The sequence below is a fragment of the Cydia splendana genome, chromosome 26, assembly GCF_910591565.1.
Source record: "Cydia splendana chromosome 26, ilCydSple1.2, whole genome shotgun sequence".
Classification (NCBI taxonomy): Eukaryota; Metazoa; Arthropoda; class Insecta; order Lepidoptera; family Tortricidae; genus Cydia; species Cydia splendana.
Genome location: NC_085985.1, coordinates 7,063,267 through 7,135,355, shown reverse-complemented (window position 1 = coordinate 7,135,355; position 72,089 = coordinate 7,063,267). Strand labels below are relative to the sequence as shown.

The 72,089-nt window shown below is 40.6% G+C and overlaps 1 protein-coding gene and 2 long non-coding RNA genes across 5 annotated transcripts; all 3 read right to left on the bottom strand.

Annotated features, from left to right (window-relative positions):
• Nucleotides 1–15,359: 15,359 nt before the first annotated feature.
• LOC134803160 (uncharacterized) lies at nucleotides 15,360–29,708 on the bottom strand. 2 transcript variants are annotated; one of them, XR_010145950.1, is made up of 5 exons: nucleotides 29,620–29,708; nucleotides 24,922–25,044; nucleotides 23,930–24,025; nucleotides 16,620–16,689; nucleotides 15,360–15,590 (listed from the first exon to the last, which is right to left on the bottom strand). It is a non-coding gene; the product is annotated as an uncharacterized LOC134803160 (long non-coding RNA). The 2 variants fall into 2 exon arrangements; XR_010145949.1 differs by lacking the exon at nucleotides 16,620–16,689.
• Nucleotides 29,709–31,779: 2,071 nt separating this feature from the next.
• On the bottom strand, nucleotides 31,780–44,572 carry LOC134803324 (uncharacterized). 2 transcript variants are annotated; one of them, XR_010145968.1, is made up of 9 exons: nucleotides 44,247–44,572; nucleotides 43,262–43,444; nucleotides 42,352–42,467; nucleotides 41,061–41,179; nucleotides 39,078–39,244; nucleotides 37,935–38,168; nucleotides 35,218–35,337; nucleotides 33,282–33,893; nucleotides 31,780–31,890 (listed from the first exon to the last, which is right to left on the bottom strand). XR_010145968.1 is itself a non-coding variant. In XM_063776115.1 (8 exons), exons 1-8 carry the CDS (start codon nucleotides 44,460–44,462, stop codon nucleotides 33,717–33,719), a joined length of 1,332 nt encoding a protein of 443 aa, XP_063632185.1. In that variant the 5' UTR covers nucleotides 44,463–44,572; the 3' UTR covers nucleotides 33,146–33,716. The 2 variants fall into 2 exon arrangements, 1 of the variants encoding a protein (XP_063632185.1); XM_063776115.1 differs by lacking the exon at nucleotides 31,780–31,890 and having other exon boundaries at nucleotides 33,146–33,893.
• A 4,144-nt stretch (nucleotides 44,573–48,716) lies between these two features.
• LOC134803508 (uncharacterized) lies at nucleotides 48,717–50,317 on the bottom strand. Its single transcript, XR_010145997.1, has 2 exons — nucleotides 49,841–50,317; nucleotides 48,717–49,431 (listed from the first exon to the last, which is right to left on the bottom strand). It is a non-coding gene; the product is annotated as an uncharacterized LOC134803508 (long non-coding RNA).
• Between the last annotated feature and the right edge of the window lie 21,772 nt (nucleotides 50,318–72,089).

Genomic DNA, 72,089 nt, shown 5'->3' with positions numbered 1-72,089 from the left:
TAAATCTCGCTTACGAAGTTTTGAAGTGCGGTTAGTATATATACAAATTAGAGTGTATAGTAAGTGTACTTGCTTCGGCAGTACATATACTAAAATTGGAACGATACAGAGAAGATTAACAACAACTGCTGCCTAGGACCTTCATGTGCGTATACAACCAATGCCTACCGTAGTGTAATTGTAATATTTATCACCAAAGGCCCAACGTCGTATTACACAACCACTTACCTAACGTAGGGTAACTGTAGGACTCGTAAACAAATGCCCATTACATAATTAGACTGTAGGCCCTCTATAAATTACACAACTATTTACCTATGGTAGTATTGTAAGAATCCTACACAAGGCCCAACGTTAAAGTTACAATGTTGGCCCTTTGTGGGACAAGCTGTGTTGGGCCTCCAACCTGGTGCACGACTACCTACCGACCTACCTGACTTGCCGTTGGGTAATTGTTGAATTTGCAAACAGAAGCACAACGAAAAAATTGCCCTTTTTTATTTTTTTGCAGTTGGCCCTACAGCAAGCCATACGGCCAAATGTAACAATTAACCAACCATCAAACAAATGTGTATAGGCCCAACCACGGCCCAACCAAAACCACAACCGTTGAATAATTGTATGATTTATTTAAATAGGCCCAACGAAAAAATTACTCTAATGGCCCTCTGTTGGGAATCTTCAGGAGGGCCTTTGTCGAGGGCCCTCCAGCAAATCGTACGGCCAAATGTAACAATTAACCAACCATCAAACAAATGTGTATAGGCCCAACCACGGCCCAACCAAAACCACCACCGTTGAATAATTGTATGATTTATTTAAATAGGCCCAACGAAACAATTACTCTTATGGCCCTCTGTTGGGAATCTTTGGGAGGGCCTTTGTCGAGGGCCCTCCAGCAAATCGTACGGCCAAATATAACGGTTGCCCAACTAATACGTAAACAAAGGCCCAACCAAATCCCTACAAGAAAATGCTATTAGGGATAGTTTCAATATGACGAAAATATCAACGTGGCTAGCTTGACTTGAATATCGTAAGATCTAAGTCACACTTATCCCGCAGCCAATAAGGGTTAGTTCCCGTATTGACCTTATGTCATACGATAAATTTAATATTATTCAGAGCCTACTGTGTCCCACTGCTGGGCAAAGGCCTCCCCCCTCTTTTTCCACTCTACTCTGTTTATGCTATATCTGACCAGCCTCTCAAAAAGGAGTCGCAAGTTATCCCGCCATCGCCGACGAGGTCTGCCGGATCCCCGGGGGCTGCCACTCCGTCCGGCAGACATGACCAGCCCAGTCCCCTTTCAACTTAGCCGATTTTCGAGCTACGTCTATCATTCGAGTCTTAGAGCGCAGCGTGGTGTTTCGGACTCGAATATGCTGCGCTCCATGGCTATCTGGCAAACCCCGAGTTTGGACTTCTGAGCCTCCGTCAAACTTATTGTATTACATTAAAATCACTACTGTTAGGACGGAACGACAGCGAAAAATCTTCTTTTTAACGTATTTTTCCATAGACCTACCATCCGCTCGACCTACCATCCGCTCGCGCTTGACAGACAGCTGAAGTGTGCGAAAGGGAAGCCATCACGTATATGAACATCCCATGAGTGCGAAAGAGTCAGACTACCAAAGAGAAAACGTAACCACTTTTGAGTTTGACGACGGCCAAGAGCTTATCACGGTAATTTTCAAATTGAAAAATATACACGCATTAGGACGAAAAGTATTAAATAAAGTAATTCAGTGAAGATGGTGTCTTGTAGTGTGCCGGATTGCAGTGTCACAGGGCCAAATAGTCGAAGCAAATACTCATAGACAGAAGATATTTTAGTTAAAATAATTTAGGTTTATTTTTCATGTTTTGCCATAGAAATGTATATCTTTTTCTTACTTATAAGTATGTTATTAGTTCTCATTTTAAGTCTGTTATATTATATCAAAAACATACCTAAGATATTACTGGACTTGATTGTGTAACTAACCCATACAACCACTTCCAGTCGCCGTTACGACGCGGTGTTGACACATCTTGTGTCGACACCATCTGTTTCGGTCACAATTCCAGTCGCAGAGTCGTCGCCGTGTCGACACAGTTACCAGAAATGGGGAAGGGTCGACACATGACACAAAGTGACATAAAGTGTGGTCGCCGTGTGCACACATTGTTTCGGGTTTGCGACTACTTTATGCCAGAATCATTCGTTCATTCGTTCATTTTGTTCCTGTCAAATGGAAACTGTCAGATGGAAAAATACTTAAATAAAAATAAGTGACATTAATACGCCATCTCTTAAACGGATTACAAGACGTAATTATATATTGTTTGCATTTATATTACAATATGACTTAAATTATTATGGGGAATTAAACTGCTCGAGTGATTTGATAAACTAAGTGTAATATAATCAACGCGCCACCACATTGTTTTAGTTTAGCCGGAAATGAAATTGTTTACTTCTCAGTGCCTGTGTTCATAACTATATTATTTGAAGCATTTTTAGTACTTCGATGCGTATACTATACTTAAATAACAGAAATAACGCTTTACATACTACGAAACTTGTTAATTATGATGTATAAATATGGTTCAAGGCTGAGAAATATTGCAGTCACAAATGTTTCGACTTTGTGTCGACTCTGTGTTGACACATGACACGCGCTGTCAAAAGTAATAACAAAGTTACTGGTATGTTACTGGATTTGCAAAATGGCTCCTTGTGTTGATTTGTTTTCAGATATTCTCAAAGTGTAAAAATGCCGTGGTCAGAGATGGGCATTAATCGATTAACTGTTTATTCGACTAATTAATGGAATAAAAAAAGTTAATTCTCAAATTTTAATCGCGATTAGTTTAGTCGACCTAACATAGATTGAAATTGAATTAATCTGAATATTAATCGAATAAATTATCGATTAAATCTCGATTGAAAGTTGACAGGGGGCCATTTTTGTACGTAAAAATAATAGAAATGTCTTGCATGCAGATGGTAGCAAAACACTTTGTCATAAAAGTCGAGATGGGTGTCGATATATAGGTTTTAGGGAGTGCCGATTTCGAAAATAATGACCATTTTGGAATCCGAAATGGCGGCCATGCACTGTGTCATAAAAGTCGTCATGGATGTCGTTTTATACGTTTTAGGGGGCCCCAATTTTGAAAAAGATGACCATTTTGGAATCCAAAATGGCGGCCATGCACTATGCCATAAAAGTCGTCATGGGTGTCGTTTTATAGGTTTTAGGGGGCGCAGATTTCGAAAATGATAACCATTTTGGATTCCAAGATGGCGGCCATGCACTATGTCATAAAAGTCGTCATGGATGTCGTTTTATAGGTTTTAGGGGGCCCCGATTTAGAAAATGATGACCATTTTGAAATCCAAAATGGCGGCCATGCACTATGTCATAAAAGTCGTCATGGGTGTCGTTTTATAGGTTTTGGGGGGCGCAGATTTAGAAAATGATAACCATTTTGTATTCCAAAATGGCGGCCATGCACTATGTCATAAAAGTCGTCATGGGTGTCGTTTTATAGGTTTTAGGGGGCGCAGATTTCGAAAATGATGACCATTTTGGATTCCAAGATGGCGGCCATGCACTATGTCATAAAAGTCGTCATGTATGTCGTTTTATAGGTTTTAGGGGGCCCCGCTTTCGAAAATGATGACCATTTTGGAATCCAAAATGGCGGCCATGCACTGTCATAAAAGTCGTCATGGGTGTCGTTTTATAGGTTTTGGGGGGCGCAGATTTCGAAAATGATGACTATTTTGGATTCCACTTTTATGACAAAATACGTAGCCGCCATCTTGGATTATAAAATGATCATCGTTTTCGAATTCTGCACTCCCTAAAACCTATAAATCGACATCCGTGACGACGCAAGTTATCTTTATTTTCAGATCTAACAAATTGCTACAGAATACAAAGGACAAAAAAGAAGCGAGGAGGTAATGAAACATGCAAAAATACAGATGATTCCTCGACGCAATTGGGTGATTCTTAAATTGTGTCCAGATTTTTTTTGTCATAAAAGTTTATATTTTTCACATATTACTAAATCTATGGCAAAAGTTATAATATTGCAATGGATTCCATCGCATGTAGGTATAAGTGGCAATGAGACAGCTGATGCATTAGCAAAACAGGCATGCAGCGATGGCATTGAATTTCACTTGAAACATTATATGGGGGCAATAATGACTGTTTACATTTAGTCAAATTAAAGTGTCGCGAATTGTGGAAGGAATATTTCGACGAGAGATCTAGGGACAAAGGTATTTGGTATAAGTAAATACAGCCACAACCCTTTAATTCTCCTTGGATTGATAATAGTGTGTTGTGTAGGCAGGATCTAGTTTTATTATTGAGATTGCGCTCTGGACACATTCCATTGAATAAGTTCGCCTACCTCATGCGTAAAGTGAATTCGGAATTATGCACCTTATGTAATCGCGTCGAGGATGTGTATCATATTTTAATGGAGTGTGTCCGAAATGAGCGACTTAGAAGACAGATATTTCATGACAATGACAGTTCCATTGGGTTATGTAATACCTACCTTTCGAACCCCATGTCTGAGGTTGTTGAAAAGGTACTAAATATTGTTAAGTGCGGTCTGAGGGACAGAAATGTGTGATGTAATTAAACTAGATGTAGCTATTTACTTTCTTTTAACTTTGTTAATTAAGTCTGTTTTTTATGGGGTGACATATTCGTTCAATCGAAAAAGCCCCTTAATAAAGGAAAAAAAAAAAAAGTTCCGTGACATTTCGACCTTGTAATTTTTTAAGTAAATGTTTTTGTTTATCTATGAGGATCTCACTAGAATAGTATAATCAAGGTATGTTTATATTTGATGAATGAAATAGTAACGCAAAAAAAAAAAAATTGTGTCTTATATTCCTGCCGAAGACTTTTATTTTACCTTTTCCTTCTACACAAGTTTGGCCAAGTAATAAGAATTTAGGGCACTCAATTTTATTTTCACTTCTACAACAGTAAAGCTACGAGGCCATGTTTTGGTATCGTTTTCGTATAAATTCGCAGTACCAAATTTAGTTAAGGTATCACATTGACACCATTCCGAAGTAAAAACATATAAACTTATTAAAATACTTTCTTTTAAACTCCTCTTCACGCTTAAACTGCTGAACAGTTTTAATTTAAATTTGGTACACATATATTTTAAGTCCCGAGACAGGATATAATAAGTTATCTCAAAAATCACCCTTTAAAGGTGTGAAATGAGGTGTAGGGGGGAATTCAGAATTGACTTCTTGAAGTTAATACTGTTTAAGTTTAGGTTTGAAGTCATGTTTTTTCATCATTTTTAACTAAATCAAAGATGTAGACCATCCCAAATTTCATATAAATCGGTTCAGCGGTTATTGATTTCCCGTACAAATTTCCAGGCCACTTTTCACACCTTCAAAAGATGATTTTGGTTATAAGATCTATCCTATGTCCTGTTCCGGGACGCAAACTATTTCTATACCAAATTTCAACGAAATCGGTTCAGCGGTTAAGCGTCAAGAAGAGTTTCAAAAAAACCGGCCAAGTGCGAGTCGGACTCGCGTATTAAGGGTTCCGTACATTAAGTCCGACTCGCGCTTGACTGCACATTTCTAATAGGTTTTCCTGTCATCTATAGGTAAAGAACTATTTTGTGTATTCAGACGGACATACATACAGATGCACGAGTGATCCTATAAGGGTTCCGTTTTTTCCTTTTGAGGTACGGAACCCTAAAAAGATTTATTTTTATTTTGTGGAATGGTGTCAATGTGATATCTTAAATGGATTCAGCACCCCAGATTTATACGAAAACGATACCAAACACGGCCTAGCACCTTCACTGATATAGATATATCAAGATAAAATTGAGAGCCCTAAATAAACTTTCAAGAGCGGATATCTCAAAAACTATTCAACATATCGAAAAAATTGACGGAATAAACTTGTAACAAATTAAATTACCTTTCATTTTGTATAAGTGGCCATGTCGCTGAGATGCATAGTTTCCGAGATATAATCGAAAAACGGGAAAATGGGACCTTCAAAGCCCCCTCTCTCCCCCCCGCTCAAGGGCTACGGCCGGGGACTTTTGATATGTTCACCTCCTAACTTGTCAAACCGAGTTACGGAGTCAAAAATTGTGTTCCGAGCATTTCCCTCTACAACTTTTGGAGCATTCGTTGCCTGACCTAAGTAGCTTATTGAATTTCTTTAAAAACTTTTCTGTAAAAGGTTGACGGGTGTTGGGTGTTTATATGGTTTCGGTCGATTATTATCATTTGCATTGCCCATGATGACTTACTAGAATTACGAGCACACGAGACACTAATAGTAGTTTGACAAACCTTGGTTTTCAAGAGGTATTTTATATTGACATTTGCTGTCACAAATTTGCTGTCAGATTTAGTCGCAAACCGCACGCAAAGTGCACACAAATGTGTCGACACCTTGTTACGGAAAAGTGTAGACACGGCGACGACACTTTGTTTCGAAACAATTCTAGACACATTGTGTGGACTCTGTTACGACACATCTGACATTTAGTTACCACTTTGTGATTCTGCGACTGGAATGGTTATATGGGAAGATCTCTTATTTAAACTGTAACTGGTTCCCCGCGATACAGGCGTAGCCTAGTGCGGAGACCCCTGCCATACTCTGTTATGTGTTCTTTTGATAATAAATTTATTCTTATTCTATTCTTATTCTTATTTCAGAGGATTTATGATATTCCGAGCGAAATTTTCATAACGATATTTTGTCAAATTAACAGCGTAAAAAGTGTAAGAAGCCGGTTTATACAATTCATTATAAGTTTTTCTTCCTTTGTGTGCTAATATTTTATCATATTAGTCTATAATTTAAAATATTTTGTGTAAAAACATAATCTGTTACTTTACGCTAGGGCTTGACAAAATGTTCATATGACAGTATCGATAACTTGTCGGTATATTAATAGCTATGTAATTATTTCTTCACAAGACATCATTAAGATATTAGCTTTTATAACCGACTTCAAATAATAACGATTGTTATACCTTTTTAAAGGTGTTCATGTATAGCGGTAAACTTAAACTTTACTCTCCAACACAGTAAGAGTTACATTAAGTCTGCAACGATTTTGATGGCAAACGCAGTGCAAGTGTTATTTATACGTCATAATGTCGTAGAATTTTAACGTTTAAAATAACACATTTGAAAAAGGAGTCGATAAAGCAATCAAACATCGACAGATTATTAATATGTTGTAACATGACATCACTATTTTTGATCTCACATAGACAATTTACGCACACACTTGCATTTCATTTTTGGTCACACTTTTGAAGATTCACAGTTGTTCTTTGTCATCTAATTCTATGTATTTTTCAAACACACAAATACTTAAAAAATATATATACTTACTTAGTCACCTGTAATAATTAACGGGCTGAATTATATAGATCATACTGAGCAACTGTTGCCATGGGAAATACCCCGAAACCGCGAAGAAAACATTAACTCTCCCATGGTATAATAATATACTCCGCCTGGTACTCCATTCCCGTCTTTTCTAGGTCACCTAACTGACACGGGCCTACGTCATCATGCGACAGCGCTATATGATAATATGCGATAGCGCTATATATAGCGGCCATGTTGTTGTGACGTAGGCCCGTGTCACTCTGGGAATGGAAGACCATGTTTTATTAGACTATGGACTCTCCCATAAAAAATGTCAAGGTCAGACAGCCAAAATGTATGAAACAGCCAATTTCTTTTGCGGTTTAAGGGTTGGTCCCATAATAAAAGTTGCTCAGTATATATTAACCCCGTAAATTATTGCAGGTGACTAAATAAAGACCCTTTTTAGTTGGATTTTTAATAAAAACAAAAAAGTTGTTCAAAATAAAATTTATTAACAATTCTTATATTTAGTTTAGTTGTTTGCAATTTTTAACATGGACCATGAAATGCATTTCGTGACTTCCCAAAGTACGAGTATCTAATGAACTGAAGTACTTAATTGCGCCTAAGATAGCACATCGTCATTTCATTAAATTTTTCTTATTTTTAATATCAACTTGCAGTTTTGTCTATTAAGCCGGGTCCAGACGGCTGTGACGTGTAATGTAATCCATCGTGTAATGTAACACGAATTCTGCGTGTGGACGGCACTACGAGCACGACATGTAACGCTCGTGCCGGACCCATCGCCTGTCGATTCTTAACGCGCGTCCACACGTCGACGGCGCTATATTACACGCAATCTTACATTACACGTTACACCCGTCTGGACCCGGCTTTAGCGAAAATGGACGCATTAGAACTTATTTACACTTATAAAAGCATGACATTTTGAAAGTAGGCTACAATAATAACCGCCTTAGGCACAAAATACGTCGTATAGTTGTGTAACAACTTCGCTGCCTCAAAAAATTAAAGCGTTTATTGCACTTAAATGTGGTTAAACCGTAACCGATTTTTAATTGACTGTGTGTCTAGCCTAAGGGCCAGTTGCAGGATCCACACTTGACAGACCGATCAACGGCAGTAGCCGTGATGTATGAAACTTCCCATACAATAAAATTTAGCGAACGCTTTAACGGTGACAGACAGTTTGGTGCAACCGACCCTAAAATCGAAACGAAACTCTGAATGCTAAAGCCAAGAAACACAACTGTTATTCAGCTTTTTTTTACCTAATTTGTCATTTATAATATTGATATGATATGAAATAAATGAATATAAATATAAATAGAATAAATAATACAATAAATGAATATAAATAGATAAGCAAAACCAAACTACCTAGATAAGATTACGTGATTTTTTTGTTTTCGGGCAAGCCGAAATTGAATTAATTATGTATTAGTTCAATTTAATAGCACGAAACTAAATACTTATAATGTAAATATATGCCATTTATGTAATGCAAATACATGCAGATATAAACATTATACGTACCTACCTAATGCAAAAATTTCATTGAATTAAAAGTCACTTTGTATGATGAAATGCATTTCAAGTTCTTAACAACGACGCGTCCTAATCCAAATAACATGCATAATGTATTGCCTCTATAAAACTTAATTTGTAATAATAACAATTATTATTTATAGGGATGTAACGATACATGATTTTGCCGATACGATACCGATACCGATTTTTGACTGTAAATAATCGGCGATACCGATACAGATACCCATATCAATGGCACAGTAGTTAGTTAATAAATCAAATAAATAAGGAAGTATGTACTTAATACGCATAAAGCATACCTATGTATAAAAGACACTAGATTTTATGAAGTGTGAAAAACTGTAAAACGAATAAAGAAAAATGCCAAATCAAAATCAAAGAAAACATTTATTTAGGTAACCATCAAGCAATCAATGCGAAAGTAAATCCAAATCAGTAATTATAGTTCACTTTAGGTAGATTTTTTGTCATTAAACAAAGTTTATTCAAATTATTAGCAGCGTCGTTCGTTTCGCGCGCTTTTCAAACTGTGATATCGGCTGAATTTAAATCGGCGATGCCGATATATCGGCCTGCCGATTATATCGGCATCGGTATCGTTACATCCCTAATTATTTACATCAAACATCTGTCAATTGTATTGTAAATAGTATACAAACTTGTGCATAAAGTAATATCCTCCTAAGGCCCAAGGTCCTACCTATAGTACTTATTCTGTTCGATTTCGTTATATTTTCAAACAAAACCAAAACCAACTCTATTCTCTGCACTAAAGGTTCAAATTTCAGTGGCAAATACTGGATTTTTCATTTGTATGGCTGGGCCTTAGGAGGATATAGCAGGTATTTTAATTAACCCTTTCAACGTCAAAAACGTCTTTAGACGTTTAGTATAGTAACTTATTTTTAAGTTATCTGTAAGTGACACTTGGTATAAACTGTATGGCGGTGAAAGGGAAATTACATAAATTTATAATTGCCATTCAATTTTTTCTTGTAAAGATTGACAAAAACATAACACACTTCACATAAATGTTAACAATAATTAACTGTCACACGAGACCAAAGATATTGCTCCTAACTTTTGAGTTTCTCGCTAAGCTTAAGATTCCAGATAAGAATCGATCGCTACGCTTGTGATTACAGAATCTTTCGCTTACTTGGGACTTAACTAGCATAAAATACCTTTGCTCTCATGTTCATAACACGGTTGTACGGGTTTGAAATTTAATGGTCAAAACCTATGTAACATTAAAATCTAGTTTGACTTTTTGTTAACTATTTTCGTCACTAGAAAGGCGCAAAATATAACGGTTCGACTGCTTCAAGCAGTGATTAAAGCATACTAGCGAGAGAGAAAGATAGCGTGTCATGTTAAAGAGGGACACCATGATTCCGCTGTAAAACGTCCGTTTTAGACATTAGACGATGAGAATTCATATTTATGTGCTTCCGACACTATATACAGACGTAGTGCGTAATTGTTTTCCATCGTATTTTCTTAAAAGCGTTCGTATTTGTCTGAGAGACTTCGTGAGACTGACTGAAATAGCAAGACACGTTCGTACGTTTCCGTGAAAATACGATGGAAAACGATTATGCACTACATCTGTAGGTATTTCAAGTTTGCCTCCTTTCTAGTGACATTGGCCAGTCTAAGGGTTCAATTCTGCTTATTTTATTGTTTGCTGATAATGTAATTATTTATTGTGTTTTTTTTTAACTATCTGCCATAGCTCGCTCATAGTTTATAGTGGTCAAAAATTAAATACAATATAAAATGCTAAAGTTGCTTAGGATAAAACTATAAAATAATTGAAAGGGTGGGCACTATCTTGTGCACGGGAGAGTTGCCCAGCAGTGGGACGTCTGTTCTGTTAATATTTGTGCGTTTGTTTGTTAGTTTTCTTATATATAATGCGGGCTGTTACAACCAATTAGCGGTATCCCAAATAAAAAAATAATGCAAACATTTACCTTACATTCTTTATATGAAAATTCATTTTTTCTCGTGCGAATGAAGCCTTAATCCCGGTTTAGAGGCATGGTGCAAGTGGCGCTTAGTATGATTATTTTAATTCTCGACATTCTTACTAGATGGCGTTGCGCCATCTCCAACTTAATGATTAATATTATACTTGTTTTTGTTTGCTTGTCTCTGCAATAACATTGACATTTTCTGCTAATCCATGAAGCAGTTATTAATCTACTTAAACTAATTTTTCTACTTGCATTGTATTGTATGACTACGTCGAAAGCAGTATATTCCTACACATTTATTCTCTTAGCCCCATGGCTTTATAATTTATTTAACTAGCAAATATATACTTTATAGTAATACCTTAGAGCATTTAGTAACTGGAGACGTCACGGCTGTCGTTTTCTGTACGAAACAGTCTGCCGATTTTTGCGGGGGAGGGGACGTCAAATGTATTGCTATTTCTACATGATTTGTACGTAACCTACAAATAGCCATGTCAGTCCATACAAAAGTTTGCACAATTGTGCAAGTTTTCCGGCAGAGGGGTAAAATCTATTAAAGGCAACTCCAGTTATTAAATGCTCTAAGCGCCACTGGCACCATTCCACTAACCCGGGGTTAACCGGTTAAACCTGTAGTTACCGTGGTTACCAGTACAATTTGACACTAGGTTAACGGTTAAACCGCTTAACCCTGGGTTAGTGGGATGGTGCAAGTGGCCATAAAAGTAATACATATGTATTGCAATGTACCTGATTCCTGAGGGTTTGTGGTCTGAGGTAGTGAAAAAGTGTGCATGTAACCCGGATAGTTCATTCAATCTAGTTAATTTAGATCTATGCAGTTTTGATATTTAGGAGTGTGCACAAATAAAACGATGTGACTCCGCCTATAAAATATTGAAATGAGATAAAATCTAGTTTTGTATAAACCAATTTTATTTCTTTTGTTTTTCATTTAGTGGTAACAGTTTTTAAGGCAACGACTGTGAAACTCAATGATTTTTCAATTAAGACATAACTTTATTGCACGAAAAATAAAAGAAAAAAATGGCGTATTTATAAGCCTATAGGCATTATCCGCCAATCATCATGCTTATGACGATTTTTTAAATATTTTAGTCACTGAAAATCTTTGGCGACGAATGGGTATAGAAAATTTGATTAAAAATTTACTAAAATTCATTGAAACCTTCTTATACCTACTTACTAGGTCTTACACAAAACCAAAAAGCCACGAAAATTATACACATTTTTCTTATTATGCAAACAATATCTACTAATACCATAAACAAGTACGAAAGTAGATAACTCTATCTGTCTGTTACCTCTTGACGCTTATACCGCCACAGTGTAAAAAGTAACAGTGGTCCGACAGCCTTTGACGTGTACCGAGCTACTAACAATGCGATGACAGCGATGTATGCAGCTCGGGTGCGCGCGAACCCCCCTCGCCCCTCATCGAACGACTGTATAGACGTGATACCGCTGAGCTGAATTAAATGTAAACATTGCGAAGTTTCCAAAAAGTTGTAAATGATGTCGGGAATTTCAGGAAAATTTCGATTCCCGTATATAAGAAAGTTTTGATTTTGTTCCATGTTGAAATTTCGCAATTTTTTATTAAGCTTAAGGCATTCTCTACCAGTCAACCACTGGGCCAAAAAGAGACGTTTGTTAATTTTGGAAACTTTCCAATGGCACATCAGTACGCTGAACCGATTTAGATGAAATTATTAGAAATACTAGAGTTAGACCAAGAAAATGTGCAGCGATTTTGACAGCCCACGCAGTGCAAGTGTTATTTTAAACGTCAATCTTCTGTGGAATTGTTACGTAATAACACTTGCACTGTGTGAGCTATCGAAATCGCTGCAGACTTTTCTTAGTTTAACTCTACCTAATTTCTTCGGAGACCAAGTCAGGGACAGAAGCTATTGTGTATAACTTTCGTAGTCTACACATTTTCTATTTTACATACTACACAAGTATAATTTCATTTTCTAAAGTCTATTTCAATAGAACTTGCTAACTATGTAAACAAACAACGTAACTTTGTTTTATCACTGTTTCTCTTTCAATTTTCACACCACCTCATCAAATACCATTGAAACCATACACATATACACTATTGAAACGGTCCGTTCCGTAAAATACATAAATATATAACTATATCTTGGATATTTAATTAAAAGTTTAAAATGGGTTCATAAGTTAGGTTATTAGGACCTGTTGGAATGACGGTATTGTTTCTTTTAAATTCTACAATTGTCTATGATGGGTAGTGTTGTGACTAAAGTTTGTGATATTAAACCCGCTACACACTACCCAACCCACGCTCTGTACCTACCGCCGCGGTTATAAAATACATCAATACATCATGCTTAAGTACTAATTTGTCTTCTGATCGTGATTAAACAAATTAAAAATAAGTAACTACTTGTTTTTTACTGTTGGTATTTTATTATTCGATATGGTTTGACATTAGTAAAGTAGTAAGTAGGAGTCTTGCCCATCACTAGTAAATTCATCATTCAGAGACAATTTCAATATGGCGGTTTGTTTACATAGTTAGCAAGTTCTATTGAAATAGACTTTACTAAAGTGTATTCATCCTTACGTGTCTTATCTGGTAAACAAACGTAAAGTCAAAGTGACATTCCAACAATACGATTCATAGAGAATCTAGACATCGTAAATCGTAATGTCAGATGTTTTTGGGGTGATCCCTTCGTTACTGCGATTATTGATGAAAATCTTATTAGAAATTATATTTTTCAGTGGTTATTAGGTTGAATTCAATAATTTGTAAGTTTTTTAAGTTTACAACAACATTTTAAGTAATGATTATTGTATAATTCCAGAGAAAAGTGTGATATTGTGATAGTGTGTAAAAGTGTTTACATGATAGGTCTAGTAAGGATGTACACTCTAGCCACACTTATGTATAGCAAGCATCAAACTAATAACATCTCATTTCAAATATTTGGATTGAGCGATTTACGAATATGTATGTATATATAAATAATAACGATAACGAGAATTGCAAGACTTACTTCTTGATCATCTTTGTTAATAATTTTATCGAATTGATTATGCCTTTGTTTTCTAAAATAATAATTTCGTGACCGTTGGACAAAACAAGTTATTGAGTGAAACATATAATGCCGATAGCGAAACGAATTTTGGATACAAATTTATGTGTTTCGGAGCCCCACAAGGGCGTTGTAATCAATAATTGCAACATAGAATATATTTGTAAGATGAACTCCTAAGGATCTAAATCTTCCTATTTAAGTTGAGGTACCTCATACTCTAAATATAGAGTATAGGTTGAGGTAAGTTTTAGATCGAAATTCTAGCTTTAAAATTCCTCTATTAGTTTAGCGCAAGTCCATTTGTGTTAAATGGGCAACTGGTTTGCATAGATGGCGCCATCATAGCTGGCCTCTTTTTCTGTGAGATTTGGCTTAAAGGGCCCGCATCCAGGGAATAAAATTCCATAAAAAAACAATTCTAGGGATTGACAAATGACAGGGCAAGCTATGCTGGCGCCATCTGCTAAATACTTCGACCGGCCAACCCCATTTAAAAGAATAATAAGACTAAGGCGCACAGTGGCGTAAATTATTGAAGCCGTAATTTTAACAGTGAACTATAGTTCGTTTTTTTTTTGCATTAGAAAGAACTTGAAAGAAGGTAAGCGATCTTGGACATGTCTTTTAATTGAAAAACGCTTTTTAAAAATCAGTAACTATTACTTATGAAAGCAGAAGAATATAAATCGTATTAGATTCATAATTGTTACATATTTACCGTAACTTATTTTTAAAATATGGTTTTCAATTAAAACACACATCAAGATTGTTTACCTTATTTCTAATGCTAAAAAAAACGAAATATAGATGGCGCTGCACCCCGACAAATGTTTTGTTGTGGTATGTGGTATGTTTTGTTTTGATAGATGCAGTTAGAAGGTCTAATAAATATACCGTTTGATAATGTAGTTACCGCATAATGTACGGTGCCTTCCGCCATCTACTAGAGCTGTATTATGTATTGTATATGGTTATGGTGGTGGTGGTTTCGCCTGGAAATCGACCAATTTAAATTGATTTACATTCGTTCAGTGATCATACATTCGACAAGTATTTCATTTTGACCCTTTGTTGATTGATAATTCTTTTTTAACAATTTTTTATAAAGATAATTGTAGATATATATTCTCGATACGAGTTCATCTATCCTTCTCCTAATAAACGGGTTAAAAGAAGACAAACTATTACATTATGTGTACAAATAGCAACAATCCTATCTGTACATCGGTGGACCTTATTACAAAACGCATAAGGTCCAGCGATGTACAGTTAACAGTGTGCGCGATGGTACATCTTGAACACATTAAGTCAATAAGATTTACAAATAACATTTTCATTTTACTCTTGACGGGAAAAATTCATTAAATATTAGCTATAGGCAGGATATCGTCATACAAACCGGAACTGTGTATAAAATTGCACTGTATAGATATAATTGACGCTCAAACGAAGTAGTAGAACGGGTATAGGTAGCGCCACCATCTGCTTTTCGATGTTTCTTCTCCCTCTGACTCTTCTGTTTGTTCCTGTGAGAGAAAGGTATAGCAAATGAAATAAAATTATATTTTAAAGCCAGAAATCAATTAACTACATTAGGTAAAATTTTAACGGATTATATCCAGTATAATGAATTAAAAATACATATATTTAAATAATTTATCATTTATTCAGGAATAGTTATTTACGATACAAGTACGAAAAGTAGAAAACACGTAACGAGTGGTGATAAATTAAAACACGGCCGAAGGGAGTGTTTTAAATCGACACGAGTTGCGAATTACCTATTCGCACGTGTATCGTACAACGTTTTACAGTACATATGGCCCTTTAAACTTTTGATATACGCACGGAAAGTGCTATTTTACGCACTAGTGCGGGAAAATAGGACCATATGTACTGTAATAGCTATTTATGTCGCGGTAACCGAAGACACATTATATTGGTACAATCAGCAGCAGAAGTTGCTAAGCGGGCGAGGTGATCAAAATGGGCTTGACACTTTATTGTGAAGAGAATAAGAGCGTGTCAAGGTAATTTTGAACACCTCGCCCGTTTAGTAAATTTTGCTGCTGACTGTACTTATGTATGGTAAAGTATAATAGTTCTAATTAGACAAGAGTAAACTGCAGTGATATTAGTAGAAATAACTACTTAAATGCCTACATACTCGTACTAAAACGATTAGTTTCCTACTAATCTATTTATATGACCAAAGAGAATATGAAATAGAGAGTTACTGTCATGGTAAATTATGTAGCTACAGTACATTTACTGCCATCTTTCGACAGACGATTAAAACTGTTAGAACATCTACTCGAGAGTAGGCTGAAGGTCATGGCGCCATCGCTCGAATAGATTGCACCATACCTTTGGCCTATAGTCGAGTAGATGGCGTCAATATTAACATTTAATAAGTTAACACATATCAGTGAAAGAATAAGGATCAAAGTCAAATGACGTTCTAACAGTTTTGCAGACCAAGTTGGTGCAGTCTTTGGCGGAATACTATTATAATTTAAACCAGCTACTCAAAAATAAAACTAATGCATGCCCACCTTGTTACATTGCATATGTTAGCTGTTAGAATATGGGGAAGTCATGCACGTAATGAAATTTCCGAATGCCCTGAAACAACCTCCAGGATATTACCTAATACTCATTATTTATTCATAGACAAAGAAATAATCCGTAAATATTTAAGTACAAAAAACCTACAGATAAAAAAATTGGCCCAAATCGCCGTCAACGGGCAAGGTGCCCAGAAGGTTGGCCGTATTTCCTCGCTGTATGGCGATACTAATACGCTGTGCGAAATAGTGGCCAGCCCTCTGGTCGCCAGAAGCCTCTATTAGGCGCGCCGACAAGTCTTTGTACCATCACGCTCCGCGATTTGTTGCGCCATTTAGGGTCCTAGCTAAGAGCTGTTTCCCACTGACGTCCAGTTTTTTGCGGGTACGGTTTTTTGCAGGATCCCGTTTTAGTAGTACAGATGCTAATATACAGGCTACTACTACTGCTACTTTCACACGAGCATTCTGTTTGCGGGATCCTGCATGCATACCACAGAAAACAGCTCTAAATTGTTATTCAATACTTACGCTAAAGAATTTCCAATTTAGCAAGAACACTAAGCGCCACTTGCACCATTCCACTAACCCCGGGTTAACCGGTTATATGTGGAGTTACCATGGTTACCAGTACAATTTGACACTAAGTTAACGGTTTAACCGCTTAATCTCGGGTTATTGGGATGGTGCAAGTGGCCCTAAATGGCATAACAATCCGGTGTGGTGACTGTACAGTCGACGCGCACTTGGCCCTCATGGCCCCAAAGTTTCGACACCAAACGCCGCAAATATGTAGCTGCTTCCCAGGGCGGCATATTTGCGGCGCTTGAGGCAGGCGTGGCTCACTCCGCGATTTCGTCGCTTTGCTACAGGTAGCTAAAAGTACATCCGTTCCACACCAATTTTGGTGGCTAGCCATAAGCCACCTAGCGGCCATATCTGTCCTGATCGTAACAGACGCGTTTTGTTAGAGAGTGAGTCTTCTGTACCTAGTACTATTATTTATTCTGTGCTTGAGGCTTTCGGCCGAGCAGCATGTACCTAATACTTAATGTATGCCGTAATTCATGAACGGTCAAAATGCTTATAAATATACGAATTCAGGTTTTTTTCTAAAACTTCTTGTCTATTTTTCATCTATCCTATTATTGATCAATTTATTGTATTTAATTAGAAGTGATTAATGTATGTTATACATGTATAGTTCGTTTTTTAGCATTAGAAAAAAGGTAAACAATCTTGACGTGCCTTTTTATTGAAAAACGCTTTTGAAAAATAAGTCACGGCAAATATGTAACAATTATGAATCATATACGATTATTTACATTCTTTTGCGTTCATAAGTAATAGTTACTGATTTTTAAAAAGCGTTTTTCAATTAAAAGGCACGCCAAGATAGCGTAGTCTTTTTCTAATGCTAAAATAAACGAACTATAGTACTGTAATGCCAATTAGCACGTAAAGTTTAGCTGTTAGTGCTGATTGAAAGAGAGAAATAAATAAAAAAACGTCGTTAGTAGTTTGACTCTTTCGGTTACACCTTTTGGTCGTAGATCGACGGTTAATCGTTTTTCCAGTTATCTGTGTTTATCAGACCAGGCAAAATAAAAAGTAATAATAAAGTCTTGCAATAGGCTGCGAGCTTCCCGAAGACTAGAAGCTTTAGAAGAAAGCCTGGCACAGTTTATAAAGCCCTGGAAAGCTGAATTTAATTTGAACCCTTTTCCAGACTGCTTAACCCTTTGCCAGGCTAAGGTAAGGCTTATATTTCCCACCTACGGCACTTTAAACATGTGTTCTATTTTCGACCAGTAAGACTGACATTCAATTGTCGTTTTTGAACTGTCAGCCTGGTAAAGGGTTCTGTTAAGTCCTTTTTTGCAAAAACCTAATCTGTATAATTGTTTTGAACCACAAATAGAAGTGCTACGGTAGAAATTATAAGGACAACCCATACAACCATTTCCAGTCGCCGTTACGACGCGGTGTTGACACATCTTGTGTCGACACCTTCTGTTTCGGTCACAATTCCAGTCGCAGAGTCGTCGCCGTGTCGACACAGTTACCAGAAATGGGGAAGGGTCGACACATGACACAAAGTGACATAAAGTGTGGTCGCCGTGTGCACACATTGTTTCGAGTTTGCGACTACTTTATGCCAAAATCATTCGTTCATTCGTTCATTTTGTTCCTGTCAAATGGAAACTGTCAGATGGAAAAATACTTAAATAAAAATAAGTGACATTAATACGCCATCTCTAAAACGGATTACAAGACGTAATTATATATTGTTTGCATTTATATTACAATAGGACTTAAATTATTATGGGGAATTAAACTGCTCGAGTGATTTGATAAACTAAGTGTAATATAATCAACGCGCCACCACATTGTTTTAGTTTAGCCGGAAATGAAATTGTTTACTTCTCAGTGCCTGTGTTCATAACTATATTATTTGAAGCATTTTTAGTACTTCGATGCGTATACTATACTTAAATAACAGAAATAACGCTTTACATACTACGAAACTTGTTAATTATGATGTATAAATATGGTTTATGGCTGAGAAATATTGCAGTCACAAAGTAGTTGCAATGTTTCGACTTTGTGTCGACTCTGTGTTGACACATGACACGCGCTGTCAAAAGTAATAACAAAGTTAATGGTATGTTACTGGATTTGCAAAATGGCTCCTTGTGTTGATTTGTTTTCAGATATTCTCAAAGTGTAAAAATGCCGTGGTCAGAGATGGGCATTAATCGATTAACTGTTTATTCGACTAATTAATGGAATAAAAAAAGTTAATTCTCAAATTTTAATCGCGATTAGTTTAGTCGACCTAACATAGATTGAAATTGAATTAATCTGAATATTAATCGAATAAATTATCGATTAAATCTCGATTGAAAGTTGACATGGGGCCATTTTTGTACGTAAAAATAATAGAAATGTCTTGCATGCAGATGGTAGCAAAACACTTTGTCATAAAAGTCGAGATGGGTGTCGATATATAGGTTTTAGGGAGTGCCGATTTCGAAAATAATGACCATTTTGGAATCCGAAATGGCGGCCATGCACTGTGTCATAAAAGTCGTCATGGATGTCGTTTTATACGTTTTAGGGGGCCCCAATTTTGAAAATGATGACCATTTTGGAATCCAAAATGGCGGCCATGCACTATGCCATAAAAGTCGTCATGGGTGTCGTTTTATAGGTTTTAGGGGGCGCAGATTTCGAAAATGATGACCATTTTGGATTCCAAGATGGCGGCCATGCACTATGACATAAAAGTCGTCGTGGGTGTCGTTTTATAGGTTTTAGGGGGCGCAGATTTCGAAAATGATGACCATTTTGGATTCCAAGATGGCGGCCATGCACTATGTCATAAAAGTCGTCATGGATGTCGTTTTATAGGTTTTAGGGGGCCCCGCTTTCGAAAATGATGTACATTTTGGAATCCAAAATGGCGGCCATGCACTATGTCATAAAAGTCGTCATGGGTGTCGTTTTATAGGTTTTGGGGGGCGCAGATTTCGAAAATGATAACATTTTCAATTTAAAAATGGCGGCAATGCACTATGTCATAAAAGTCGTCATGGATATCGTTTTATAGGTTTTAGGGGGCGCAGATTTCGAAAATGATGACTATTTTGGATTCCAATATGGCGGCCATGCACTATGTCATAAAAGTCGTCATGGATGTCGTTTTATAGGTTTTAGGGGGCGCATATTTCGAAAATGATATCATTTTCAATTTCAAAATGGCGGCAATGCACTATGTCATAAAATTCGTCATGGATATCGTTTTATAGGTTTTAGGGGGCGCAGATTTCGAAAATGATGACTATTTTGGATTCCACTTTTATGACAAAATACATAGCCGCCATCTTGGATTATAAAATGATCATCGTTTTCGAATTCTGCACTCCCTAAAACCTATAAATCGACATCCGTGACGACGCAAGTTATCTTTATTTTCAGATCTAACAAATTGCTACAGAATACAAAGGACAAAAAAGAAGCGAGGAGGTAATGAAACAAGCAAAAATACAGATGATTCCTCGACGCAATTGGGTGATTCTTAAATTGTGTCCAGATTTTTTTTGTCATAAAAGTTTTTATTTTTCACATATTACTCTCACAAGTTCCGTGACATTTCGACCTTGTAATTTTTTAAGTAAATGTTTTTGTTTATCTATGAGGATCTCACTAGAATAGTATAATCAAGGTATGTTTATATTTGATGAATGAAATAGTAACGCAAAAAAAATATATTTGTGTCTTATATTCCTGCCGAAGACTTTTATTTTACCTTTTCCTTCTACACAAGTTTAGCCAAGTAATAAGAATTTAGGGCTCTCAATTTTATTTTGACTTCTACTCATACTCATACTCATACTCATATTTTATTGATAATATAGATTACAGGTCAGGCTTACATGACTAAACTACATTAAAGGTAGATTTATAAATAAGTATACAAGATTCATACATTTGAGAAAGAAAAAGGAGAATTAAGTAAACTAACAAGTCAATTATTGTGACATTATTTAACTCCTATTGTTATTTTATTATTAACATTATTTGGTATTCATTATAAATATTTTGAGGTCAAATCTACAACAGTAAAGCTACGAGGCCATGTTTGGTATCGTTTTCGTATAAATTCGCAGTACCAAATTTAGGTAAGGTATCACATTGACACCATTCCGAAGTAAAAACATATAAACTTATTAAAATACTTTCTTTTAAACTCCTCTTCACGCTTAAACTGCTGAACAGTTTTAATTTAAATTTGGTACACATATATTTTGAGTCCCGAGACAGGATATAATAAGTTATCTCAAAAATCATCCTTTAAAGGTGTGAAATGAGGTGTAGGGGGGAATTCAGAATTGACTTCTTGAAGTTAATACTGTTAAAGTTTAGGTTTGAAGTCATGTTTTTTCATCATTTTTAACTAAATCAAAGATGTAGACCATCCCAAATTTCATATAAATCGGTTCAGCGGTTATTGATTTCCCGTACAAATTTCCACGCCACTTTTCACACCTTCAAAAGATGATTTTGGTTATAAGATCTATCCTATGTCCTGTTCCGGGACGCAAACTATTTCTATACCAAATTTCAACGAAATCGGTTCAGCGGTTAAGCGTCAAGAAGAGTTTCAAAAAAACCGGCCAAGTGCGAGTCGGACTCGCGTATTAAGGGTTCCGTACATTAAGTCCGACTCGCGCTTGACTGCACATTTCTAATAGGTTTTCCTGTCATCTATAGGTAAAGAACTATTTTGTGTATTCAGACGGACATACATACAGACGCACGAGTGATCCTATAAGGGTTCCGTTTTTTCCTTTTGAGGTACGGAACCCTAAAAAGATTTATTTTTATTTTGTGGAATGGTGTCAATGTGATATCTTAAATGGATTCCGCACCCCAGATTTATACGAAAACGATACCAAACACGGCCTAGCACCTTCACTGATATAGATATATCAAGATAAAATTGAGAGCCCTAAATAAACTTTCAAGAGCAGATATCTCAAAAACTATTCAACATATCGAAAAAATTGACGGAATAAACTTGTAACAAATTAAATTAACTTTCATTTTGTATAAGTGGCCATGTCGCTGAGATGCATAGTTTCCGAGATATAATCGAAAAACCGGAAAATGGGACCTTCAAAGCCCCCTCTCTCCCCCCCGCTCAAGGGCTACGGCCGGGGACTTTTGATATGTTCACCCCCTAACTTGTCAAACCGAGTTACGGAGTCAAAAATTGTGTTCCGAGCATTTCCCTCTACAACTTTTGGAGCATTCGTTGCCTGACCTAAGTAGCTTATTGAATTTCTTTAAAAACTTTTCTGTAAAAGGTTGACGGGTGTTGGGTGTTTATATGGTTTCGGTCGATTATTATCATTTGCATTGCCCATGATGACTTACTAGAATTACGAGCACACGAGACACTAATAGTAGTTTGACAAACCTTGGTTTTCAAGAGGTATTTTATATTGACATTTGCTGTCACAAATTTGCTGTCAGATTTAGTCGCAAACCGCACGCAAAGTGCACACAAATGTGTCGACACCTTGTTACGGAAAAGTGTAGACACGGCGACGACACTTTGTTTCGAAACAATTCTAGACACATTGTGTGGACTCTGTTACGACACATCTGACATTTAGTTACCACTTTGTGATTCTGCGACTGGAATGGTTATATGGGAAGTACATACAGATCCTTCCAATTTCAATCCAACAATCATAACCAACCACAACCTTCCAATTCTTTCCATCATTTCATCGTTTTGGACAATCCTTTGCCATCGTATTTTCTCAGAAAAGTTCGTATTTGTCATGCTACTGCAATCAACCTCAGTACCTTTTGCACTGAGACTGACTGAAATAGCATAACACGTTCGTGCGTTTCCGTGAAAATACATGGGTAAAGGATTATTCACTACATCTGTATTCATCGTACACTGTATGTAGTGCATAATTATTTTCCTTAGTATTTTCACGGATACCAGGGGTGCGATACTCCTGACTTCGGCCAAACTCGGCTCCGCATTGCTCCGAACAATTATTAGGGTTGACACCAACTTGACGTCCCTTTGCGTGCAAGACCACAGATAAGATAATGGCTTGAATTTTGACAACCCTAAATAGCCGAAAGGGATAGTGCCATATATTAGAAAGGGACAGCATGATTTGTCCCTGAACCGCTGTCAAACTTCGGTTTTGTAGGAAGTTTCCTTTCTGTACGGTAGTACTATTATTTATTCTGTGCGGATACTACGAATGTGTCTTGCTATTTCAGTCAGTCTCAGTACAAAAAGTACTGAGACTGACTGAAGTAGGATGACAAATACGAACGTTTCCGAGAAAATACGAAGGAAAACAATTATGCACTACATCTGTGTGCCTGAAAAGGGTTCAATTTAAGTTGTTTCTACATTTATAAGCCATCAGATACTACGAAATAGACTAACCCCCTTATTAATAAACGCGTTACAAGCCTCAATTAGCTAATAATGTCCTTATCTGTCATATTGACTTATGCATTTCTAAGAAAGGGGTAAAACATAGTTTAACTAAATCAGGCCCATAAAGTTTTATGAATAAGGGGATTACTGTCTACGACTTTAAGGGCCACTTGCACCATTCCACTAACCCGGGGTTAACCGGTTAAACCTGGAGTTACCATGGTTACCAGTACAATTAGACACTGGGTTAATGGTTTAACCGCTTAACTCCGGGTTAGGGGGATGGTACAAGTGGCGCTAAGAATGCCCGTACCTCCTTCGCCGGTTCGCTCTCGGCTGCCTCTTGTGACTCTGACTCTTTACTCGACTCGTCCGATTCGACTTTATCCGTTACTTTGGGTTCCTCATCCTTTTTACATACAAATATTATGTCAAAAAACTTATTCGTAGATTGGTATAGCCTCCGCGTACAAGTCATTGAAAACTGTAAACCCTATGTGACCCTATGTGATATATAAATAAGGTGTATTCGGCCATTTCCAAAAGGAAAAACACGAAGAAAGTGGCGGATAGTTCCGGAAAGTGTCTCTTATCACAATAGAATATAAGCGATTTAAAATTATTTTCGGGATTACCCAATTTCCGAAATTTGGTGAATATACCTCAATTAAATATTATGGGTCAATTTTAGACAAGTTTACCTAGTCCCACAGTAAGCTCAATAAGGCTTGTGTTACTGTATAATAGATATTGATAAATACTTTATCTTCTTCTACCTAGCGTTATCCCGGCCTTTTATAAATACTTTATATACATAAAAAATACTTTTAAAATTAAATTAACATGATCTAAAAATATACATAGAAAACATCCACAACTGAGGAACAAATATCTGTGATAAATATACAAATAAATACCCATACCAGGATTCGAACCCGGGACCTCCTGCTTCGTAGGCAGGGTACCTACACACAAGGATAAGTTTCAAAAAAATTACGCTGTACCTTGTACGGTGTAGTGTTTTAATTTATGACCCATCTTGTACTTTCTACCTTGTCACAGTTACAAATTGTCAATAGTATGAGGTCTCTAGCGACTTTCATATTGATTGTCACTGTGACAAAGTACGAAATGGGTCATAAATTAATACTTTCGACCGTACTTCCCAAAATACAGTTTACAAAGAAACTTGATAACTTGATAAGTTTAACTTAGCGCAACAATCATTCGATAAAAGAACTATTTATATTGTTAATAGTGGGGAACAAACAAATTATCACACAAACATAACAATGCAAAACTTACCTTATCAATGGACTTGATTTTTTCAGTAACTTTGACTTTGTCGCTCGTTTTCGCCTGTTCTGGTGCGCCGACGTCTTTCGCTGTCACTTTGTCAATCAATTTGTCACCAATGTCGGAGTTTGTCTGAAAAAATATAATGCCAGTTGATAAATATGTCGTTGATAAATATTTATAGGCATACGGCTCGATTCGGAAAATGAATTAGATCTCTACTAGACTTCAACAAGTTACGATACGGATAATTTAAAGATATTTGTAAGATAGATATGTCAAATTTGACGTTTCCGCGATTCTGGAGGTCCTCTTGAACGATTTCGACAAGTTATGACTTAGATACCCAAGTCACATCTAGTCGATATCTAATGTAGATCTAGTTGATCTCTAAATCGTCTCAAGATCTTGTGATTATCCCGAAATCCGAATAGGCCTGATAAATTTCATTTCTGATACAAATGCTTATCGCCGAACGTACTTTTCTTTCAAGAGTCAACTACAACGATTTAATACGCTACTTTCCTACTAGTCAAATCAGCTTATTTTTTAGAACTGTCAAAACGATTTGTATGGAATGAGTAATTGAGTATAGTGACGTCACGGTCAAGTCACTTATTTTTTATATTTCAAATCCGATTTATTAAATAGAAATTGTGTTTAAAATATTTGCTACTTATCTATGTTTTTCTAATAATTATCTGGTACTTAATTTCGTGCACGGTGTGAAATAATTTATTTTCAGTAGAGGAAACATCCCTATTCTAACTAACCGAAACACAATGAGGTTATTTTATTTTATCACAGAGTCCCTATGACCTCCGGTGTCCATCACAAAGCCTCCTCCACACTCGTGCGCGAATCGCGGGGCGAAGCCGCGAATGCGAGTGTGGAGTCGATTTTGAACTCACACTCGCGTTCGCGGCTTCGCCCGCGATTCACGCGCATAGTCTGGAGGGGGCTTAAGATCAGCTCGATGGTATAGTTCGTTTTTTTAGCATTAGAAAGAAGGTAAACAGTCTTGACGTGTCTTTTTATTAAAACATATTGAAAACCGCTTTAAAAAAATAGTTTATATTACTTATGAAAGCAAAAGAATGTAAAAGATCGAATATGATTTAGGATTAAATAAATAGATGATGATGATGATGATGATGATGATGATGATGATTAAATGATGTAAATAGTTGTTAATATGAAATACTGTAATTGACATGTAAAACTATGTTTTATAAAGGAATTAATGAATGAATTCTAACATATTTGCTGCGATTTAGTTTTCAATGGTGATTTTTAGGGTTCCGTACCCAAAGGGTAAAACGGGATCCTATTACTAAAACTCCGCTGTCCGTCCGTCCGTCCGTCCGTCCGTCTGTCACCGGGCTGTATCTCGTGATCTGTGATAGCTAGACAGCTGAAATTTTCACAGATGATGTATTTCTGTTGCCGCTATAACAACAAATACTAAAAACAGAATAAAATAAAGATTTAAGTGGGGCTCCCATACAACAAACGTGATTTTTGACCGAAGTTAAGCAACGCCGGGCGGGGTCAGTACTTGGATGGGTGACCGTTTTTATAGATAATGGTACGGAACCCTTCGTGTGCGAGTCCGACTCGCACTTGGCCTGTTTTTAATAAAAAGACATGTCAAGATCGCTTACAAAACGAACTATAGGTACTGTAAACTCAGGTAACTATAGTCCTATACCACAACTATGGTCCAGTTTATAAAGTTTGATTCGTAACGGGACTTAATGATTTGTACTCGTTACATTTATTTTGGAGTTCGGATATACTAATGCTATTTCTATATTATATACTCAACATAATTTGAAAAATACTTATGTAGGGTTACTCGTCGCAGACGAAAACAACGTAATCTCAGTCCACTTATTTATTGCAACACATTACATACTATTACCAAAGAGAATTTGAGGTTTACCTTTGTTTTTCCAGCGATTTTTCTGCATATTTTGTGTCACACAAGTAATTTAATATTGCAAAATAATCTTTACACATAATATTTAATTCAAACAATTTTAGTTCGGATTAGTTACATTTCACAGAAAAAAATTGAAAATAGTTTTGTTTTAAGGATAATTTATCCATTTAATTTCATTTCACAGAATCATCGATCGATATGTAGAAAAGTTGCTTCTTATAAATGCGGTTTACCAAAATTTAAGATACAGAACAGTTATTTAGTCGAACATTAAATTCATAGAATAATATTATTAAAGTATTCTTCATACATACGCGTAAGTATTCTTTATGCGTCCAAAGTTAAAACGGCCGGTTTTGTTTTGAGTTCATAGATCGACGAATTCAGCAACATAAAAACTAGTTTCATGTATTCAAAAGGTACTTAAATACAGAATACAGTACGTAGCGGCCCCTTTTTTTTAAATATCTTTCGTTAAATTTAAATAATCACGATTATTTAGCAGTGGCGCTAGTGTGCACGTTGATGGGCTCTTAATGGTGGAAGCTGTAGAATGCAGATAACCAGGGGCCCATTTCTCGAACGATATTAGTCTAATATTATTAGTGTGTTGTCATGACAACGCATACGATTTGACAGTTCGTGGGCTAATCATATTAGTCTAATATCGTTCGAGAAACGGGCCGCTGACCGTAATCCGCTCCGTTGGTTTATTTCGACACCCTCTTTTGGGAGGGTGTGAGGGGTCTCTCAGCATTCCTGCTTCGGAGACTCTCTATTCGAGCCCCATTCTCGTGGGGCTCTTCCGTCGTCATTGTGTGGACGACTGTGCACGGGTCAGCTTTATCACTACCGGCCTTTATCCACCCGCGACCCCTATACACTGGTGATCCCGTTTGAGCGGAACCAGGTTTAGGGGGCCGTAGTGGAGGCGACCGGCAGCTTAGGCTGGCGTGTACATAGTGAATCAATAGTTTGCATCTCGGACGTCATGATTCTACGTCGACACATCGTTACCGCGTTCTATCTCGGAGGTGGCGCCATCTCTTGACGAATTTGGGTACTACTTATACATATTTTACTGGAACCAGGCGTGGCTCACTCCGCGATTTCGTCGCTTTGCTACAGGTAGCTAAAAGTACATCCGTTCCACACCAATTTTAGTGGTTAGCCATAAGCCGCGCGTGGCGCTGTCGCCACCTAGCGGCCATATCTGTCCTGATCGTAACAGACGCGTTTTGTTAGAGAGTGAGTCTTCTGTACCTAGTACTACTAGTAGCTCTGTGAGCTGTAGACCTCGCGAGCATAGCTTATTGGGACCGTGCACGATGACAGCGCCACACAGCGGTTTGATCAAACAACAATACGAAAAGTTATGTCTTACTGGGGCTCGAACCCAGACTTTCTGTGTGCAGACAAAAAAGCAAATGTTTTCAAAATGCAACACGATAGTTCTTAGCTAAGCTGACGAAATTCGGCTACTCAGTCTCCTGTAAAAACTAAATATCTAAATACCGCCTAAACCAGCAATACAATTTTTCTGCATTTTTTGCCATTTACTATGTAAACATTTCTCAAAAAGAAAAAACTCTTATGATATCGATACGACTATTTGTTTAGGCGCGAGGTATCACGACTCCGCCATTTTTAAAAATTTCCAAAAACTGGATTGACATAAAAAAAATATTTAATCAGAGAATCTGGTCACAAAATTTCACGAGAATCGGTTGAGAATTGTGACCTGTAGAGGAGAACATCCGGACGGACATACGAAAGCAAAATGCCCGAGTCAAAACGTAGACCTTCGCTACGCTTCGGTCAATTATTTATTATGTGCTGGAACTCGAATTTGGACCATAGTTGTAAGTTGTGGACTAAAGTAAAAGTACCTGAATTTTATGCATTCATGCGGTGTTGTATAGCTTCGGTCTGAGCAAACGAATGGCGCTGTTTACTGTCAATCCGTACAATAAGATCCTAAAGCATTGGACAGCCGTGCACCTGGACCAAAATGGAAAATAATATGTAGGTATCATTTAATAAAGGATCTATTTATCCACTCAACCGTCCGGCCCCCGAGACTGTTTTCCTGTCAACCGTCCGGGTTTTTTTAGCGACGTACGCCCCGCGCAGCGCATTCACAACTTTCTACAAAAATTATAACTACACTGCCATCTAAATTTTTTTAGAGCTAACTATTTTGTTAGGCTACGTTGTCCCATCAAGAGAATTAGGAAATAATGCCGAAATACTCCGTTAGATGGCTCTGAAATCAATTCTTTCTTCCACCCCTTTGGATAGTAAGGTTCCCGCGGACGGTTAAGAGCATATTTTTTTCGGATACTATGCTATCGTCGGACGGTCAAGTGGAGCTTCCGACGCGCGGGAGACGCTACTGTGGGGTGTCCCGAAAGGTTAAACCTGTTTCATACTAACTTAATAGGGAATATTACGCAAAACTCTGCGTGGAGGGCGTCACTAGACCAATCACATGGCCTACCGTGAAACACGACAATCGAAAGTTCTGTCTGCCTCTCTATCACTCTTGCCTATTCGATCGATAGTGAGGCAGATAAAGAAATTTCGATTTTCGCGGTAGGCCACCTGTAAACAAACCGTCTTGATGCATCAATGTCATAGTGAAAACTTGTCGAAAAACCGTTTAAGGCCTATGTATAAGTTACTCTATGGTTTACTAAACAAATTAGTGCTGCACTCTGTCGGCAGAACATTGCAGTAATACTCCCTATTAAGTTCTATACCTGATGTCTGTCCTGTGTGTGCGCGTCTGTCTGCGTGCTCTGATCCCGCGGCGCGTACAACTCGTCCAGAGCAGGGCCGTGCTTCGATGACTGTGCACACAAAATATTACTTCATAACTACCAGAACGCGGACAATAGCGCGTCTGAATAGGGATGTTGACTGTATTTAATAGTATATTACGAATATTACGATACAAGTGTCAAATAATACAATTGTGTTGTTATATTTCTCGAACGATATTAGACTAATATTATTAGTCCAGGAACTGTCAAATCGTATGGGCTGTCATGACAACACACTAATAATATTAGACTAGTATCGTTCGAGAAATGGGCTCCAGGTGATAGGGGTGCGTATTGAAACACCTTATGTGTGTGAGTATAAGATGGTATATTTTCTAAATGCCTGCCTATATATACGCGTTAGGTTACGCTGACACAAGCAATATGCGTTAATGTCGCAGCAAACTATAGCGTTGCTGCGAAACACTGAAAGTGGCTAATTGCCATACTACGAGTGTGATGGCTCCTCTACACGATGGGCCAACGCCGGCCACTCCAAGGGACGCATTTATGCGTTAGAGGGAGCAAGTGATATTGCTATGTCATTCTACCGCATTGCTGCGTCCCTTGGAGTGGCAGGCGTTGGCCCATCGTGTAGAGGAGCCATGAAAAATAGGAAATTCGCAACGAGTGGCTATTACCTATTCGCAACTCTTGTCGAGTGTCAGTCCTGTGCATAGAGAAATAAGTAAGTATAGAGTGCTAACTCCATACATCAGTTTTGTTACCAAAACGCGGGTTATTTTCGTAGTCGACATCTAGCGTCAAGCAGTGGATTTATCAGTACTGCAACTTCACGATACTCGGACGTCGCGACGGACGAAATGTCTAATGCTAAACAATTTTTAGGTAATATTATAACCGGATTAACCGGGATTAACCGGAACTCTATTTACAACTCCTGCTTGTAATATTAGTTGTAAAATGTTTTAGCAATACATTTTTCGTCAGTCGCGACACTGGTGACATCTCGCTGCCCCAATATTACAGGGTTCTATGTTTCACTTTTATCGAACTGAAATTTGAACATTGTCATAGTGACATTAAGTTGAATTTCAACTATCTTGAAATGTTCAAGGGTAACATAGAACACTGTTATATTGGGCCAGCGATCTGGTGTCAAGTAGCGGTACTGATAAATCCACTACTTGACGCTAGATGTCGACGACGAAATAACCCGCGTTTTGGTAAGAAAACTGATGTATGGAGTTAGCATTCTATCCTTACCTATTTCTCTGTGGTCCTGTGATATTACTTTTTTTTCTTCCTCGCGTTGTTCCGGCATTTTGCCACGGCTCATGGGAGCCTGGGGTCCGCCTGACCATAGAGAAATATAGTAAGACAAGAGTGCTCACTCCATACATCAGTTTTGATACCAAAACTGATGTATGGAGTGAGCACTCTTGTCTTACTATATTTCTTTATGGCCTGACAACTAATCCCGAGAATTGGCGTGATACTAGTTTTTACGAAAGCGACTGCCATCTGACCTTCCAACCCAGAGGAAACTAGGCCTATTGGGATAAGTCCGGTTTCCTCACGATGTTTTTCTTCACCGAAAAGCGACTGTAAATATGAAATTATATTTCGTACATAAGTTCCGAATAATTCATTGGTACGAGTCGGGGTTTGAACCCGCGACCTCCGGATTGAAAGACGCACGCTAGGCTAGGCCACTAGCGCTTTTTTTCCTGTCCTGTGATATTACAGTATACGTATCAAAGAGAATAAAGTCTAGAGAGACCTTTCGACAGAACATAAAACTGTTAGAATGCCATTTGACTTTGATCCTTATTCTTTCACTGATATGTGTTAACTTATTAAATATTAATATTAACGCCATCTACTCGACTATAGGCCAAAGCCGCCAAAGGTATGGTTCAGTGTTTTCGAGCGATGGCGCCACAACCTTCAGCCTATGCTTAATATTTAAAAAGATAACACATATCAATTAAAGAATAAGGATCAAAGTCAAATGGCGTTCAAACAGTGTTAATCTTATGTCGAAAGATGGCAGTACATGAACTGTAGCTACATAATTTACCATGACAGTAACTCTCTACTTCAAATCCTCTTTGATGCGTATATAATACTAGCCTCCAGTTCTAGCTCGTTGACAATGCGTGGTATGTGCGGCGCGCGCGGCTTGTGGCCCACGGGGCGAGGCGTGGGTTGCTCCGCGTCGAACGGCTCGAAGTCGGGCGGATCCTGGGATATAATTCGTTTTTTTAATAATAAATAATAATAATTCAGCCTATACATCCCACTGCTGGGCACAGGCCTCCACTCATGCGCGAGAGGGCGTGGGCTATAGTCCCCACGCTAGCCCAATGCGGATTGGGGACTTCACATACACCTTTCAATTTCTTCGCAGATGTATGCAGGTTTCCTCACGATGTTTTCCTTCACCGAAAAGCTAGTGGTAAATATCAAATGATATTTCGTACATAAGTTCCGAAAAACTCATTGGTACGAGCCAGGATTTGAACCCGCGACCTCCGGATTGAAAGTCGGGCGTCAAATCCACTCGGCCACCATCACGGCTTACCACTTTTTCGTTTTTTTAGCATTAGTAAAAAGGTAAACAATCTTGATGTTTCTTTTTATTGAAAAACACTTTTGAAAAATAATTCACGGCAAATATGTAACAATTATGAATCATATACGATTATTGACATTTTTTTTCTTTCATAAGTAATAGATACTGATTTTTAAAAAGAGTTTTTCAGTTAAAAGATCGCGTAGTCTCTTTCTAATGCTAAAAAAAACGAACTATAGTATGTCAAATTATAGATACTTAAAATATTATTAAATTGTACAACGGGACTTTTTAATCGCGTATTTAAGTTTTTAAGATCCACGGGGACAACGCCGTCCTCGAAACGTCGGAGGTAAATCTTATAACTTAAATACGCGATTAAGTCCCGTTGTACAATTTAATAATGTGTAAATATCGTGAAAGTTTAATTCAGTACTTAAAATATTGTGGATTGTACAACAATGCTGTATATGGTTCTCCATCAGAGAAAAATTCGCCGAGCGAAACTGATATAAAGTCGGGGATAAAATGAGTGATTGATTGTTTGTGTTGTGTTTGTAAAAGTTAAGTAAACAATCTGTAGATCACAAGGCTCGGAACCGGTTTTTTCTTCATAAAAAAAGTAACATTCTTTTTCGCTCTTTGGTTTATTATATCATTTTTAATGGGACAATCTAATAATAAAGTTGTTACCTATATACATGATTCAGTCGTACGTAAAGAGCATAAAACAATTAAAAATTATCGCTAATTTGAGGTTTTCAAAAAAACCGGTTCTGAGCTCTAGTAGATCACTTATTTATTGTATTTATGTTTAACATTTTTTTTGCTGCGCGGCCGGTAGACCAGGCCGGCACGCCTGTCGGTAGACCATCTACTGACGTCTCGTCTATGTCAGCTGCTACATACCGTGTGCATGTCGCACCACTTGCGGTAGTGCAGTGCGGCGCGGTGCATCCGCGCGAGGTAGGACACAGCCGCGCGGCCCGTGGCCCAGGCGGAGACCCCGAACGGCAGCCCGCCCACTGACGTCTCGTCTATGTCAGCTGCTGCTACATACCGTGTGCATAGCGCGCCACTTGCGGTAGTGCAGCGCGGCGCGGTGCATCCGCGCGAGGTAGGACGGAGCCGCGCGGCCCGTGGCCCAGGCGGAGACCCCGAACGGCAGCCCGCCCACTGACGTCTCGTCTATGTCAGCTGCTGCTACATACCGTGTGCATAGCGCGCCACTTGCGGTAGTGCAGCGCGGCGCGGTGCATCCGCGCGAGGTAGGACGGAGCCGCGCGGCCCGTGGCCCAGGCGGAGACCCCGAACGGCAGCCCGCCCACTGACGTCTCGTCTATGTCAGCTGCTGCTACATACCGTGTGCATAGCGCGCCACTTGCGGTAGTGCAGCGCGGCGCGGTGCATCCGCGCGAGGTAGGACGGAGCCGCGCGGCCCGTGGCCCAGGCGGAGACCCCGAACGGCAGCCCGCCCACTGACGTCTCGTCTATGTCAGCTGCTGCTACATACCGTGTGCATAGCGCGCCACTTGCGGTAGTGCAGCGCGGCGCGGTGCATCCGCGCGAGGTAGGACGGAGCCGCGCGGCCCGTGGCCCAGGCGGAGACCCCGGACGGTAAACCGCCCACTGACGGCTCGTCGTAGTACGTAAGCACGAACTCCATACCCGCCTGTATATACATATCAAAAATTGTATTATTGTTTACTCCTGACTTCGGACAAACTCGGCTCCGTTCGGCTCAGCATTGCTGAGCAATAGGGTATTTTCCTCAAATCAGTTACTTTTTTAGAACTATCAAAACGATTTGCTAATATGGAATTTATATGAAACATTACATCGTGACGTCACGGTCAACTCGCCTACTTTTTATATTTCTATCCGATTTATTAAATAGAACTTGTGTTTAAAAATAACTCCTATCTGTGTTTTTCTAATAATCATCTGGTGCTTTATTTCATGCTTGGTGTAAAATAATTTATTTTAAATACAGTATAATACCTTATTATTAGGGTTGACACAACTTGACTACCATATGCGTGCACGACCACAGATAAGATAATGGCTTGAATTTTGACAACCCTAAATAGCCGAAAGGGATAGTGCCATATATTAGAAGGGACAGCATTATTCGACCCTGAACCGCTGTCAAACTTCGGTTTTGTAGGAAGTTTCCTTTCTGTACCTCTGTACGGTAGTACTATTATTTATTCTGTGACATAATGCCTTAAGGCATTCTCTACCAGTCAACCACTGGGCCAAAAAGAAACCCTAGCCCAACCTTGAGTAACGTAGGGAACCTTTTATGCAGAAGTACTACAGACTACTACTACTACTAGACTAGAGAGTAGTTTTATATAGGTAGTAAGTACTAGTGGGTAGCAATGAGAATAGATAGTATAGAGGGGTCCTGTCATAGTAAATTTTGTAGTCACAGTAAATTTACTGCCATCTATCGACACACGACCAAAACTCAAAATGAAAACGTATAAAACTATCAAAAAATTTATATATTTGGATAAATGATTTTATTATTTTTATATCATTTTGACCCATGTTCATTCACTGATACCTATGTGTTAAAATTGTTAAATATGAAACGGTGTCGTCACCGCCATCTAGCCGAGGATAGGCCAAAGGTGTATGCGCCATCTGTCCGAGAATGACTTTTTCTTGACTTCCGAGGCACGTTTTTTCCTTAGACTTTATTCATCTTATACGGAGTTACATATGTCTTTGTGGGTAGCCTGCCTGTGAAGCCGATGGTCCTGGGTTCGAATCCCGGTAAAGGGCATTTATTTGTCTGATTAACACAGAAATTTGTTCCTGAGTCATGGGTGTTTCTATGTATTTAAGTATTTATAAACATGTATATTTAATATATATCGTTGTCTAAGTACCCACAACACAAGCCTTATTGAGCTCACTGTGGGACTTTGTCAATTTGTGTAATAATGTCCTATAATATTTATTTAATTATTTATTTATTTACTCACAGTGTCGGGTCCGTCGATGGTCCGTACCACCATGTGGCTCCAGTATTCTTGGACCCTGATGGCGTGTTTAGTCTCCGGGGCGTCGGGGTGAGAGCAGGAGCGGCTCAATATCACGTACACCTGAAAAAACATGTCTTCAATACACTATGATATTTTTAACACAGACATTTTTTTAAGATGAAAGTGGAGGACTCGCGCGAAATCGCCTTTTCATACAAACGTAGTCCTCAATTTCCTCTCTGGATATTAACATGATTGAAAATATTTTGTCACAATTTGTTGTATATCAACCATAGCTAAGCCCCTACGTTTGATTTGTTTTTTATTTTGTAATTGTTATAAGATGCTCCTAGCATTTAAAAACTTATATGAAATCTGTTTTTCGCTTCTAATTCCGTACGCGGCGGTAAGAAGTTGATAACTCGAGATATTTTATTGAAGAAATTTTAACTTAAAATAAAATGACATACTTAAAGTTCAAATTTCTCTAATTTTTTTCTCGCCGTTTATTAACTTCTTCCCGCCGTGTACGGAATTTATACAATAATCAAAAAATCTAAAATATTTGACACCTAAGTATTTAAAAGAAGCGTCGTCAACCCTAGCCGTGGTGCCGGTGCGCGCGGTGCGGCGCGTTGAAGGTCACTCGATTGAATTTTGTGTAGGTAGAATGGATATGACGCCCGACTTTCAATCCGGAGGTCGCGGGTTCAAATCCTGGCTCGTACCAATGAGTTTTTCGGAACTTATGTACGAAATATAATTTAGTATATACCACTAGCTTTTCGGTGAAGGAAAACATCGTGAGGAAACCTGCATACATCTGCGAAGAAATTCAAAGGTGTATGTGAAGTCTCCAATCCGCATTGGGCTAGCGTGGGGACTATAGCTCAAGCCCTCTCGCGCATGAGAGGAGGCCTGTGCGGACGGTGGGAGGACGTATATAGGCTGAATTATTATTATTTATATTATAGTCTGTCAAGCAAAATATGTCAGTAACTATGTACAAGAAAGTGAAGTAGGGCAATGTATATATATTTTATGTAATGTACATCGAACCAAAACATGTGATTATCATAACCTCAAACTTTACAAATATTTACAATCAACGAGCATGATTGTACATTGTAGGCACCTTGACTTGTATTTAATGGTGACAGCAGAAATTTCTCTTCAAATAGCAACGATTCAGAATGTAAACAAACAAGATGGCTGTCATTCACGATCCACATTGCACAGAAAAAACACAGATGACACGCGATTTTGGAATTATTCGTAAAGTGTTGCTAACGCGCGATTTTTCAAATTTGCCGCTTTTTGCTACTGACAAGATTTGCTTGACCAAGTATATCAAAACGGTAGGTTGCATTTTCTTTGAGAAATAAGAATATGTTCTCGAGAACTATTTTATAATTTTCACCACACCAGCTCGGAAGGGCTTACTTTGCACTTCAAAAACTGATAGCAAAGTTGCATTTTATTCACATGAGAGGCAAAGTAAACAAATGCAAATTTGTTGTTGTTTTATTATGTTTGCTGGTTGAACTAACTTTTAAATGATGATTTTAGATGATAAATATTTAATAACATTCATTTGGATTTGATTTGGTTTGATTTTGTTTGATATTTTACATTTGCTACATTGACGACCGGTCTGGCCTAGTGGATAGTGACCCTGTCTGCTAAACCGATGGTCCTGGGTTCGAATCCCAGTAAGGGCATTTATTTGTGTGATGAACACTAATATTTGTTCCTGAGTCATGGTTGTTTTCTATGTATATAAGTATGTATTTATCTATACAAGTATGTATATCGTCGCCTAGTACCCATAGTACAAGCTTTGCTTAGTTTGGGGCTAGGTTTGATCTGTGTAAGATGTCCCCTAATATTTATTTATTTATTTATTTATTTAATATTTGCTTCGGATTGGTATGGTGAAAAACTTTGTGTTTCACTCGGGGGCTAATTATGTTTAACCCTCGTGCTTTGAAACCGCCGCAACGCTCAAGATTCCATTTTTCGTTCAATTTTGGAATCTTTCGCTTGCTCGGGTATCAATATTAGCACGCGTGGTTAAACAACAACTTTGCCCCTTGTAAAACAATAGTACATTATTGTCGAGGCTCGGAAGTAGCTACTTGCAGGCTGAGGATTCGTTTTAAACGGACGACCTTGGGAGTCCGTTTAATTGAATCCGAAGCCAGCAAGTAGCCTTCCAGCCGAGTCATATATAGTGCTTTTCTCAAAAATGGTGCAAGAAATATAAATATCATAGAAATATTTTTCAAAAGCAACGTTCTTACGTATATATTTTTACAGAAAAAAGTAGAAACAATTGAAAAAATTAGCTTTGCCGCCTTTTTATTTTTTTAATAAAAAAATAGAAGTGTATTTTTCTGCCGAAAATACGCCAACCTATTTGAGACAGCTAAATAGTCGCGGTACTAATCATCTGTTTGGCTGTTTAATGGGCCTGTGCCTTCATTTGATATGACCATTTCAATTTTTAAAAAGTTTGGAACGCGACAAATAATGGAATTTGTATGCAACATTGCAGTCCCGAAATCGAGACTGCAATGTTTTTAACTTTTTAATTTTTGACTGACCATAAACTACGCGCTTCGCGACCTATTTTTTAAACGGCAAAGTCGACTTTGCCGTCCATTTTTGAGAAAATAACTATTGTGCCGGGGCTCTCTAGTTAACAAAGCACTAACCTTATTGACCTTCTCTTCTCTGCTTTCGCTTCCTAACTTCCTCTCAGTCCGCTCCATCTGCTGCGCCTTAAGTTTCGCCCGCGAGTGCACGCTCGGGCGCTCCGGCGGCGGCGGCGCGCAGGGCTCCAGCTCGGGCGTCGCGAAGATGGCGTCCTTGTGGGCGAGGCATTTGCTTTTCACGTTGAACTCTTTGTGCCGGCGGAGGTAGACGTAGTCGCGGTTCGCGAATAGCCTCTGGGGTAGATAAATGTTATGTTAATAAAGGTAAAATAAGATGTTTTAGGTTCTATATAAAATACTTTTAAGTGTCAGCCTTTTTTTCTGATTAAAGATACGATTTATTTCAAAAACATATATACCCTTCGAGCAACACGGAAGGTAGTCGGCATCCGCACTATTTCCCCTCTGCCGAGGTACAAGATCAACTGTGCATGCACACAACTAGCGCTGTGCGTGTTGTGACTCATCCGTACACAATAAAGAGATTAAGGTGTGCAAGATCTGTCTTTAACGTGTGTCATTTTCTATGTATTTGTGTCGTCATTACAGACTGGATTTTGTATGTAGTGAGTGAGAAGTGCGACTGTGTGCACGTTTCCCCCCGCATAAAATGGCAGAACGATTTGTACGGTAAGATATCGCTTGGGCTCCTCCCTTCCGACGTGTCGTAAGCCGGTGTTGCTCGAAGTGTATACCATATACGTATTTAATGTTTCTTAAACAATTTGACATGAGTAGCATTTTTTTAATTTGCAGGTTGAGTATAGTTAAACGGACGACTTTGGAAACATTATTACTTACTAAGTGAACTACGAGCGGCCGACCTGAACCTTAGAGCATTTAATAACAGAAGTCGCGTTTAAGAGTTTACCCCTCTGCCGAAAACCTTGCACAATTGCGCAAACTTTTGTATGGACTAACATGGCTATTTGTACGTTACGTACAAATCACGTAGAACTAGCAATACATTTGACGTCCCCTCCCCCGCAAAAATCGGCAGACTGTTTCGTACAAAAATGACAGCCAAGGCGTCTCCAGTTACTAAATGCTCTAAGGGCTGAACTGGAGCGAGGCCAGAAAGGTCGCTAAAGAGAGAAAAGCGTGGCACATTTGGGGTGCCTTAGGACAACAAGGTTTACTCACTGGCCAGAGAACTTCCCAATGTATCACGGTCTGGGACCGCACCCCGTTGGCCTCGGGCTCCACGATGGACAGGGCGGCGACCGCGTCGTCCCACGAGCGCCGGTACGCGCCGTCCACTTGGATCATCGCGAAATCCCTCGCTGTTAGGTCTTTGTAGCGCCCATATACTGTAAGGATAAAAACGATATTTACAAAAAAGGTGACATGAACTTCTTTTAAATAAATAAATATTAAGGGACAATTTACACAGCGCTGGTGGCCTGGCGGTAAGAGCGTGCGACTTTCAATTCGGAGGTCGCGGGTTCAAACCCCGGCTCGTACCAATGAGGTTTTAGGAACTTATATACAAAATATCATTTGATATTACCAGTTGCTTTACGGTGATGGAAAACATCGTGAGGAAACCGGACTATTCCCAATAAGGCCTAGTTTTCCCTGGGTTGGAAGGTCAGATGGCAGTCGCTTCGTTAAAAACTAGTGCTTACGTCTCTTCCTGGGATTAGTTGTTAAGCGGACCCCAGGCTCCCATGAGCCGTGGCAAAATGCCGGGATAACGCGAGGAAGAAGAAGATGGTACAATCTTACACAATTCAACCTAGTGGAACAGTAAGCTGAATAACACTTGTATTGTGGGTATACACCAAGAAATGTAATCGGTGATCAGGAACCAATTTTTCTAATTCAGTCATCGATGGCGATCACATTTAACTATAGAACCAACCTCGAATTCACAAAAAAAAAATTAGCCTGTTTCATACAGTAGGGCTGGTCCGATGTTGATATTTTCTATGAGAGTTAATTTTTTTTTTCGTGATTTCGCAGTTGGTTTCATAGTAAAATGTGATCGCCATCGATAACTGAATAAAAAAAATTGGTTCCTGATCACCGATTAAAAATCATCGTGTATATAATAACCCCCTTATTGATAAACGGGGTACAAACCTCAATTAGCTAATAATCGTTTGTCCTTATCTGTCTTTTTGACTTGTGTATTTGTAAGAAAGGGATATAACATAATTTAACTAAATCAGGCCCATAAAAATTTATGAAAAAGGGGGTAAAAATTTATAAAACATCCCTAACTCAGGAACATATATCTGTGACAAACGCACAAACAAATGCCCTAACACGGGGTTCGACCCCGGGAACTGGTAACCACCTTCTCATAGGCAGGGCTACAATTACTAGTTACTAGTTATGACATGACGTTTGTAATGGCAATTCCTTGTTTACGTAAAAGTCCGTGCAGAATTAGCTTAGACGGACTCTAGACATGCGATTTTTAAATGCGCGCGCCCTTGACACGCTAACACTGTATGTTGATAATCTTATCTAGTGTGTTACCTAATCACAGCCGCTCAGTGTCAATCAGTGTAAGGCACTTATAGGTAAGATAACAATAACATAGGAGCACGATTAATAGTACAGACGTAGAGCATAATTGTTTTCCATCGTATTTTCTCGGAAAACTTCGTATTTGTCATGCTAGTTCAGTCAATGGCACTACTTTTTGTACCGAGACTGACTGAACGACACGACACGTTCGTACGTTTCCGTGAAAATACGATGGAAAACAATAATGCACTACACCTTGATTTACTGCCCGATTGGAACTTTAAGATACGTCAATGAACAGATCTAGAAACGATATGGATTAGATATGTGTGTCAAAAGTGACGTTTTTGTTTGACTATTAAGTTCTAGATCTATTAATTGACGTATCTTAAAGTTCGAATCGGGCCGTTAGACAGTTTTTTTTTTGCGTTTAGATACATGTATTTGTATTGCTCACCTACAAATACTTTTTTAGTTTTAATTTCTAAACTAAGTAGCGGCTCACAAAATACACATGTATGTTCAAAATTGTAATTTTCGACAATTGTAATTTTTTTTTAATTAAAATAGCTGTGCCATACGGACGGACGGACGGACGGACAGATTGACAGCTGGACTGAAAGTTAAAGAATGTACGGACGACAGTACCTTTGTATGCGAAGAGTCCCCCTGGCTTGTACTCTTTCCGCCAGATGATGACGTCATCAGCCTCCATGTAAGGCACCCAGCCGTCCTCGGATAGGGGCGGAGGCAGTGTGTTGGAACAGCTGAAATATTTATAATATTTATTATACCATCACCCACACTGCTAACTGTGGAGCTTATGCCTATTGTAATAAGGTCCACCGAAGTACAGTTAGGAGTGTCGCTGTTTGTACAGTAAGATCTCGTTAATTTGGACGGGACAATCGTCCGTTGACAGGTTACAGAGGTTTCCGAATGGGGTTGGCAACTGTCAAAGGTTTGCATAGATGGCACCATCATAGCTTGCCCCTTTTTCTATGAGATTTGCCTTAAAGGGCTGGCCATTCAGGGCATTAAAAATAAAACAAAATTGGACACAATTCTAGGGACTGACAGGGCAAGCTATGATGGCGCCATCTAAATGCTTCGACCGGCCAATCCCATTATCATCTGCAAAAATGTTATGTAACTGTACTGTAATGGCAAAGGCCTCCACGGGGTCCATATTTTATTAAACATTAAGAACTAACACACTAATTACCTATTTTCTATTCTTTTTTTACTTCAACTTACTAACAAAAACTGTAAAAATGTATAACTTTATGAAAAATATGGAATAAATGGCTTTATTATTATTATTTACTGTAATGGTGTTATTCATAAACGCGTTACTGGTCTGAATTAGCTAATAATCGTTTGTGTTTACGTCTTGACATATGTATTTTGTAAGAAAGGTATAAAACATAATTTAACTATCAGGCCCGTAAATTTTTATGTATAAGGGGGTGAGACTTTAAGACTGCATTGACCGTCCAGCGCCCTTTTACTTTATGTATATTACCAATTAATTTTATATTATTATTGTTGTCCTACTGATTCCCTAACTTTTGGTCTTTCTGACATAGTTTTATTTTTCTTATTTTTTGCTTTAGGTTGATACCTACTTACCTAAAGTGATCCTAAACGGAAAAATGTGGCCACCATTTGATGTTCAGTTAATCTAGTTATACCTTTAAACGAGCATTTCTTGTATGTCGGGGATCTCGGAAACATCTCTAACGATTTCGATGAAATTTGCTAAATAGGGGTTTTCGGGGCAGAAAAATCGATCTAGCTAGGTCTTATCTCTGGGTAAACGCGAATTTTTGAGTTTCTATACGTTTTTCGGGCAAAGCTCGGTCTCCCTGATATTAAATTTAATATGTAATATCAATTTCAACGAAATTGGTTGTTAACAGCCTCTCAAAATACTTACGTGCAGTAGAGTACGCCTGGCTGCTTCTTATCGATGACGAGCCGCCGCTGACAGCCGGGGCAGAACAGTGTCGTCCGGGACAGCTCATCCACCGACTCGAAGTCGTGGACCAGTCCCTGCAAATGATTATATTTATAAATGTGACGCCCTCCTAGCCTAGTCGGTTGTGACCCTGCCTACGAAGCAGGACGTCCCGGGTTCGAATCCTGGTAAGGGGCAAGGGCACTTATTTGTTTATCAGAAATATTTGTTCCTGAGTTATGGATGTTTTCTATGTAGGTATATAAGCATTTATATATATATATATATGTGTACATTATATATATCGTCGTCTAGTACCCACAAGACAAGCCTTATTGAGCTTACTGTGGGACTAGGTTGATCTGTGTAAAATTGTCCTATAATAAAAAAAAAGAAAATTATAAATGTGATGATAATCTTCTGACCATTTTCGGTCACAGCAACTGTCTGCTATATTAGAGTAAGATTTTTAAATGAAGCCTTCTAATTAGTGTAACTAGAGTAAAGCTGTTCTAAATACCAAAAAAAGTGACTTATTATGAACTAGCGACCGGGCAGCAGCAACTAGCAACTTAGCAAATTATACACCTAAACCTTCCTCAAAAATCACTCTATTGTAAGGTGAAACCCGCATGAAAATCCGTTCAGTAGTTTTTGAGTTTATCGCGAAGATACAACATACAAAGTACAGACACGGCGTAAGACTTTGTTTTATAAGGTGTAGTGTAGGTTTTTGCGATTTCGGGGTTGATCCCATAGAGAAAGTTACTCAGTATATGTAATTCCAAAACCTCCCTGGCAACAGGAATGCACTTATTTTTTGGCCACCATGAATAATCGCCATAAAAACCGAATAAAATACAATGAATAAAAAAAATTATCTATGTACCTCGAGGTCCTCATCAGTGATGTCCTGGCTGCAGGGTGCCCCGTCTTCATCATCATCATCATCTTGGTTGTAGGCAGCTACAGTAAAGGCCAGGGTCCGGTGGGGACGGAGCAAAGTTTGCCGCAGGCACACCCACACCCGCACATGGTCACGGCGGCATCGCCTCACTACAGAGCTTAGTAGCTGAAATTATAAAATTAAATGATTATGTATCCTAGTTTTACCTTTATCCTATAGCACAGCGGTCGGCAACAGGCGGCCCGTGAACCTCTCACTTGCTATTTTGTGTGTAATATTGACAAACAACAGTGTCTGATAAATGGAATAATAAGATCTAATTAGACTCAGATAAGTAAGAAGTAATATTACGTTATGTTGCTAACAAATCCTTAATACCTAAGAAGGATTTTTCAATGTAATTAAACCAAGCAGTATGATACTACAAATCTGTATCTTTAGGTATTTAAATAAAAGTAAACAAACAATATGCACTTTTTTTTTAAACATGGTTAACAGAGTCGGCTTTACCCTAATTAACATTTTCGAGTACCTATATTATAACCATTTACTGGTTAACCACCCAAATACAAAACTGCTTGAATCAGTCACTAAACAACCTGACTTTAAACTACATTATTTGATCATGTAATGTTTTCATCTACACTCAACTGGCAAGGAGCCATTTGAGGGTATATTTTGTTTACTTTTATTTAAATACCTAAAAATACAGAGTATAATATGATTTAAGTAAAAATTGAGGTTTGCAACAATTTTAAATTGATATAAATTATAAGTCTACAACAGCATCGCAATCAAATTAACATAGTAATGAAGATGTCACGCCTTCAGTCGTCCACATAAATATAGTACGAAAATACTTGATCACATAACAGTCCAAATACACACATTAAAGAGGCATCCAAATAAAGTTCAGTAGGATTTTTGAACAAGACAGTTTGCGTACTGGGGTTGATAAGGGTGTTACCTGTGTTCTGAAGCAGGCATTCCACAGCCTCGTTACGGGAAATTCGCGTAAAATAAATCTTAATTTATAGGATGACATTGGGTTAGCTTTATGGGCACCAAACACAGAATTTTTCCACTGACATTTTGACTTAGACACGCTAAAACTACGATTTTGTGAGTGACGAACAAATAACGACTGAAATTGTACTAATTTATTGAGTGGTGTCCATAACATGTCTCGATAATATCAGTAATATTCCATAACCTCTGTAAACTGTAAGCGAGATAATGACATTAATGACAGTTCGGTATTTTTTTAATTTTTTGCCGAGAGCTATTTAAGATATGACCAACTTAATTTCATAAATATTCACTGTATGTACTTACGGTACCTGATTGTTATTTTATTTTTTGTATAACAATTTATTCCACTGTACGGTACGACTATCTCTATAACTGTAAACTCAGAAAAAACGACACCTTTTTTCATAAAAAAAGTCAAAGCCCGAAACAGTCGACTCAAATAGTGTAGAAGAGTATGTTAATCTGTCACTGTCAAATTGCATATGGAAAGCGCGGGAAACGTGAAACGTGGCGGTTGTGTGTTTTGGTTTCTCGTACATTTAATTCAATTTAAGATCAAGGAATTGGTAATTTGTATATATTTTAGATAGTATTACATGTAAATATTTTTGTTTTCTGTATATATTGTGACATTCACTCATATTAGGTAAGTCTTTTGTAATTCTTTACAATGGGGGAGGATGATCCTCCCGACCCTGGAGGAGAAAACCTCCAGGTTGGTATAAATATTGAAATAGAGTCTAGCATGGATACTGATACATCTGTAAATAATAAAAATGATTTAAAAAGAAAAGTATATAAAAATAAGAGGTGTAAAGATTGTAACAAAAAGAGAAAGCGAAATGCTGGTGGGGAATATGTTTGCGAGTGTGAAATTGTACAAAAGACCCAAGCTCATTCTATAACAAATACTGACACAAATAAAGTAGTTTCTGATATTCAAACAACAAAAGTTGGCAGAAATTTATTTTCAACAGCTGATGTTGCACCGTTTACGGTGCATGTTCAATTAAAACAAACTGATCCAAACTCGTCTCTGCACCCGGTGTCTTTTGGTAGGTTCTTAGTAAAAAACGGCTTCAAAAATATTATAAATGGCAGCGTGAAACGTATTGGTAGGACAAGAATTTCCATGGCTTTTGCAAATCATATCGATGCTAATTTGTTTGTAACCAATCCTCAACTTGACAACGAAAATTTAACAGCATACATACCATCATTTACAGTAACGCGCATGGGCCTAGTCCGTGGTATTCCATCACAGTGGTCCGAGGAGGAAATAGTGTCCAACATTTCCGTGCCCACTGGGTGTGGAAAAGTGCTTAAAGTTCGGCGTTTGAATCATAGAGTTACAGTTAATGGTGCCGTTTCGTGGCAACCCTCTGAGACAGTTGTCCTAACTTTTGATGGTCAAGTTTTACCAAAACGGGTATTCTCATGCTACAACTCACTGCCTGTCGAACTGTATATCTTTCCCACAATCCAGTGCTTCAACTGTACTAAATTTGGTCATACGAAAACTAATTGCAGATCTAAACCCAAGTGCTTTAAGTGTGGTCAATTGCATTCCGGTCATACCTGTTCAGTGGAGGAGGACGATGCCGTTTGCTGCCTTTGCAATGGTTTCCATTTCGCCACGAACAGGGCTTGCCCGGAACACAAGAGACAGAAGGATATTAAAGTAACTATGGCTAACAATTGTATTTCTTATGGTGAGGCTGTTAAATTACATCCAGCTGCTTCAAAATCATTTGCCGATGTCCTTCTGACACAATCACCCCAACAGCCACAGTCTCAGCCAAATGTACATCGCAGTGTCAATAATCCAGCCCCGGGTACAATCATGCAGTCACACAGTTATAAAAAGACAACTTTTTTGAAACCACGTACAGTTAAAAAACTTATAACAACAGGGTATGATGCAGCAGCTCACAATGCTTTAGTTAAAGAATATATCATTCCATCTCCTCAAAATGGCTGTGCACTACAGCAAGAGTCTCCTAAAGATAATGTTTCAGTAGCTGAGGAAATACAAGCGTTAATTGATCATTTATCTCAGCCTAATGTAAGAATACCGTCCCACGTTGCCCCCATGCTTGAAGAACTTGTCTCAACTATTAAAAATAATGGCCAAAATTATACAGTGGAACTGCAGAAGTGTAATAAATAAAAAACAAGATTTAATTCATTTATTAAACAAATTTCAACCATTTGTTTTTGCCCTCTCTGAGACATGGCTCAAGCCTGGGGCTCTTCTTAGAGTCACGGGATATTCATGTCTCAGAGAGGACCGTCCTTCGCGACCTGGCACTCCTGGCGGATGGGGCGGAGTAGCTCTACTTGTCAGGAATTCCATATCATTTTCACCTTTTCATCTTCCATCCCATAGCGATGATTTTTCAATTGTTGCTGCCATTGTAAATAACATCTGTATTATTTCTGTATATATTCCTCATCCCTCATCATCTATTTTTGTTGAGCTTGAACAAATAATTTCTTCTCTTCCTAGGCCCGTTTTAATTTTAGGAGATTTTAACTCACATCACCAGGTTTGGGGTAGTTCATCGTCTAATTATAATGGAGATCGCCTCATTCATATCATAGACCAACACAATCTTTGTGTTTTAAACAACGGTTCTCCAACCCGTCGAACAGCTCCAACAGAGTCAATTAGCGCTATTGATTTATCAATTTGTTCAGTTGATCTTGCGGCTTCTCTCACTTGGCATACTCTGGAATCAACATATGGGAGTGATCACTACCCTATCATTATTACATTTCCATCTTCTATTCCGCCATCTCCGAAACCTAGCCCTAGGCTTAAGTATAATTTAAGTAATGTTGATTGGAAACTTTTCAAAACCCGTGTAGAGGAGAAATTGTTGTGTTTACCGTCCATAGATGATAGTAATGTAGTTAGTTGTTCAGTTGCATTAGCTCAGATAATGACTGAAGCAGCTGATGAAATTTTTCCGGTTAAAAACAGTGCATCAGGTAAAATACCTTCTCCGCCTTGGTGGGATGATGATTGCACACAAGCTATCAGAAACCGTAAGGAGGCTGAAAGAAAATATTGTCATTTTATGACAAATGAAAATTTTGAGACATTCATGCAAGTTGCTCGTGAGACAAAAAAATTGTTGCGAAAGAAAAAGTTCGAAGGCTGGAAGCGATTTTGTTTGTCTCTTAGTCCTAGCGTAAAACCATCCATAGTATGGAATAATATTAAAAGATTTAGACATGCTTTCAATGAGTCCTCTAGACAGATCCTTCCTCCTAACCTTGCTACACAGTTTATGGATAGATTAGCACCTCCTTCCGTCCCCGAAGAATATGTATTTCACCCTGCTGCCTTTACATTTGACTCATGCTATTATAATACTTTAAATGAGCCTTTTAAAATGGAGGAGTTAAAAGCTGTATTAAGTGGTTTAAAAGATACTTCACCTGGGGAAGATGGAGTTCCTTATTCCTTTTTAGCAAATGCTAGTGATGGTATTCTTTCTTATTATCTAAATATAATAAATTCTGTTATCCAGTCTGGTAAAATTCCTGATTCTTGGAGATCTCAAATAGTTATTCCTATTTTAAAGCCGTTCAAACCAGTGTCAGATGTTTCTTCTTATCGTCCAATTGCCCTTTCCTCAGTATTTGTTAAAGTAGCAGAACATTTAGTTAAAAACAGACTAGAATATTTTGTAGAAAAAAACCAATTACTTTCTCATAGTCAATTTGGCTTCCGAAAAGGTAGGTCTACTTATGATAGCTTGGGTATATTAATTTCAGATATTCGATTGTCATTTTCTAGAAATGAGTCTATAGTAGCTGCTTTTCTTGACATAAGCGCCGCTTATGATAATGTCTTAGTCTCAGTGTTACAAGCAAAACTTCACAAATTAGCTATACCAGTAATGTTAACCAATTTCATAATAAACCTTTTATCAGAAAGGTCCATTAGCCTTCTCATAGATGACAACAATAGGATTTCCCGTTTAGTGTGGAGAGGTCTTCCCCAAGGATCCGTATTAAGTCCTTTGCTATATAATATCTACACATTTGATTTAGAATCATCCTTAAATGACACGGTTAGAGTCTTGCAATATGCTGATGATTTATTATTATATTCGCCAAACCTTTCTATTGAACAAGCCAGTAGATCAGTCACTTCTTCTTTGGGCTTATTGAAGTTATGGTTAGATTCAAATGGTCTGGAACTTTCAGTGCATAAAAGTGTTGTAGTTTTGTTTACTAGAAAAATGTTTCCTCCTCCGATCAATGTGCAATTTAATAACTGCTCCATTTCCATTAAAGATAAAACCAAATTCCTAGGTGTTATTTTAGATAATAAATTAACGGGTCTTCCACATTGTGATTACATAGTTTCTAAATGTGAAAAAAATATTAATATCCTCAGGTGCGTTTCAGGAGTTTGGTGGGGTTCACATCCTTTTTGCATGAAACTCATGTATAATGCCTTGATAAGAAGTATTTTAGATTATGGGACATTTTTGTTAGAGCCAGGATATGTAGCTGGCTTCCAAAAACTAGATCGTATTCAATCCAAAGCACTCAGATTGATTTGTGGGGCCATGAATTCAAGCCCTATCAATGCCATGCAAGTTGAGTGTGTTGAGCCTCCACTTCATTTACGACGCCAATATCTTAGTGATAGATTTATTTTCCGTTGTTCCCAATTCTCTAATCACCAACTCTGGATTATCCTGTCTAACCTTGTGCTTCAAATAACTACTTCCAACTATTGGAAACACAAAAGTCCTCCTTGTTTAGTAAAAAGCTTTCAAAAACTTAAATCTATATCAGCTCCCACTGTTAGCTCTTCAACACTTCCCATTTTCCAATATGAATATGATTCTCTGACACTTATTCCTCCAGTTCTCCTCGATATTGGAGTCTCCAAGAATGATGTTGAACAAAATCAACAATTCCTGGGATTCATTGGAACAGATGGCCTGGGTGCTCATCATATGTACACAGATGCTTCTAAGACGTCAGAGAATGGTTGTGTTGGCGTTGGTGTTCTCCACACCCAATCTAATATTTACCAAAAAATAAAGTTGCCACCAGAATCCTCTGTGTACAGTGGTGAGTGCTTTGGAATCCTGAAAGCAATAGAGTTCATCATTATAATGCATCTCAAAAAAACAATTATTTTCTCAGATTCCCTAAGTTCACTACAGGCAATATGTAAATTTCCTTTCAAATCTAAATCTAATAACCCAATTATTTATCAAATCCGTAGCCTATTGTTAAAATGTCACATTAAAGGGTATTCGGTTTCCATTGCCTGGATCCCTGGACACAGAGGGATTAAAGGTAATGAAAGGGTGGATGATTTAGCTCGAGATGCCATTAGTTGTGGGGACATGTTTCCGTTTAAGAATGTGTCTGAAGACCTGTTGGCACTGCCTAAATTATACCTACGAAAGGAATGGAGGAATTTATGGACATCTGGTGCAGGTGCTGCTGCGTTACATTATCGAAGCATTCAAAAATCAATTCCTGCCAAACCTTGGTTTGCTAAAATCTCTCTGCCAAAACCTGCAACTAGTATGTTAATTCGAATGAGATTGGGTCACGTATGTACACCGGAACACCTCAAATTACTAAATCGCGTGGCCAGTTCTGCATGTACTTGTGGAGCTGATCCCGCTGATCTTAACCATATATTCTTTGCATGTAACCTTTATGATCGTTCTATACTATTAAGACAGCTGTCAGATTTTAAAGTTCCGTTTCCCACATCTATTACAACACTCCTGTATATGAATGATTCTTCTCCATATATATTTAAATCATTGTATTCATTTATTTCACGTCATAACATTAAACTCTAACTGCCTATAATTTACCTTTTCCTGATCCTTTTCCAAAATTCCGTCTTACCCGTTATAATGTAATCCTTTAATTCCGTTTCCCTGCTTTACTCGTCTGGCTGAATGCGCCAGGAGCGCGATGCCATAAAAAAAAAAAAAAAAAAAAAAAAAAAAAAATTGCATACATTTTTTCAAATAAATTGTAAACATTTTTTTCTCCAAAATAAACCAATATTGTGCGACAAATTCTGGAAATAATATAGGGTCTCCCTTTTTTCCCAAGGACCCGATATGCATAAATCGGTGAGAAAAAGCTTTGAGTATCAAAAACTAAGACAAATTACCGTTTTTATAGGCTGCATTTTAAGGAAGATAAATATTTTGGAAAGAGTAAATTATACATAGGTAAGCTAAGTTTTAATGAAGTAGTACATAATATAGGGCATAATGGCTTGGCCACACATGCTGTACTCCATACGCATTACGACTTTGTGTACCTATCTGATGTGTTGTAGGGCGGGCGTAGGTATATGAAACGCCTTCTTGTACATCCAGGTGATCCAGGTATATTATACCAAAGCTTTGTTTTCGATCGAATACTTGTAATATAAGAGGTAAAACTACACGTGAGCCTTCGAAAATTTGAATAAACGGCAGTGGGGAGACACTCCTGACTTCGGTCGAACTCGGCTCCGTTCGGCTCGGCATTGCTTCCGAGCAATTATTAGGGTTGGCACCACTTGACTTCCTTGTGCGTGCACGACCACAGATAAGATAATCACTTGAATTTTGACAACCCTAAATAGCCGAAAGGGATAGTGCTATATATTAGAAAGAGATAGCACGATTCGACCCTGAATCGCTGTCAAACTTCGGGTTTGTAGGAAGTGTCCTTTCTGTACGGTAGTACTATTATTTCTTCTGTGTAAACGGTAAAATACACAAGATAACCTCTAATATAGTTCATTTTTTTAGCATTAGAAATAAGGTAAACAATCTTGATGTGTCTTTTGATGGAAAAACACATTTTAAAAATAAGTTACGGCAAATATGTAACAATTATGAATCTAATACGATCATTTATATTCTTCTGCTTTCATAAGTAATAGTTACTGATTTTTAAAAAGCGTTTTTCTATAAAAGACATGTCAAGATCGCTTACCTTCTTTAAGTTCTTTCTAATGCTAAAAAAAACGAACTATAGGTATATTAAGTGATTATCTTTGTATCAAATCAGCCTTTTTTTCCCCAAACTTTAGCATTTCTCCTTCGAAGCAATCAAAGTATTACTACAAGTATATCGCAAGTATTTTGACGACCGGTCTGGCCTAGTGGGTAGTGATCCTGCCTGTGAAGCCGATGGTCTTGGGTTTGAATCCCAGTAAGGGAATTTATTTGTGTGATGACACAGATATTCGTTCCTGAATCATGGTTGTTTTCTATGTATTTAAGTATTTATATATTATATATATCATTGTCTGAGTACCCACAACACAAGCCTTCTTGAGCTTACTGTGGGACTTGGTCAATCTGTGTAAGAATGTCCTATAATATTAATTTTTTTATTACTGAAAAATTCGCACTTGTCACTTGACAACAAATCGCAAACAAAGCCGGGAGCAGTGGCGACATCTGTCCTAACCGTTCAGAGTGCCTCCTCATTGATGTACCTAATATACTTTACTCTTTGCATTGATGACTGGAATGGTAAAATCATGGTAAAATGAATACTGTAATGTATGTCTCTGGTCAAAGAGATTTGTTCTTGCTCTGACCATCGGCCACATAGTTAACCCTTAATCAAAAATGGGAAATTATTTCCCACTTCATTCTAATTTACGAAATATTTTTTATCTTTTTAATGGCAGCACTCAGCGATACCAACCATACAGATTTAAAATCTTAGTAACATTTTGTTTTTGAAAAATGGCAACATTTTTCTAATGGCCACCATTTGTGACCGTACGTCAAAGTCAATGTCAGTTGTCGTGATTTTTTCTGCAATAACTACAGTTTTTTTTAGTATATTGAGGTTAAGTGCGAAAAAAATCTGGTAAGTGCATACACTGAATACTATCATAAACTAGACTTATTTTCCCTGTGTTTTGCTTATAAAGAATTGTGACATCGATATAATTTAGCCAAGATTTTTAGGTTTTAGTAAGTGGGAAATTATTTCCCATTGTTAAGATAAAGATAAAAGATAAAAAATAGTTTATTCAAGTAGGCATATTACAATGCGCTTATGAACGTCAACATGCGCTTATGAACGTCAATATTTGTTCCTGAACATACGATTTACAAAAAATTTGTAGGTTTTATCAAGCGGGAAATTATTTCCCAGTGTTTATTCTCCACCTAAATTTTAATTTGTTTCTATATATAAAAATATATGCCCGTTTGTCTGTTACACAAAAAAATCTGTGCATTCTTTTTGTTTTCTTTTATTTATTTCTTTGATTTTTGAAGATAACGTTAAAAAATCATACTTGAATTCCAAGCAAAGCCGGGGGCAGCTACTAACTAGTAAAAAGTTCGTAACCGTATCGTACAATGGGAAACTATTTCCCACTTCATTAAAAATTTTGCTATTCCGTAACGAATAACGGGTAATTATTTCCCACTGCAAAACCCTCTTTCTACCCCACTTAATTTTTTTAAATATATTTTTTCGTAATCTACGCACCCAAATTACCTAAAAACCATTCTTAGTTTTCAAAAATCTCATAAAAAGTGTTCCGTTTGATTAAGGGTTAACGCAGTATACAACAGATGGCGCTGAGTTTTGTTTAACAAGAAGTTCGGTTGGAATAGGGGGTATTACTGCAATGATCCGCCGCAGCCGCCAGAGTGCAGCACTAACTCCTCTAGTAAACCATAGAGTGACTTATACATACTGTGCCTTAAACTGTTTTTTGACATGTTTTCACAAGCATCAAAATATGACATTGATGCGTCAAGGCGGTTTGTTAACAAGGACCTCCCGGGAAACGCGAACATCTAAATTTAGTTATCTGCCTCTATCACTCGAATAAGCAAGACTGATAGAGATTAGAGAGGTTAGATAACGAAATTCCGATTTCCTTGTTTCGCGGTTAGGGAATGCAATAACCGGCCAAACTTCATAACCGGTTTTGGTTACGGTTATGCCCGAAAAATAACCGAATATCGGTTATAATCGGTTACGGTTATTTTACACGAAAAATTATAAATGTACAATGAAATAATGAAAAAAAAATACAAAAATCTTTGTTTTAGTACCTACAGTATTAGGGAATGTGAGTAAAAGTCTTCGTTTTTTAATAAAACACACCAAATATAGTAAAAGTAAAGTATGACCTTGAACGTGATACAATATTCAATAAAAATATATCATAAATAAGGGAAGTAAATTTGGTATATTTTTGTTATTAAAGTCAACGAATGATAAAAATTATAGTCACAGGCGTCACAGCCAAAAATGGCAGGATTTTGTAGTCATTTGATGATAAAAACATACAATTTAAGTCATAAATAAATAACCGAAAATAACCGTAACCGGTTATTCGAGTTTCCAATATTCGGTTATGAAATTTTGTCAAAATATTCGGTTATAACCGAATATTTCGGTTACGGTTATAACCGATTTGCATTCCCTATTCGCGGTAGACCCCCAGATTGTGACAGATAGTGATAGTGGCGCCTACTACGCGTAGTTTCGCGTAATATTCCCTATCCTATTGTATAGTAGTCAATAGTAGTAGCCTAGTAGCAAAGGTAGTGTAGTATGCATGAGCGGATCCATACTTTTGAAATCATTGCCTACAGTTTAATTTATTGTTTGTTCCTGTTATAAGCAAAGCAACAACCTGTATAAGTAAATACTTGCGTATTGTATTGCGTTCTATTAATTAAGTACCCTTATATCAGTAATATCCTTTGATTGTCGACCCTATTGACGTTTGGGTAAAATAATAAAACAAATAATTGATTAAAACAGATTTACTTCACCGTAAGAAACACATACTATTCTTTTCTTACATTTTTACTTTACAATTACTTACACATTTTTTATATTCATATTATACTTATAGATTCATAAAAGTACGAAGATACAACTAGGTTTGCTCATAAGATAGTGCTGACTACAGTAATAAATCTAAACGATAACTTGATAAATGCACTAATACAAAATATCTGAGACAAAATAACCATCACATTTTAGTAAGTACAAAATATGAAAACAAAATCAAAACTTAATAGCGTCTAAACATGTGTAACAATGTAAAAAAACCCGGTCAAGTGCGATCGTTTAACTCGCGCACCGAGGGTTCCGTAAAAACTTTCAATTTTAGGATCACGAAAGACTTGAACAGACTTATACTAATATAATTGTGTACAGCGCCATCTATCGGCAAATTGGCTAACTAATTTGCGCGACCTGTATGTATGTATGTTGGTTTTTCGGGGATAATTCTTTATTATGTGAGCCGATTTCAACAATTTTTATTTTATTTGAATCAATAAACTCTTATGTTATCTCAATCAATAAACAGCATATCAAAAATTATTTTTGATAATATAAAGAAAAGTTTTCAAGATAGAGGTGTTGTAGCGAATAGGTCTAAGCAGAGTAAAGTATAAAGAACGTGTACAATGTACATAAATAATTATAATTTCCGTCGTATATTTAATTTCCATCATTGTATTAACTAATTTATAAATAACCTTACCTGTTCCCTCATATTGTAAAATTTGTAATAGAGTAAGCTGATTGGTTCAATAAAGCGATACTGACTCTGCACGTAACACCCATGCCTTCAGTAAGCGTGGCCTAAGTGCCTATGGTGGGGCGCGCGCTTATATAACGCGGATCGCAACGGTCATAGTGTACGGACGCATCTACAACTACCTCGCGCATCCTAAGTCTATTTTTAAAAAATAAACCCAGGATACAGCGGCCCGGCAACCGCCGGAGGGGATTACTGCGCCAACAGAGCCAGCGTCGTTGGTTTGCCCTCGCCGCATCTCCCGACCCCGGTCCCGCTAAAACGGACGCCCCGGGTGAGGGAATGTGGGGACAGGCTTAGCCGACGACGACGAGCGTCGCACGACTCAGAGAAGCCGCCCAAAGAATGGAAGGAGAGAAGCAAAAACATGTGGGTAGACCGCGAACTCGATCTCGCGGCCTACCCCCATCAGGAGAAACATCGAGATCGACATCGCGGAGGCGGGGAGCCTCACCGCTGCCACCGGTGGACATGGAGGGTAGTCTGGGAGCGGGATTTTTCCAACTACCCCCCGGTTTTGACCCCGGTTCACTGGAGGGCAGCGTGGATTTCGACTACGCCGAACTCACCGCCGGCGACGCCCCCGCATCCCGAACCACATCCCGAGCTGCCTCCCCCGCACCCGCGGGGTCTGAGCTCCTAGACAGCACGGAAACAGCGGAACAGCTACTACCGGAACCAACAACGCGGCCCTTCTCGCCCGTGTCGCCCGCCGGCCCCCCCGAGTCCCCCATGGATCTGCTACAATCAGACACGATTGTAGTGGCCCATATGATGGGGACTGAATTGGCGTCGGCGGGCCTGAAGGCGTGGATGGCCGCCTACATCCGTATCACCTCACACTTGATGGGGATACACAAGGAGCTCCAGCCCGAGGACGGGCCCTTCCTGGAGTTCCTGAGGGCCAACCCAGCCGTCCTGAGGCCCCCAAAGCGACCTGTGGAGAGCCCTGCGCAAGGGCAACAAGAAGAAAAAAGGACCTGCCGCAAACCGACGCCACCCACAGACCCGAGGCTGCGCCGCCGATCCAGGTCGGCAGGAGGCGACCTCCTCGGTTATGGCGAGATGCGGGCTGAAAGGGGTGGTCCAAAGGAGGCTGCACGTGTTTCCCATGCAGCCAGAGGAACCCTCAGCCCCCGCTCCTGAGGAGCCCCCACATACCTCAACGCTAGCCCCCGCCAGCGCGGACCAACAGAAGCCCCCAGAAAGGCCCCCCCCAAAGGAGCCTTCACGCCAACTACCGGGCCCCCTACCCAAGGAGCCCATGCACCCACGCCAGGCCCCCCCCGCCAGAGGAGCCCAAGCCTCAGCGCACCGCTACCAAAAAGCAGAAACAGGGCCCCCAGCCACCGGAGCCCACACCAGCACCCCAGCCGCAAGCCAAACAGGGCCCCCCACCTGAGGCCCCCCCACAGACGCCGAGGCCCCAACCACCAGCGGAGCCTCAGACCTACGCAACAAAAGCAGCATCACCGATACAAGGTGCAGGAAGCCAGAAGCAGCAGCAGCACCAACCACAGCAGCAAGGTCCAAGAAGGGAGAGGTACCCAGACATCATCGTACCTGTCGTCCCCAATTGGACCAAGGAGGTGGCTGCAATCACGACGAAGCTGGGGGGAAAGGCGGTCTCCAGCAAGCCCCAGGGGAGGGGCATCGTCTTTAAACCTGAAACAGCCGAAGAATACAGGGTGGTCTACGACCACCTGGAGTCCCTGGGAACGACCGTGGAGTGGCAGGTGTTCCAGCTCGATAAAGACAGCAGATGAAGGTGGCCCTGCGGGGGCTCCCTTCGGATACACCCCTGGAGGAGATTAAAGCAGCCTGCATAGAGCTCGGGTACCCCGTAGACCATGTAAAGCAGATCAACGCCAGGGGGGGCAAGCCGGGCTGTGTGTACTTCGTGCAGCTCTCAGGCCCCCCCCCCCGCGAGTACACTGCAATCTACGGGGTGAAGGAGCTCTTACACATGAACTCAGTGAAGATCGAGGCATGGAGAGGAAAGACCGGCCCCCCGCAGTGCCACAACTGCCAGGGCTTCAGACACCATTCAAAGGGGTGCCACAGGCCGCAGAAATGCGTGCGCTGTGCGGGCCCCCACCCAGCAAGAGAATGCCCCAGGCCGAAGGACCAGCCCTGCACATGTGCCAACTGCGCGGGGCCCCACCCGGCCAACTACCGAAAATGCCCGGTCTTCATACGGGAAGCCCGTAACTGGAGAGCGGGCAAGAAGAAGACACGCACTGTGCCCCAGAAGCCAGGGCCAGTGACAAAGGCGAGCGTCGCCAAACCCACGGTGGAGGAGTCGGCGCCAGCAAACCTGATGGCGCCGGCCAACCCCCCCAAGCAAAGGGGGGCGAGCGACCAGCCCCACAGCACCGGCCCCTCTCAGATGCCCAAGAAAAACAAGAAGAAGAAGAAGAACAAGAAGAGGACGGCTATCGAGGTTCCAGGAGCTCCAGCCCTCGCTTCCCACAAAGAAGACCCAGTTCTAGAGGCCGCTAGTAACACCGCAGCGACCCAAGACCTGGCAACCATGATAGCCGCCCTACTCCAGGCAGCGGCTGCCCAGGGACCAGAAGCGGTCTCAAGGGCCCTTACCAAGACTGCATTACCCCAGCCAGCAAGTTCACTCGCAAGCTGAGGGTAGTGTACTGGAACGCCCAGACCCTGACCGGCAAGATAGCTCTGCTCCGCACCTTCCTCCGCGAGCAGAACGTGGATATCATGCTGGTCAGCGAGACACACCAGAAGACCCACCTCAAGATGGGAGGATACATTGTGTACCAGCGGAACGAGACAAACCAGTTGGGACACCCGTTCCGCGGTCTAGCCGTGATGGTCCGCAGAACCATTGTCCACCAGCCCGTCGACTTCGTCCCCCGTGACTCCTTCACGGCGCTCGGCGTCGACATCCGGGTGGCAGATGGAGACCTCCGGCTGTACACAATCTACCGGCCACCAGCGACTTCAACAGCACGCCTGAAGGCAGAGCGGCGTGCTCTGTTCCAGAACCCCACGCCGACCATCCTGGCAGGGGACTGGAACGCCAAACACGTGGCCTGGAACGCCTCCAGAAATGACCAGCCCGGACGGGTCATTTACAGTGCAGCAGTGGACTACAATTTCGACTTATCAGGACCAGAAGAGCCCACGCACTTCCCCGATGCTCACTCGTCCTGCGACATCATCGATTTTGTAGTCCACAAGGACGTGACTGCAGCCATGGCCCAGGAGGTACTCCCCGACCTCCCGTCAGACCATCGGCCGATCCTGCTCACCCTGGACACGTCACCAAGCTCCGCCCCGAGGAGGAAGACGAGGCGGAAGACGGACTGGGAGGCCTTCTCGGCGGCCCTGGTGAACCCTCACACTGGGCCCGTCTCCACGGCCGAGGAGGTAGAGACAACAACGGCAGCCATCACCGAGAGCATCCAGCTGGCGCTGGAATCGTCATCGCACACCATCCCTGCAGGAGAGAGGTGCAAACCCCTACCTGCAGCGATCAGGGACCTTCTGCGACAGAAGCGCCAGCTGCGACGGAGATGGCAGCACACGCGCTGCCCGACCATGAAGACCGAGCTCAACCGGCTCGTGGAACGAGCCAAGGAGGAGCTCCGGAGCCACGCTGCGCAAGAGTGGGAAGCCCACATAGCCAGCATTGACGGCACGCTGCCCTCAATCCACCGTCTCTGCAGGCAGCTTGGGCAGACCACGGACCCGATACGACCGCTGATCGACGAGGGAGGGGCCCCTCGCTACAAAGCAGAAGAACGCGCGGAACTGTTCGCGGACAGCCTGGAGCGACAGTTCCAGCCGTTCCCCTCTCTCAACGAGGACCACACCAGGGAAGTGGAGACTCGTTTGGAGAGATACTTCCAGCAGCAGCCGAACGAGGAAGAAGAAATGGTCTTCTTCTCGCCCGGCCAAGTCAAGAAGACATTGAGCAGAGTCAACCCCAAGAAGGCCCCGGGCGCCGACTCGATCCCAAACGAGGCACTCCGTCACCTGCCGCAGCACACTATCGCAGCGGTGACGCGCCTGTTCAATGGGATCACGCGCTCGGGACACTTCCCAAGCGCCTGGAAACTTGGCCGGGTCATCATGATCCCCAAACCAGGGAAGGACAGGAGAAGACCAGACAGCTACAGACCGATCACGCTGCTGAGTACTCTCTCCAAAGTGTTCGAGAGGCTGCTCCTGAACAGGCTCCAACCCCACATCGAGCCCAGACCGGAGCAGTTCGGATTCCGCACCGAGCACTCGACAACACTTCAACTGACACGGGTCCTGGCATACATGGCCGAGCGGATGAAGCAGAAGGAGCACGTGGTAGCAGTGTTCCTCGAAATGGAGAAGGCTTTCGTCAGGGTCTGGCACGAGGGCCTGCTGGACAAACTGTCGACATCTTCGGTCCCAAATCGAGTGATGAGAGTACTGCGCTCCTTCTTGACCCAGAGACGCTTCCACGTGGCAGTGGAAGATGCCATCTCCACGGAGCGCCCGATCCTCGCGGGAGTTCCTCAAGGGAGCTGCCTGTCTCCAGCGTGCTACGCCTGGTTCACCGACGACATCCCGGTGGTCGGCGACGTCAAGCTGGGACTATTCGCGGACGACGCAGCGTACTACGCAGCGTCCATCACACCCGCACATGCAGCCATCAAGATACAGCGACAGCTTGACGTCCTACCCGAGTGGCTGACCAATTGGAGGCTCTCGGTGAACGTGGGCAAGACACAGGCGCTCCTGACAGGAGCGAAGGAATACCCGCCGCCACTCAAACTCTACGGGGAGGAGATCAAGTGGCAGCACACGGCGAAATACCTGGGGGTCACCATCGACCGGGGCCTCACGATGAAACACCACGTGGACGAGGTGGTACGGCGAGCGAAGACCGCTCGCGTAAAACTCCGTCCAGTCCTCAGCAGCAGCCTACCGATCCGCACAAAGCTGGGGATCTACAAGGCTTACGTACGGTCCAGACTGACCTACGCGTCTCCCGCCTGGTATGCCAGGACGGCAGAGTCTAACAGGCGGAGACTCAGGGCCCAGGAGACGCAAAGCCTTAGGACCATCGTTAGAGCCCCACGCTACGTGCGGAACGCGACCATCTTCAGAGACCTGAAGCTCCAGAGACTGGACGAGTTTGTGGGACAACTTGCGCGCAAGATGTTCGCCAACGCCGACTCGTCACGACACCAGCTGTTGAGAGGGATAGCCCCCCTCCACGCCCGCCCCCCAGATGCCCGCCGCGCACGAGCCCAACCACGCGAGCTCGTGCCACAACCAGAGCCATAGACCGCAAAGCCGCAGATTGGCCAACATGACCTCCAAGCCATGATGGCCAACCAAGTCTGTGAAGGAAGATCAAGAAGGAGAAGAAATGCCAATCAAACTGGCAACAACAGACCGGGCTGTCGTAACAGCCCGCGACAGAAGCCGCCAAAATGGGCGTAGCCCAGAAATGGCCAACGCACACCCCCAGAAAGGGGGAGTGACAGACAACCAGGGGATTATATAACGCACCTTGGAGCAATTCATCAGCCGGGAAGGAGTTCGCACCGCGCCGCCGTCGTGACCGCACGTATACTTCGTGCCATGCCACGAAGTCGTGTGTGTCACGCATACCATCTTGGCAACACAGGCTCCTGCAACTACAAAGCACCATCGACGCAGCGGACTCACGTCCCATCCCGATGGCGCCCACAACTACAGACACCATCGCCGTAGCGGGCCACACCACCCGCACGACTATGGACGCTACTACTCTACAGCTGCAGACACCATCGCCGTTCGGACAAGATGCGCCGCTCGCCCATGACCTCTACACCTCTAGCACCTCAGCCGGAGCGGGCCACACCACCCGCACGACTACAACTACAGACACCATCGCCGTAGCAGGCCTAACCGCCCGCACGACCTTGGACGACCACCACAGCTCCATCTCCTGCAGCACCAGCGCGTCTGCCAGCAACATGGACGCACAGAAACCCACCTTACAACAGAAGCACTGTCATCCATAAAATGATGACGTTTGACCTCCCCACGAGGTGGGGAGCGACCCGAATCAGCCGTCACAGCCGGAAAGCGGGCGCGGCCACGCATACCTCCTTCGAGGTATCGCAGAATATCCATCCATCCTATCATCAGCCGGTAAACGCGGCAAGGAAGCCGACACCAAGCAACACGTCGCTCAAAGACGACCTTCCGCAACACCTTAAGGACCTCATCGCTAGGAAGCGATGGACAAGAAAGCAATGGCAGCGACTCAGGGTACCGACACTCAAGACGGAGCTCAACAAGCTCACACAGGAGCTAAAGCTGAAACTCAGCGAACACAGGAGCGAAGCGTGGGAGGCCCACATCGCAGAAATAGACGAGGACCTACCGTCTATTCACCGACTCTGCAAGCGACTGGGCACCGTTGCGGAGCCCACGCGCCCGCTATTAGACGACCAACAAAGGCTCGTCTACCCGGCTCACGAAAGAGCCGAACTTATCGCCCAGAGCCTCGAGAAACAGTTCTCCCCTAACCCGGACACCGACGCCGAGCACACAAGTCACGTAGAGCAGCACCTGCGTGACTACTTCAATGCTCCGATACCCCCAGACGAAGACCCGATATATTTCTCGCCCGCGCAAGTGAGAAAAGAAACAAGAAGGTGCAAGCCCAGAAAAGCCCCTGGCCCGGACGAAATCCCCAACATGGCCCTACGGCACTTGCCGCTCAACACCATAGCCGCAATAACACGGCTATACAACGGCATCCTGCGCTCGGGCCACTTTCCCTCCCAATGGAAAGTCGGCAGAGTAATCGTCATCCCCAAGCCCGGGAAAGATAGAAGGAGGCCAGAAAACTACCGGCCCATCACGCTCCTAAACACCATCTCCAAAATCTTCGAGAGGTTGCTGCTCTCCCACCTACGGCCGCACATCACACCCCGGCCGGAACAGTTTGGCTTCCGGCACCAACACTCGACCACTCTACAGTTAACACGGGTCCTCCACTACGCAGCCGCCAAAATGAACAAGAAGGAGCACGTGGTCGCCGTTCTCCTAGACATCGAAAAGGCCTTCGACCGCGTCTGGCACGAAGGCCTCATCTACAAGATGTCCACATCCACGGCCCCGCGTCGAATCGTGCGGGTCGTGGACTCTTTCCTACGAGAGCGGCGATTCAGGGTACACGTAGAGGGTACCCTATCATCCGAAAGGCCCGTGCTCGCCGGCGTACCACAGGGCAGCTGTCTGTCGCCTGCGTGTTACGCCCGGTACACAGACGACATCCCAACCGATGTCGACACTGTACTGGCCTTATTCGCCGACGACGCAGCCTTCTTCACGTCATCGATAAGGACGCACCACGCAGTCGCCAAGATGCAGAGGACGCTGGACCAACTGCCAGAGTGGTTCTCTAAGTGGCGACTGGCCGTGAACGTGGGGAAAACCCAGGCGCTCCTCACGGGCGCAACATTCTTCCCGCCCCAGCCACCGATACTACAGGGCACGCCGCTAACCTGGGCCACGACAGTCAAATATCTGGGCGTGACCATCGACCGCAATCTCCGGCTACTACACCGTGCAGCAAGCTACATACGCGCGCACGGGGTTGCGACCAGTGCTGGCGAGCAAACTTCCAAGAAGAACGAAACTAGGACTCTACAAAACCTACATAAGATCTAGGCTAAACTATGCCTCGCCAGCCTGGTACGCACTACTAAAGCCGACCAACAGAAAAAAGATGGCAAGACAGGAGACGAAAACCCTACGGACGATTCTAGCGGCGCCTAGATACGTCCGCAACGCCACCATCCTGCAAGATCTCAAGTGGCGCACCTTGGAGCAATTCATCTGCCGGTCGTACATGGCCCGCGCGGATAACTCCAGCCACCCGCACCTCCAAGGGATAGCGCCACACTACACGAGACCGCCCGAAAACTTCGGCCGAGCACTACCCCGTGAACTCCTACAACTACAAGCACCATCGCCGTAGCAGACCACATCATCCGCACACACGCTCCAACACATCTAACACAAACACACAGAAGACAGCGCAGTCCTCAAAATGACTGCAAACAGCCCGGCCTATGACTATGGGACCGCGACAAGACACCGCCTCAGTGACTAAAAGTCAGAAAAGGCCACCCCAGCGTCGTAAACGCAGACGCTTGTGGAAGACGAGACTGCTGCTCATCAGCCGGTCCGCGCGGGCCATGTACGACCGCGCGGACAACTCCAGCCACCCGCACCTCCAAGGGATAGCGCCACACTACACGAGACCGCCCGAAAGCTTCGGCCGAGCACTACCCCGAGAACTCCTACAACTACAAGCACCATCGCCGTAGCGGACCACATCATCCGCACACACGCTCCAACACATCAAACTCAAACACATAGAAGACAGCGCAGTCCTCAAAATGACTGCAAACAGCCCGGCCCATGACTATGGGACCGCGACAAGACACCGCCTCAGTGACTAAAAGTCAGAAAAGGCCACCCTAGCGTCGTAAATGCAGACGCTTGTGGAAGACGAGGGACGCTTATATAAACGCTGTATGATAAAGGAAAAGCGCCGGCTAAGACGGGAGTTTAACACAACAAGGTGCCCACACCCACACCTAAATACCAAATTGAATTCAATGGCCGAAAAGATAGCTAACGAACTCCAAGAAAACTCACGTATAAACTGGATAGTGGCCACAGAAGAAATATCAGATGACTGGAACGGCATACACCGTCTCTGCCGTCGTATCTCAGGAAAAAAGAATCCCACACGCCCACTAAGAGACGAAACAGGTGAGCTAAAATACCAAGCAGAAGAAAGAGCAGAAATATTCGCAAAAAACTTAGAGAAACAATTCCGCCCCAACGATACAGCCAATTCAGAACACACAGAATTAGTCCTGAACCATATTAAAACCTACATAAACACAACCATTCCTGCAGAAGAAGACCCTATAGTATTTACCCCCAAACAAACAAAATGGTATATAAGAAGATCTAAGGCCAGAAAAGCCCCCGGCCCTGACCAAATCACCAATGAAGCATTAAAACACCTCCCCCCCCAAAGCAATAGCTGGTTTAACAAGACTCTTTAACGGAATAATAAGGACTGGACATTTCACGACGGATTGGAGAAAAGGGACAGTAATTATGCTACCAAACCAAGGAAAAAAACATCCTACTGGCAGAAAGCTACCGCCCCATCACCCTCCTTCCAACCATTTCAAAGATCTTCGAGAAAATGTTGTTACCGCATATAATACCACACATACAGCCATGAGAGGAACAACACGGTTTCAGAGCTGAGCATTCAATAACGCACCAGATCACCAGACTCATACACCAAGCCACGGTTGCCAGGAATAAAAAGGAACATGTCGTGGCGGTCATGCTAGACATGTAGAAGGCCTTTGACCGTGTCTGGCACCCTGGACTAATCTACAAACTAGCTACATCAAACGCACCTAGGAGAGCAGTAAAAACAATAGCCTCTTTTCTGTCCGAAAGATACATACAAGTAAGAGTGGACCAAAAGATATCAAATCAGAAAAAAATATATATATAAATAATAAGCGGGAGTGCCGCAAGGCAGCTGTCTATCTCCAATACTATATTCAAAGTACACTGACGATATACCGGTATGCGAAGGAGTGACCCTGGCGCTTTACGCAGATGACGCCGCCTACATGGCCACATCAATCAGAGTAAATCACGCGGCTCAGAAAATCCAAAAAACCCTCGACCTCCTCCCTACATGGCTGGATAAGTGGAGACTGAAAGTTAACGTGGGAAAAACACAGGGCATCGCTATAACAAACAAGATAATACTACCGACAAAATTAAAACTATTAGACAAAGAGATCGAATGGGCGCCTCACGTCAAATACTTAGGAATAACAATAGACAGAAAATTGAATATGAACAGACATATAAAAACAATAACAGACCATACCAGGATAGCTAGAGCATTATTAAAGCCAATTCTCACCGCTGCGGCCCTCACCCTCCACACCAAAATAGCCATCTACAAAATATATTTAAGACCTAGACTAACCTACGCAGCACCAGCATGGTACGCTCTGCTAAGTGACGTACAAAGGAAAAAGCTGCAAACGCAACAGATGTTGAGCCTAAGAATGGCAACAGGCGCACCATTCTACGTCAGAAACAAGACACTATCCAAAGAACTCAAAATGGAGGATATAGAAACATTCATAAAGAGACTGGCCAGGGCCATGTTCGACAGAGCCAAGAACTCCAACTGGGAGCACTTGCGCAAACTGGCCCCACACCATTCGCGACCTCCACAAGACAGAAGATTGCCACGAGACCTACTACTACCAACCGAAACACAGCAGCAGGAGGATGACGAAATAGTGGTGGAACCGCACCCTGTCCCCCGGCCCCCTATCCCCACCTAAAAGATATAAAACACACCTCTGCGGAGCCAACTGTTCGAGAACATCACGCTGGACTCACGGGGCTCCCGGAAGATGTAAACCTTCTACCTCTCCGCAGTCCCGATCTCCCGATCGTACTGCAAAAACAATTGCCTTCCCACCTTAGCGGGAAGAGAAACGCCGCTGAAAGAGGCCACGCCTCAAACAGCCTTCCCCCATGCCAACATAGGACATGGAGACGTACAACGAGAATTATATAAACGCTACAAGGAGTGCTCTATAATATAAAAAACCCGCCTCCAACAACACCTAAACGACCATAGTGTGATAAAACACCACTCCAAACAGGTTGCTACGCCTACTCCCTGACAACCTGATTAATATATTAGTTGACATATTCAATGCTTCTCTGTCTAACTGTCACTTCCCTGCAGCCTGGAAGGTGGCAGTAGTAATCGGGATCCCTAAAATCGGTAAATCAAGAAACGAGCCTGCCAACTACAGGCCTATCTCTCTGTTAAATACTTTAGGTAAACTCATTCATATAAGATTGATGGAGGTATTGAACTCCAGAGATCTCATAATTCAGGAGCAATTCGGGTTCAGAGCCCAACACTCGTGCATCCATCAAGTACATCTCCTTACAGAGCACATACTTTACTGGCTGACGAGCTGGAAGGGAGTCTCAACAGGAGCCATATTCCTGGACGTAAAGACCTAAAGCTTTTGACAAAGTCTGGCACAGCGGCTTGCTTTACAAGCTGCTTGAACTCCAAGTGCCAGACAGTCTCGTCCATATCATACGAGACTTCTTGTCGAATAGAAGCTTTAGCTACAGAGTTGAGGAAACCCTTTCGGTTCGTCACCCGGTGAGAGCGGGTGTCCCCCAGGGCTCGGTCCTGTCTCCTACACTCTTTGCCCTTTACATCAACGACCTGCCCAAGATCCCAGGAATCCACTATTCCCTATTTGCTGATGACACTGCAATTTATGCCTCTTCCCCATTGATATAGAATAAGAACTGGATACCCAATCAGCCGCAAAAAATGGCCCCGCAAAAGTAACGTTAAAACAGATCACGCGTTACTTTTTCATTTAGTCTTGTTTGGAACGCTCATATGTGAAGTTGTCAACAATGACGAAATGTGCAGTAAAAATATGCAAAAATAACAACGATAAAAAAAAGGAAAAAGGATGGAATATATTTCTTTCGGTTAGTTCTTTTGAAAGCATCACAGAATTTATGTAATCTGGTAGTAATTTCATGGTTTTGAATAAATTATTTTGTTAGTACCAAAGAATCCCTGTCAAGGAACAAAAATGTAATGAGTCGATGTGAGGTCTATATATTTTTTTATTTTTATATAGAATTCGTAAGGAATATTATTATGTTTAAATTCAAGATTTCCAAGAAAACCTATGCGACGTGCAGAGTGGACTGCTATTATAGCAAGAGATAGGGGTGATGCACTTTTTAAGCCATACAAAACGGCACTTGTGTGTTCGGCCCATTTCCCTGTTTCCGACATATACACGACCAATAAGGGCCTACATCGACTAACTGCAAATGCTAAACCTGTCTTAAAGGTAAGTCAGTTGATTTTGAACTGCATTCTTAAATTTATTTTAATGTATAGGTCATACATAAGTATGTGTATTGAGTGGGAGGTCACGCAGAGTAAAACGTGATTAAACTATTCGTTTATACTAAAAATATATTTTCATTATCAGCATGTGACCCTCTTGAACATTTTGCTACACCATGATTCCCAAAAAGTGCCTATTAATATACACGGTGTTTTTTTAAAGTCCGTTAATTTACTGAGCTTAAATTAAGTAACTTTCTCAAAAAAACCGCGCGGTTTCCTGACTAACTCCATTTTGGAGATCATCAGTGATTTATTTTAATCGGATAAGGCCAAGGGCCTATTTATATATTGATTAGTATTTAGTATGAGTTTATACATTTGCTACTAAACACAAGTACTATCTCGGACGATCGATTTTCGAAATGTCATTGATATTTCATAGTTTTCAATTGTTTGGTGGATTTAAATATAATGTCCGTGTTACAGCAACGTTATTAATTACTTAAAAAAATAGTCCTTCAGATTCCTTTAATGTACTTAGCCATACTCCGAAGTTAACGGAGTTAAAAAAACACCATTTATAACTAGGTATAACATGTAAGAGAATTCGTCGCAAGCTTGTTTATCTAGTAGTTTCATTTTGGGTCTTCGTATTATTCTAGATGTCGGAGATAAATGCCCATGACATTCAAAGCCCAAGTTGTAAAACTATGAATGATGCTCAAATGGCGGAAGTTAGTATGAAATAATTATATATTCTATATAATAAAATTGATAAACATGTAATATACTTAGATACGGAACTTTTTTAATTTTTATTCAATATGTGTCTTCCTTTTATAGACCTCTGCTGGTGCCACTGGATCAGACAATTGCAATCAGTTGTCTATAAAGAGTTCTACTCCGTCAGCATCAACGTATCTAAGTGTTGGTTCCATATTCGACACTCCCAGAAAAAAAATAATGAAAGAGGAAATACGCTTGTGTCAAAAGAAAATAAATAACAAAAATAAAGTAATCAAGAATTTAAAAAAACAAAACAATAGACTGAAGAAAAAGAATTCGAGTTTAAAGAATGTTATCTCCATTTTAAGCAAACGCGAAAGCATTGACCATTCTGTGCTTCAAGATTTATCAAAACATGTAGAAGTGACAGATACTTTTAACGCAATGTATTTAAAAAAATAGAAACATAAAAAGAGACCCTTTGCCAAATATCCACCAGGTGCCCGCAAGTTTGCGTTGACACTACATTTCTACTCCCCAGCAGCGTACAAGTATGTTCGTAAAATGTTTGACACATGCTTACCACATCCGAACACATTATACAATTGGTATAGCAGTGTAGACGCAAAACCCGGTTTCACAGGCGAAGCCCTTGACAGACTGAGAGATAAAGTTAAATACAGCGAAAAGGAAATAATTTGTGCATTGGTCGCTGACGAAATACATATTAGACCACAAAAAATCCATAAATCCGGCAATCTTTATGAAGGCCTAGTTGACATGGGTCTTGGAACCGACTGTTCGAATGAAATCGCAACTCAGGCATACGTCATGATGTTAGTAGGAGTAAATGACTCATTTAAAATCCCGTTTGCGTACTTTCTGATCACAAGTCTCAAGGCAGAAATGAAAGCACACCTTATCAACATTGCCTTAGAAAAGTGTCACTCCATAGGTGTCAAAGTAGTTTCGGTTACTTTTGATGGATGCAAAACAAACACTTTGACAATGAAACTATTGGGCTGTCGATTCGATGATCCAGCAAATATGAAAACTCACTTCAAACACCCTTCGGCTGATTATGATGTTGCGGTTTTGCTTGACGCATGTCATATGATCAAATTAGTTCGAAACACACTAGAGAGCAAAAAAATATTTTATGATGGTGACAAAAAACCTATTAAATGGACTTTCATTCCTGCTCTTCACAACTTACAGGAAGACAACAAATTGCACCTGGCCAATAAGTTGACCCATCGGCACATTGAGTTTAGGAATGAAATCATGAAGGTAAAGTTGGCAACTCAGGTACTGAGTCTTAGCGTAGCCAATGCCTTAGAATTCTGCGAAAAGCACCTGTGTTTACCGGATTTTGCGAATACTGGCGCAACAGTCAACTTTATCGTGTTCATAAACAACGTATTCGATTTGCTGAACACAAAAAATCTCAAAGACCACGGATTTAAGAAACCCCTGAACAAAACCAATGCGACCGAAATTCTCGCTTACATCTCGAAAGCCAAAAATTACTTGGCTTCCTTGACTATTAAAGTCCACCATAAAACACTGAGGGTGTTCCAGCTTCGATCGCGCCACTACGTGCACTTCAACTCTTTTGTGGTGCGCGTGCCGCGACCGCTGCAAGAGACCATCGAGTGCGCCGACTTCTGGCCGAAAGGTGTCGTGTTTCGGAGGTTCCGGGGCAAACTGCCGAATCCGACACAAGAACAGCCGATTCAACGGAGCCACGCCGTTTTGTTGCATAAATAGTGTTTAGTTTTTAAGTTTATAATATATATATATATATATGTATGTTAGTCTGTAAGGTATTTGTAATATGGGCCTTGTTGCCTGATTTGAAATTTTAAATTTAATAAAATTTAAATTTAAATAAATAAAAAAACGATTAAAACAAAAAAAGAAACTAGGACTGTTCTTTCTACGGAAGAAACACCCCTCTGGAAGGCTCAGGCTGGTACAGGCATAATCGGCCTCTTGGTATGCTTGGAGAGCCTTGAGTACCTGTACGGTACACTAATAGCCGATTCTCAAGCTATGTCCTATCTGTTGTTGTACAAATTCAGCCAAGACCACATCGAGCTGTTTTTTGGCAACATCCGTAGTCAGGGAGGATACAATAACAACCCAAACACCGTGCAATTTAAATCAGCATATAAAAAGCTTTTAATGCATTTGGAACTAGGATCAAAATTCACAGGAAACGCGATTCCATTAGAAAATATTCCAATATTAAGTGGTCAGAATACAATAACCCATTTAAATAATACATCTGTTGGGTACCGGGAGGACATTGAGCGGGAAACAAATACGGAAGCGCCCAAAGAGACCGCCATAGATACTTTCATGCAAGCCAACTGTGACATTTTGTCTGGATATTTAGATGAATCTGGAAGCTGCTCAGAATATATAAAACAAGTCATAGGATATATAGCTGGATTCGTTGTACGAAAGTTGTTGAAAACCATTCGATGCGACATATGCGCAAAAGCTCTTCTGGCGAAGGAAAGATCCGATTTCCATACATTGATCGACATAAAAAAACTTGGGCGGACTCTTCTACACATCTAAAGATGTGTTCACGGTATGCAGAACAACTGAAGCTATTCTGAGGCGTAACATGCGAGCTGGAGTAGAGAATAACAGCTCTATTATAGCATTCAATGTCTTAAAAACATTTATGCAGGTAAACATTTTTCCCGAGAAAGAACACAATAACAACCACAGGATTGTTTTGATAAAGGCCATAACCAATTACTATCTAAACGTCCGCTTGCACTATATTGCAAAGAAAGAAAGTGCGAAGGGTAAATGTAGATCTAAAAGACAGTTATTTAATAAGTTGAATTTATTTCAAGGCAATTAAAATTTTAAGATGTAGGTATGTAGTTTAGTTAAATACTTAAAAAAAAACCGGCCAAGTGCGAGTCGGACTCGCGTTCCAAGGGTTCCGTACATTAAGTCCGACTCACGCTTGACTGACACACGGAACCCTAAAAATGTTTTATTATAACTAACGTACACAGGTTCTTGGCATAGCTTATTTGAGCTCCCGATAAAATTAAACCATGCCAAGAACCCGTGTACGTTAGTTATAATGTGTAATAACTTATTACACATTATAAGTACTTACCTAATAACCGCGATAGTTTAAGGAAGAATATAAAGTTTTATTTCTTATTTTGATTTTTCTGTAAAATTATATTAAAGTATACCAAAGCGACTCCATTCGTTCATTATTTTAGTTTGACGTAAATACAATGGTCACGTGACGTTTCATGCCATCGCATTAAAAGTTTTAACATTGTTGGTACTTATGTTTGCAAATTTGACACTTAATGCTTACGGCAGTAAGTTCTTTTCCGTACGAAACATTTATCTTGACTCAAAATTTACGTAAGCGTTTTTATCATCAATGCAATTGGTGCGAAATGTCATTCTGCTCCACATTTGTTGACGTTTTTGTTCCGCTCTGTGTGTCTATTTCTAATATTAAGTCAGTGCTCTTCCCATATCCCTTCAAGGCTGATCTCGCTTCTCCAGCGGGCTATTGCCTCGCTCGGGAGTTGGTTTGACCGATGGAAAATAGAGGTCAACGCAGATAAAAGTGAAGCAGTACTCTTCTCAAGGAAGAAACAAAATTAAACAAAACAGCTGGAGTCGCCCCCGCCCATCCAACTTTAAGGTAGACTCATCAATTGGACCGATAAAACAAAATATTTAGGGGTCACTCTAGATAGGCAGCTAAACTTCAAGTCCCACATAAAGGCTGTAATAGATAGGGCCGCTTTTGTAATGGGACGTCGCCACCCTATGACTAACCCGCACAGTAAAATTGTCACCAGGAACAAATTAACCATTTTCAAAACCTGTGTAAAACCCATTCTTACTTACGCCAGTGTCGTTTTTGCACACACATCAAAGCATCGTCTTGAGAAATTCCAAATCCTCCAAACAAATTCCTGAGGAGCGCAGTCGGCGCACAGGGCTCCACAGGGATCTTCGAATCACATCCATAGCTCATTTTATGAATATGAGCTCAAGACGATACTTTAATAAAGCCCGTCACATCCCAATCCCCTCATCAGGGAAATGGTTAGTTACACGCCCTACCCGGTTTCCGACTCTCAAAATAGTCGCCCCAAGCATGTTCTCCAGGATCCTGAGGACAAGTTAACAGACGCCATTAATAAGGGATCCTTTAATCCGCCTAAGCGCTTTCCTGTTGGACCTTCCATCGAGGTGTCAAACGTGTCAGAAGATGAGCTTGATACTTTATTAAACAAACTTAAAGAAATGGGTGCTGCCTTGTCTGCTCCGTCTTATACAGGTATCGGCCCAATATAACAAAAGGCGAGTGGGAAGAAGCCCGGGACCCGACATTCGGCCATCCCCGGCTCTGCCTTACGACCCAGGATGATGTTTCACTCCATTGTTCAATT

What these genes read in the sequence shown, in the direction of transcription:
- LOC134803324 (XM_063776115.1), bottom strand. Translation starts at nt 44,462, where the DNA reads ATGTTATGGACACCACTCAATAAATTAGTACAATTTCAGTCGTTATTT. An exon ending in CCAGGCGTACTCTACTGCAC is followed by an intron (nt 41,180 to 42,351) that starts GTAAGTATTTTG and finishes TAAATATTTCAG; the next exon opens with CTGTTCCAACACACTGCCTC. An exon ending in CCATCGACGGACCCGACACT is followed by an intron (nt 33,894 to 35,217) that starts GTGAGTAAATAA and finishes ATGTATATACAG; the next exon opens with GCGGGTATGGAGTTCGTGCT.